Raw genomic sequence first — 72,089 nt, 5'->3', positions numbered from 1 at the left:
TATCCTTCTATCTCATCTCCTTCACTCTGGAAAGAAACAGTGTTTAGAGTATATGCTCTACCAACCATGCCAAATGTACTGCTGCCAGAACAGGACCAGAAAAGCTGTTCTCAAGTTCCCTAGGCCAGCTCACATGTGGTTCTGTGTCTCTACTCAGTATGATCAACGTCTCTGTTTCTTCCCCGCAGTACCTCCTGGTGAGGACGCTCCTCTCCTGCCAGGCTACACAACCACCAGCGCTGGGACCTGCTGCCTTGGGGAGGAGGTCCAGAGGGACTAGAGTTCCCTCACCTTCCCCCCACCTCTGCATCTCCGGTCTCCCAAATAAACCTGAACTCACAGAAAAATGCAAGTCCTCTCCTCTCTGAGCAGAAATGATACTTTGTCTCTGAGACAACCCATAATACACCTTGTACCGGTACATTTGGTAAAGGGATACAAATAAGCCCTGTCTTAATCTTGTAAGCTACTCACGAACAGAGCAGAGTCTACCGCATTCATGGTTTCACCAACTCTATTCCCAATTTTGACATAAAAAGGAGACTAAAGAACAAACACACACAGACTGGCAGACTTTCTTCTACAAACAGAAAACTCCCTTCATCTGGAGAAAAGACCCTTTGCCAGTCTTACCATGACACATTAAGGATGCATTTGCTTCATGGTACCTCAGCAGAGAGCAGGGATGGGGGCAAACACCACAGGCAGGAGTTAGCAATGGTGGATTTCCATCAACAAGCAAGAAAATATTAACTAGAAACATATGTAAATAGAAAAAAATACATTCTTTATTTTAATTCATAGCAGACAGTTTTAAAGTTGGCGGCTGCACTTGAAATATCAGAAATGCCTAGAAAATAACAGGACAAATAACTAATAAAATCAAATCTGAAATTTATGAAAGCACAAGCAAGAGCTGTTTGAATTACTCACGTCAGTATGACTTAGGCAAAGGGGCTAAAGCATTTCTATTAGTGCCTCTTTCCACTGCTTACAATGACACTACGTGGAATTAAACCATGGCAAGAGTCTTGTTGCTTTCAAACAAAGAACATGATTTGAGACTTGTAATAAGAAAGTAAGAGACAGAATTACAAATGAAGTAGAATGAAAAGGTTTGTGGATTCAGTCATACCCAAACAAACAGTTGGTAATAACTATAATATTTAAGATGCTCTCTTTTGGAACAATAACATTTAAGCAATGCTTCCTCTGCATTGCTTAAAACTTTGAAAGCATAAAAAGTACAGCAGGGCCATGTACTTTTTTCTCTTAGATACGTATCTATTTGTGTCATATTCAGCGATTCTATACCATCATTGAATACATAAAAACATCTTTTCTGCATCTCTAAAACAGCTGTTTTCCCTTCCTGTGTTTAAAATGACACAGCAAAGTGCAAGTAACTTGAGATACAGTTCTAGTGCTGATGCACCTGCAGAATCAGTCACAGCAAGTACAATTATATGAGCGTGAAACAAGTCAAATACAGACACACACAATTTATTCAATCAACTGATAAACTGTTCAGGCTGCATTTTTCGTCTTCTGCTCCAGTCCTTTCTGAAATAATTTTGCCATGTGCAACCACAAACACTATTTTTGTGGCCTCTGATTATAATGTCCTCATGCTTTTCTGCTTCTAGGCTCTAGTTCTTCAAATTCACTATCATGTCTCCAGTAACTGAACACTTCAGTTTAGCCTAACCTGGTTTTCTTATAATAATTTAATTGCTTGCTTTGTCAAGCCTTAACTTTGGATACCACAGGAATCTACAACTGCAGATCTGCTGCACACCTGTTTATGTTGTTGTCTTCCAATACCATAAGATTACCTCTTCAACAACTTCAGATCCTTCTCAAAGTCTTCTATGTTTTCTACCTCCTTCTGAATCTCTTTATCAATCTCACTTTCATGTGCTTTGGGGCTTGGGGTGTGTGTTTGGTTTTTTGTTCTTGTTTTTTAAATCTTATTCAGTTTACCTTACTCAAATCTCTCTTGCCCAGTTAAATAAAAAGAAAGCAAATAAATAACCCTGGAAACCTTTTCGTTGTTGTTGTTGTTGTTGTTAACACCTCATTCTTTCATTCAGGTAGTTTCATAGTTTAGTTTTTTTCTGGCACCCAGCAGCACAATGCATGCTGGTTCACCCACAGTTTCAGATATATCCAATGAGAATATGCAATAATGGAAAAAAGGCTCCAAATTCTTTTTCCTTTGCCATTACTACATAAAAATATGTGCAATATGACCAGCAACACAGAACTTTAAAAGGTAGTTAATGACATTTTTTTAGCCTTTACTTGCAATCTGCTTTTAACAATATAAACCAAGACTAGTCACTTCATTAAGAATTTGAAAATATATAAATAAAAGATATGTTTTCATATTCTCACATAATAATACCCTGATAGAAGTTGTATTTATTCTATTTAGGTTTTGTTTCTTACTGCAAATGAGTGGTTTAGGCCACTTAAAGAATCACCGTCAAGGGTATTGGCAAAAGCAATTTTAATACAAGTTTATAAAAATGCGACTTAACAGAATTCGATGGCAAGGTCCACTCTATTACTTACTAAAACATACAAAGGAAAATCAAATTAGAATCAACTCAGAATGATTTATACAGAGAGAGAGAATGGAGAAACAAAGGGATAAAGAATAGGGAAGACCCTTCCCTTGAGTCATGAGGTTCAGAAAAGACTCCCTTGCTTTCTAAACTTCCCAAAGAGGAGTTTTGGTGTGGCTGAATCCAGACTTCATTTCAGACTTGGTCTCAGACTTGGTCAACAGTTTATGTCTAAAGGAAAAGAGAGGGTACAAGGGATAAAGAAATCCTCCTGTTGAGTCATGAGGTTTAGAATAGACCCCCTTGCTTTCTAAACTCCTTCTCAGAGAGGAATCTAGGTCCAGCTAGGTCTACTCCTAGTCCCAGACTTGGGTAATGGGTTTTATCTAAAGGATTATGTGTATTTAGCAGCAATTTGAGGTTCATTCATAGTTTGAGGTAAATGAGCATGTTAATCACAACAATAGCTTGATTACAGATTGATTCACACGCACACAGACATGAAGCTATGGAGATGTATAGATATATACCTGTTAAAAAAATTCCCCTTGAGTTCTGTGAAAATACTCACTTCAAATGTCTCGGCATTCCTCAACAGGCCAGGGTTGAGTCTCAGGGAGGCGAGAGTGTTAGCCCAGGTTGCACTCCTCCAAAATTTCACAAACCATAGAGTTTGTGAAAAACTCTGATAGGCATCCCACTCAGAGGGAGATGCTGGTTGCAGCCCACAGCGGTCCACAAGAGTTCAAAGGGTCTCGCTTGGGACTGCTGTTTATAGGTTCGCAAGATGATTGGCTTTAGTAAAATGATGGAATTTCTGTAACCGTGGTGTCGTTCCACTTGGGTTAGGATCCTGATAAGGAGTGTTCCAGGGCTGTTAGGGAATGACGGATCATCCCATTCTTCTTGTTCTCATTACCCACCTCAATCAGGTAACAGGAGTGCCTGGTACAGTCAGTGCCATTCCCTGCCTTCACCATGTAAGACAGTTCTTGGAACGGTCAAGGGACGGTTAACCACCCAACTCATTACACAACGGTCAGGGCCTAGCTGGATTTTCTGAGATCGTAGGGAGGCCCAGGAGAGAGGGGAAAGGAATGCACCACCACATTTCTAGACTGCTTCTATTTACTTTCCCCACTTCTTGCTTGATTAAGAGAATTGACAGGTTATATAAGTGTAAGCCTTTTGAGTGGTGTAAAAAAACCACTAGATTTCTCACACTGACAATAACAACTAAGCAGAGATAGAAAAAGAATAAGCTTAGCAAATGTTTAATTGCTCTATGAAAATGGGTTCTGTGTTGATATTGAGCTAAGTTTCCCATTTAGCACCCTAATGAGCAAAGAGAAAAATAATTTGAAAAATCAAATCCTTATCAGCCAGGTAATCTGCATAATATGCATTTTTAGGTCTCTGCAACATTGCAAAGAACTACCATATGGACTAATGCTGCTAATCCTACTTGAGACCACAAACGCAATGAGACAATTTAAGTAAGCCAGGGGATAAGCTGTGCTTTTCTGTGTGATGTTGAATTTCATGAATAAAAAGGAACAAGAATTACCATTAGAAGCCTTTGTAAAAGTAGCAGAAATACTCCTAAGAAAGGAAAAGCAATTGAAATTGCACAAAGTGCATGCCACAAAATATATTAATGTATGTCTGGAGAGAAGCAAAAATTGTATTTAAATTGGATAAATGCAGCATACCTTGCTCTTTTGCAGTTTAAATTGCAATTCAGTTCCAAATCAGTCAGATAATTTCAAATAAAAAAGAATAATGGAGTCTGTTTCCATATCACTGGCTACATGCAAAGCAAATTTTGCTTAAGTAATACCATTATTCTTTCTGCTATTTAATTTGATAGCCTGCTGCCTCCAATGAATTATCAGAAAAGTTGGACAGATGTAGGTCCATAGGAATTATGCTGGTACCAGCAGCTAATATTCAAATACCATGTAGGAACCAGCAAGTGGAACATTTCATTCCTGGATAGTGTTACTTGTTGACATAAAGCTTTTGCTCAGAGGTACTCAGGCTCCAGCAATTCCTCTGATGACTCTTATTCTGGTGATTTAAGATTTTATCTTCTCCAGATACCTGGCAGACATCTCTTTTGTGCTAGAGATAACCAGCTACACCTCAGCTACCCCAATTCCTAGATTGATATTTAGGGCAAACAGTCAAAAAGGGGTTTTGCTGGGCCATCAGCAGGTGAGCCTGCTGTATAGAGATGTCCACTTTGGTGAATTCAAGATGTCATAGCTCAATCAATCAGGCATTGTCTGTGAGGGACCTGGACCTTTGCTGGTCAAATCTCTGGAGACAGTGTCTGGTGTGGTGGCACACACAGCACTCTTCTGGACTTTACATTTTAGTAGACTGTGACATGTTAATCATGGCTGCTGTCAACAGATTAAATAAAAAGAGGAAGATGTAAGAGATCCTCAGTGATTGTTAATATTTTATTTTTAAACATCATTTTTACTAATCGGACTATATTTTATGTAGAACAGGTAAAAGTTATCATGTATTTTTATTTGGGATCCAGTATGACTTCTGCTTGTCTCTGAGAGTTTTCATTTGATTCAACAGAACAGGCCTGCATTCTGTAAGTGGCTTTTTTTTCCCCCTATCTTTTTTTTTTCCTTTTGGGAGAATAGGCAGTAATTTTTCAAAACTGTTAGGAGACTGTATCTCTTGCATAGGGTTATGCAAGAAAACTGATTTAACAAACTATCTGCTAAGTCAGAGTGCTATCAATTTTTTAAAAAATTCAAGTTAAAAGGAAAAGCAATTCTTTCCCCTCCACTAAATTAAAACCTTTTTTAAAAAATGGACGTCAAATGGGACAATTTCTTTTATGTTCTGCTAAGTGTTCTGTCACAGGTCTGAAATGTATCTTTTGTCAAAAGAACAAGAGAGATATTTGTTGCTAGGGGTGTGTTATGTACAAGGTCTTCCTAAATAATCTGAGAAAACAGTTCATGCTGAAGACTTGCAAATCTACTTTTTAATTCCTTGTCCATATTCATCCATTCAGTCCAGTAATTCACCTTCTCCCTGATGGACTGCTATTAACAATTAAGATAATTATTGCGGCAGTGCTACTTTCATGCAGCCCCACAGTCTTTGACTTTTTTCTCTTCAGTCCAAATGACTGATAATTTTTTCTCTCTTTCTCTTTTTTCTCCTTTTTTTTTAAAGATCCAACCATTTCTTTCTGAAATCTAGTGTTTCTAGTCGTAATGAAATAAATTCATTTAACCTTGCTTATTAAGACACAATTTTCACATGAAGGGACATTCAAGAAAATTGAATCTTCAGTTTTTATAGGCTCCTGTCATTAGATATTTCCCACTGTTAGTCTAAACACACAAATTACAATCTACACTCGTGGCTACTGAAATTACAGACTTAGTCCAAGAGATCTTCAAGTAAAATTCTCTACAGCAAACTTAAGTGTCTAACTTGTTTTGCTTCCACATTCCTCCCCTACAAAACTGATGGCTGAGCCTGTTTTAAGAGCGTGAACCTGCAAAGACTGATAGATTAACTTTAGTTGCAGATGGAGGGATGTGGCCCTCAGCGTTGCGTGTGTACACAAAGCAGGCATTTGCACTTTGATATGCAGATTTTAGGAGTCTGATATCATATTTACTGTCCCAAAATCTGCATCAGGCTCTAGAAAGATCATCAAAAAGGTCACAAGGAATAAATAAAAAGAACGAACAACAGCAAAGGTATGTTGCATTTGATTTTGCGGAAAGCAACAGGAGCACAGTGGAGTCACTAAGAAAAGATTCCCCACTTCAAATGTAATAAGGGAGTATTTTTTGAAATAAAACTCTGAAACACAAGGAAATTTTGCACAGACCAGCACTGATATGGTGGGCCTTGGAGCTTACCCCTTTACAGAAATCAAAGGAACAGAACCATCAATGTCCTCTGCGTGTCCTTCCTTTGCTTTTTCTGTACCTTTCTGTCCGCTTTTCACCATGTGAACTTTATTTTAACCAGGAATTTCTTCCAGACTTACTTACCCATAAAGGTTAAAAATGAGCAAATACAAAATAGTAAGCATGGCAGTCATTAGAAATTCCAGCCTATCAGAAGAAAATGCCTAAAAAATTTCAGATTTTCTAGGAAAAAAATGTAATTTGGAGGCAACTGCCACAAGCCCTAACCAAACTTGCCTGTGATCTGTGAACATACTAGTTATTACCTCAGACTGTAAGCTGCACTGTTACTTGAAGGTGGAATGAATTATCAGGCATTAACACCATTACAGTAGTGTACACTAATGAGAGTGCTTACACTACATCTGTTTTGATCTCCTCTCATTAAGTGAAAGACATGAACCTGGGAAAATCTGTATGTGATTTTTTTTCCATTATTTTTTTTTTTAAAAGAAAAAGAAAAAGAATACTGGAAATATTTTATAACCTAGTGAACCCCTTAGAAATTTGAGAGCACACCCTTCTGATAGTTTTATAGTCCTTTCTTTTTTCATTATTGACAGTGAACTCATTAACATTGTTCCTTGTAAACCACTAAAAAACCTCTACTGATACTTGCTTCATATGCTCAGAAATCTTGCCTTTAGATGCAAAAAATTAAAAAGCTTATATTATATTTTTAAAAATCCTAAGAATATGATCCATTCACGACTACTATCCAACTCCATCCCTTTATGATGAGGTAATTCTCAAAATAACTTCTCCTCTAGTCTTTTGTTGAGCCTCAGAGGAAGGTTTGCCGCATGGACCCGCCGGTTAACCCCCTGGTGAATGCCCCCACCAGAACCTGTGCGTTCAGCCACCCAGGAGCCCATCGGTAGCACCACCAGCCCTGACCCTCCAACGTGTTTGTAGCCAGCAAGACAGCACCAGCACCCTCCATGGTGCCTTCTGTTCAATGAATTTCAATAAAAAGCTTTAAACTAAACCACTTTATCTCAGTTTTCCAGAGGAAGAGGTGTGCATATACAGTCATTCACCATCGGCTGTAGTGGGTGATGACTACACAGTCATCAGCTAAGGCTAGAAGGTAGCTGAGAAACATGAAATGGGAAGTCCTGTAGGATTAGACCGACACTGCAATCAGTATGGGATTTGTCTACAACTGGACCAGTATTAATAAAAAAAAAACCCCTAATAATAGACAGATGAAATAACCCATCTATCAATATTTAGAAACTTGATAACAGCCTGATATACAAAGTTTTCTCCCCCTTCTTATACCAAAAAGCAGCCCGCCCACCTCAAAAAGACTATACAAAATATTCCAAGAGCATTTATGTCATTTATATATTCCATGAACCTGTCTTCACCTCTACCCAGTAACAAAGTCAGTATCAAGAAAAGTACTGATAAAGGAACTTATTAAATAGTGACTTCATAACAACACAAAATTGATACCCAGAAACCAAGAAGTTTATAGTTTTGTAGATCATTACCAGCTAACATGGTAACTGACAATTGTTGAATGATGCTCTGAAATAACATTCTTTAAGTGATTTCCAGTGAACTACATAAAAATGAAAATAAACTGCACTTCTCCTTATTCTGTACAATAAAATCTGTTCTCAGTTTCATTTTGTGGAACACAAATATACATAAAAGAAAGGGAGTCTAAAAATACAGTATATTGTCCTACAAGCATAGTAAAATCAGGAAGTTTTGCTAAAATATTTTCCTTTCTCCACTGAAAGCATTCTCTTGCAAAGTCCTGAGATTCCTCTGCTATCCATCTCTCCTTGCATATTTTATATGAGACATTTCTGGCCGCATATTGCAAAAGGAAATGTGTCATTAAATTCTTTTCAAAGTGACATTGCTGAGCATGTTGTAAGTATTTTCTGTGCTCTTCATGAATAACAGGGTGTGCATCCCAGGCATCAGCTGTGTGCGGTTCATTAGTGCTACAACTGCAGCAAATCAGTTGACTGTTTTACAGGGCTCTTTGAAGGCAGCAATCAGCAGCCAGCTTTCACTGGCTGATGAAAAGATGATTCCTACAGCCACAAACTTTGGCTTTTTTTTTTTTTTTTAGAGAACAAGTTGTCAGCCAAGGAAAAGAAGAATGAAAAATAGATTTCTAAGAGATATGGAGACCTTTACAAGGAAGTTTTCTAAACAGAGCAAAATGGAGAGTGGGAAATTGTTTGCTGGAAATTGTCATGGAAAAATCCTCTATTTTTACTTGATGCTTTGCTTCATAATCTCTGGAGATTTTTAGGAAAGTCTAACACAGGCTCAGGAGCATCCAATATCTGGAAAGGGTACACAGAGACAGTTTGCTTGCAGGAAGTATACTTGAAGTTTCCTTAAATGTGTTCATAGATACACATTTTAAATTGGACTTGTAATTACTAATCCAGGCAGCTTTTCTATAAACCTGGTTATTAATGCATGCGTTGGGTTCATTACATTACCAGTAGCCCAATTTCCTCCTATGGTTTGCTGTATAACTAGATTTTCATGAATGGAAATATAACCAGTAGATTAAAGTCTTGCATGCCCCCCAATATTTTGCAAGCATAGATGGGGAAAGACTAGAGCAGATGTCTCTTAGGTCTTGTTTACACAGAGCCATTCTGAAGATTAGTTAGCCTTACACCAAAGGATAGGACATTCCTTACAAAAAAAACTGGACAAAACATTTTTAAGAGTTAGAGGGGAATGCTTTAAAAAATGCTCTATTAGTTCTCTAAAACAAATTTGTCAAGTTTAAACATGAACTCATGAATACTTTCAGAAACTCCTAGAATCAGGGTAGGGTGTTGGAGGGGAGAGCAAACTTCCCATCTGCCAAATCATACTGCTAAGGACTATAGAATGAGATGTAAACAGGTACATACATAATTTTAAGTGACTGGTTTCTCTATGCATCCTGCTTCTCCTGAGATATATCTGACCTCTCCCACAATCCAAGACACTGACAATATTAAAGCAAATTTGTGCAGCCACATGATACCATACATCAAAACACACATTTAATGAACAGGAGCATGCCACTTTTGTTAGCATGCTCCATCAAAGAAATGATTCGAAACCAAACATCACTTGATCTTTCTGAAGGACCTCAAACATGAACATCTGCCACCCCTACTATAAAATTCTTATGTCTTCTTTACGTCTTCCTCTCAATTCTGGAGAGGTAAGACACCAGAAATGTTCATAACAAACTTCAAACTGCAAAGCAAAAGACTATAGGTTGGATAGACACCATCCATGCTTCCTTTGTCCCTAAAGTCAGTTCAGATAAGCTTGTGGCAAGAGATTGCTCAGTTACTGGGACACTCATAATTAGACATAATTAATACACTAAAAAAAAAAAAATTTGAATGGCTATCAGTGAGTGGCAGGTTTGACAAGACATCAGGTAGAGAGGGGTAGATGCAGACTCTCTTCAGGAAACCAGGTATCAAATCGGGTCCAAGCTCACAACATTTCTACAACTGACTGCTTTCATAAGCATCTCGCAAAAAACCCTTTTTTAGACATACTGAAAGGGTTTCCAGCTCAAAGAGCAGCAAAACAAAATGAAAGAAACACCCATCACCACTTGGTTACATCTTTAGGCATATCATCCAAGACATATTTGATCACCATTCCCACTAAGGAAAAATGAACTTCTTTTGATCCAATAAAATGCACAGGTTAACAGCTGGAATGAGAACTGCCAAATCTCAAGCAAAATCCTACTTTGTCCTTGACAAAGCAGAAATTATTTCTTCAAGATGGAAAAGTATGATTTTGACTAACCTCATTCTTTTTATGGTTTGTTTCATTTCTTCACAGGAATAGGTAAACTCTTCATTTCTACACCAAGCAAAAAATGCCATAAAGAGATCAAATATAGATTTGACACAATCCAAGTGAGAAATGCATCCTACAATATATAAAAGGAATTCTAAAATAGAATAAAAAAATCTTTTAGACAGGTATTTATAATTTATGTTTGAGAAAGCATCTCCTATATTTAAATGACAACAAAGTATTGCACTTATTTATTCAACTTTTTCTTTAGTTATTGTTTATATTTTATATACATTCCCATACAATTCACCAGAGAACTGCAGGACATATTGCAATGATGCACAGCACTCAGCTGAAACAGTTGAGACAATGTTAGACTCTTTGTAGGAAAGCAGTCAGCTTGCATCTAAAAAAACTATATTCATTATCAGGGTTTTTAAAATCTCCGAATGTTCTGATCCATTTCAAAAACCAGGAAATTTTGTATTTTCCATCCTTTAGGTTGATAAGGAAATTCATGCTCTTTGAGTGACTTTAATGGTATGTCACATGTATGTATAACCAGGTTAATATTGAAGATACAGGATAAGATTTCAAGCAGATATACTTCTGCATTTAGCTTAAGTTTATTTGGCTTATGCTTAAACAGCCCTAGTTTTATACGCTTTGACAGAATAAGGTTATACCTTAAATTAATAAATAAAGTAAACAGGGTCAATTAAATGCATACAAATCTCTCCCTAGTGTGCTTGTGGGTACATTTGCAGTGCTGGGTAATTTTTTTTCTTATGGTAAGCAAGCAGATCTGTTCCAGAGCAGAGCTTTTATCACTTGTATCTTTTTTCAGGTCACATGCCTGAAAAATGGTACACTGTGGGAGTTCAAGGCATTGCTTATAATACATTGCAAACCTTTGTTACCATTAAATTAATTTAAATACTTTAAAATAAATCTCTCCGCTCCCAGAGGTTTTAATTTTCTACACATATTCGACCTCCTGTGGAGCACGCGGTCTTAATTCTGTTTTAAGATCCCATATTAGTGCTGTGCAAAAACTGATTAATTATACAGCACCAACGTTAAAGAAAACTGCCAAGGTAAAACCACGCTCTTTCTTGTGGAAGTATCCAACAGTGATGACTATTATGGTAGATTCTCCACATGCAGCAGCCTGGAGGGGACTGGTGCCCTCCCAAATGACACAACCTTTGACAAAAAAACCTCACAGGTTTTTTTGCATTACCCATGACACAAAAGAAATTGCCCTTGGACACTGATGGTCCTAAACAACATTTTGGCAAGTAACATCTTCTCCAGATAAACCAGAATTGCAAAACTCATCCATTGAGTAAAAGGGAGGTGTCAGTAATTTTCTCTACAGACTTTTCACTCGCTCTCTTCTATGCTGTGTATATAATCCCTTCCCAGTGCTATTCCATCCCCTCTGCTACATGTTTCCACATTTATTTCAGCTGTGGGCAGCACCTCACCAGGTCACTGGCTCTGACTGGGCAAACCGCACCACTCAGGAAACAGACAGCATTTATGTAGGACCTCACTGCTTTCCAGAGAAGAGGCTCCTGCATGGAGGAATGATAGGCAGGATCCAACCTTAGACTGTAAACTGGTGCGTGGACTGTGCAACGACCGTGACATGTGGGCCCTTCATGATTAGTGACTCAAACAACAATAGTTGTACAAACAACAATAGCAATGTTTTTGATAAACTTGTAATTCATCAACTAATTCCACAGATGACTTAACTTCTTAACTAAGGGCTCCAACGTTCAGCTGTAGGTAGGTGCTGTGACTGTAAATTGCTCTTTTTTTCTATAGGAGAAACAAGTGGATGAGCTAGGGTGAAATTTTCAGTGCTACGAACTTCGGGGAAGAAAATTTGAAGGAACAACACGCTGTGTTGAGGCCATAAAACATACTGCTTAGCAGCTTCAGGTAATACACTGTATTTGAGATTAATTCAATTGTGATCAAATCCAACCCACAGTTCTTCCATTCCCCTGTAATTTCCAGCCATCCATTGTTCACCCATTTAATAAACTGCCACTTGCTTCCCAGACTCCAAAAAAGCATCAAGCAGATCGCTATCGAGGCTATAAAGACAAAACCAATGATTACAAAGTTCTCAACATTGTTGTAACTCTTTCCTGAAGGCAAACTAGCACAACTGCTGACACAGATCATCCCATCCACACACACAGAATTGGACAGGCAAACAGAGCGTGTTTGTCCACAGCAGTTTTAATCAGTTACAATCAAACTAATTTTGGTTTTAAACAGTTCACAAAGAGGTGGCAGGCTCAAAAACTTAATCACTTGAAAGCACATACTCTGAAATAATAGTCTTTTAATAATCCCATGCTGCTGTAATCATTATCCAGTGTTCCTTGTTCATGTAACACTCCCACAAAACAAGCATTTCCAGGCATCCCCTTCTGAGGTACAAACATAAGGAGAGCAAAAATTACACATGGGAACTTTAACTAAATGACAGGGGAGGTAATCAAGCTGAAAAACATTTGCCATTACTGGCTGTGCAGTGAAGTTTGCTTTAACAACTACAGTGTGGAGTCTTATCTCATGAGCACAGACAAAGGTATCCTGGCTTAGCAGCAAGGAGAACCAGCAAAGCCCAAACCTTCAAACGCACATCAGCCTCCTCCACCAGCGATTGCACTGTGTGGCCTCATTGGATGGACCTGCCATCCAACATGCTTCAGCTTCCATGAGTATGAAGAAAGTTCCTACAATTTATATTACCACAGTATCCAGCAGCCTTTTTATTCGGCCAGGACACCCAAGCACCATCTGATGTAGCCACACAGTGCAGGAAATGAGCACTTCCCATTTAAGCAGACAATTTTCTGTCCTCCTGCTGCTGCCTTTTATTCTGCTCAGAGGTCCTGCCAGCACTAGGCTCTTTGGAGCTGCTGCACTTTCACCTTCAGTATTTCCAGAAATTCAAATATTTTGAGGTTCTGCTCATGCACTGGGACAGTTTCCCCCTTCCCACTGCCCCCACCTCCACCTCTCCTTGTCCCTCAAACTCTTCCAATCCAAGCAATCACCTGTGGTCTGACCCTTCCTGGAGCTCTCCAGAAACTCAACAGAGCAAGTCCATCACCCTGGGGCCTGGGGTAATGTCTGAGGAAGGTGTCTGCACACCAGTGAGCGTAGAGACTTTTCAAAAGGAAAGGGGAGGCAGAGGAAGAGCATCTCCTCACCTGAAAAGTAATGAAAACCAGGCTGGACAACTCAGCTGCATATGGGCCTACAGGGCAACAGGGCAATGTTGCTGATGTCAAACTGTCTTGCAAGAGGAGAGATGCCAAACACAGTCCACTTCCAAAGTTCCTCAGAGATCATATCAGTATCAGGATGGGACCAGCAAGAAGCTATTTAGATGCAGAGCGTAAAAGTTACATCACATTCTCCGTGGCCTGGGGAGGCAAATTCACTCTCTTTTGCTCTTGCTCCTTCTTCTGCCTTTCACTGCCATCTGTCCCCATTCCTTCCCAATAAGAAGAAACTAAGAGGAAAGCAGCTCACTGACTTGGTTTGTCCTACACCATGATCTATGCCCAGATTCATAGTTCTCATTTAAATAATAGTGCTTCTTGTAGTGAAGTAGTCCTTCTTGTAAAAGCGTTTGCCAAAAGGGTTTAGCAACACAAAGCATGTCTTCCCGATGGGTAAACTGAGGCATGGGCTACTGACATGTACAGTCACCCACAGTATGCTGAACAAGCCTCCAATTCTCCCCAGACTTTTTGCATGCCTATTATTAAGAAAGGCTGTTTCCTTGGATCCTCTGGCAGAATTTGAAGTTCATGGCTAGATCCACTAAGCAGCTTAGATCTAACAGTTTTAGCATTAGTGTTGAGTAGTATTCCCTAACTTTTGGACACGTTGCCAACAGATTATATGTGCTCCTATTGCCAGGCCACACTTTAAAGTTTTAAGAAGAAAATTTTGGAGACGGGATCTTTGTTTTCAGCTTTGCATTTTGATGGAAATAGACTGGCATCTTCAGAGGAAATTAATATTGTTCCCTTGGACCACAGTGTAGAGCATCTATAATTATTCATAGCCTCCTCTTGGGCCCCATTACAAAGATACTGAACAGCAGCTCTCTCCCCTCCTCCAGTCAGCCCCTTGTATAACTCCAGATTTAAAGGTATGCATGGTACCTTACATTAAGGGCTCTCCAACTCCTGTGTGTCTGTGAGGCCCCAAAACCAAGGCTGGGGCCAGACAACAGGGCAAGCGCAAAGGCCAGGCAGAGTATTCAGCTAAAAGGAAATGTTGAAGGAAAGGTGTGACTGGAAGGTGAGTCTGAAATTTTACAGTTTTAGGAACAGGGTATTTCACCGAGTCCTAACATTTCTCTTCATTGAGACTGAAAGGGCTGAACATTCACCTGATAGATGCCTGTGCTGCTCCTTTCTCATGAAAAAAAGTGCCAATGTCAGCTTTTTCTTTCCTCGGTAGTTGAATTACTACAGGAGCAGTTTTCTAATACTTTCTCTGCTCCCTTGAAGGAAACATGCTGTACTGGTGGGAGATAAGGCAGTCATGGAGAGCCCTGGCTGAGGAAGGGCTGGCCAGAGACCACAGGGAGCAGGAGCTGCTGCCGGCTGCCAGTGAGGTCATCCCACTCTCTCTTTAGGGACAGCCACACCCCCTCCCACCCCCAGTCTCTGCCTATCTGCTAAGTCCTACCTGTTCCCAGTCAAGTGTCTCAGTTTTCATGGCTCTGCCCCTGCCCTGCTCAGTTCCCACCACTTTCCCCTCCATCTCCAGGTCCCTTCCTTCTCCCTAGGAACTGCGTTTAGAGATGTCTCAGCCAAACCCTTGTCTCTTCATCATTCATTCTCCCCTTTTTGGATAGAAAAACTGCCTGGCTTGTTCTGGCTTTAATTTGTCAGGGTGCTTAAAATGAAATATTTAAACACACATTGGATTGCAGGTTGGAATTCAAGTCCGTCCTCTCCCCAGTAAGGACACTATTTACCAAAAATATTTTTTTCTCAATTGTCTCTGAACTAATGCTTACTAAATTATTCCATGTAAATGAAAATAATTTCAGTTGAAAAGACTCAGAAAAATCACATTTCCTTTCACCTACCACAGAGAAAAATCTACAGCTCATAAGTTAGCACATTCAAAAGATGAAGAGTTTCAAACACTGATCTAGGACAGAAGTGCAAGGGCATACCACATACATTCAGTGGGCTATTGTTTACTGGTTTTGATCTGAGGCCTTACACACATTTTAAATTGGACCCTGAAAGCAAGAGTATTGGCGAAATGAAATTTGCAGAACCGAGAGGTTTCAATGTGAACGAGACCAACCCACTCAAGATGTAAGGACTTGTGTCAGTGAAATGTTATAAGCATCTGCATAAATTTTCTTACCATCCTCTGAGTTATTTGGACAGATATGGGAGAATTAATTGGTATTCCTTTTAGTCAGACTATGTCAGCAGTCAAGCAAGGCTGTGCAAGAGCAGTCCAACCACAACCTATCAAGGCCCACAGGTCCTGCTGGGGCTTTGGAAGCTTGCAAAACCTCGGGAGCTTCCCATGCGGGGTACAAAACTCAGCAGCTTGCTCTTCCTCGCTACAATACTATCGACACCATTTCACACCTCTCTCATTGCTGTTCGTTAGTCCCATTGCCTCTCACTCTCTCCTACTAGTAGAATCCCAGAGCAAACCAGGTGCATCCTTTGTGCCTGTTATTCACAGTTCCTTCTCACCTTCCAACCTTCCTCCTTATCACATCCTAGCAAAACCTTCAGGCTCCTATGAAGGCTCCATTTGTCATACTTCAAACCAATACAGAAAAAGCTTTAAATCCAGAAAAAAATTAAAGTTGAATGAATTCTTTTAAGAAAAAATAAAACAAAAATTAATGACATGAAACTGGTTACACACTACTTGCATATTGTATTCCTTTCCTACACACTTCATGTCATCTTTGTCTTATAAACTCTACAGAGACAGATTTTTTTTGAATGGTGAAATCCAGTATCTATTGGAAGCAATAGCAGAACTCTATTGACTTGAATGGAATCAGGATTTCATCTTTTTCACAGTTGCTCCTTAGTAGGCTGCTGCTCTTTAGCAAAATACATTAGAGTTATATTTGCAACTGCTAGCACATTGATGTTACAGGTAAAATCCATGTCAGAAATGCATATTCTGTTTAAAGAGGTAAAGTTTCTAGAATATTTATTTCTAGTATGTCAGAGAGCAATACCGTGAGCAGTTTACTGTTCAGCTATTTTCATTAATGATTTTATTGTCTGTTCTTAGCCATATCCCCAAGCACTAATTAAGAAATTGCTTTGACACAGAGTTTTAAAAATTGTCAGAAGAAGCATAGTCAAAAGAAGCAAAAGCAGCTACCTATCCACCACACATCTGAGATAACTTGTGGGGAACAGCATGGCATTCACAGTCATCGGCATGATGACATGGGAACTAATTCAACCAGCCACAGATATTGAAGCCTAAGAGAGGAAAAGATGGCTGTTACTCACTTCCATAAGTTCTCCCAACAGGGAATTTAAATCTCTTACCTGTCACAGGGGAACTTTCATTGAAAACCTTTGTCTTCCTCATTTTGAACGCACACTTGCATCAGTATCTCTTGCCATCTGCCATAGTATCATTCACCTTCTCCAAGGTCTGAGACCTAATTCAACACAAGTCTTCCGAGCTTTCAGGACATACTGAACTGGGGAATACCTGCTCTGTGATCCTTATTGGGACTTAGGTGACAATTAAGTTATATTAAACCCCATGGCAGGCAGGTGGGAATTGGATGTAGCAGTTGAGCTGAGAAGCTATGGACATACAAACTTTTACCTTAGGTGCCTCAGGTGGCAGCTAGACACTTGAACTCTTTTGTGGACATTTGCCTATGCGATTTGCAAGTCCTCTGACTTTTTTTTTTTTAATTTGTATTTGTCTGAAAAGGATCTCGTAACTCCATTATCCACCAGCATTCAATGTTTCACCTGTGATCAGTCCTAGAGATCTCCTCCCAGCATCTTATATAGGTAGTGGCTTCCAATTAGTGACCGCTGGAGTCCACAGGTTAGACACAAGATGGAAAATCAGTAGTGGATATAAAAAAGCAAGATTACTGTGACAGAACTAAATCTGTCTCACTGCAATTGCTACCACCACTGCAGAGAAAAGGACATTAGTGTGATTGTTTTAATAGCAGTAAAATGAGATATTACACTTACAGGAAAAAAGTTACAGCAGAATTTATTAATATCAGGTTAGGATAACATCACTGTCACTCCCCAAAAATGTCAGTTTCTTTCCCTTCACCACAAAAAAATTAATGAAATATTTTTGTGCTAAAAAAAGTCTGATTAATTTTTTAAACTTGATTTCTTGAAGTGAGATAAAGTCATGGAGATGCACATCATATTATTAGAATGATTCAGTAAGGGTAAAGAAAATCTGAAATCACAGTTTTTGGATATGGGAGAAGTCACTGAGTGCAGGTACTTATGTTGATGATGATCCTGTAACAGCTTTCTACAACATATTCAGCATCTGAGAGTAGAAAAGAGGAGCTCTGGAATGAAGGACTAGATGTTTACATAGGGAGATGGCTTTCCTTCATCTCAGCATGTACAAACTCTGGTCCGAAAGCTGCTTAGCAACACTTTGCATACCTTGTGCTATTTAAGCTATCAAGCCTGACAACCTTTGCGTCCATGCAAAACCTCTCTGGCTTTTGAACATTCAGCATTCATGTCCTCCCTCTGCTATCACAATAGTTTAGAAATGTGCTTTGTTTTTCAAGAGAAGTTGAAACTGTATCCAAGTAAGAGCATTGCCAATGCTCATCTCAGCACTGGCATCATTAGCAAAGCTGACATCATGCTGTGGAAACAGTGTAACAGATCTGTTTGTCTTACGCTTTAAATATGACACTTGCTTTTTTGACCACCATTTCGTATTTTTCCCAGTTTTCAGAAGTAGATCAGCAACTGCCAGAAACTGCAAACTCCAGGAGTGCAAAACTGCCAGTTTGCATAATCCAAAGGCTTGGACAGCTAGCTTGGTTGTTGCTGCAAATACTGAAGATAGGACTGGGATCTGTTTGTGGAATAGCTAGAGGATATAGAGTAGACAAAACTCTTGTTGGGGCCCTTGGCAGCAGAGCAGCAAACAGTACTCCAAGGTGCACCCCCTCAGGTCACACCTTGTTCTCGGGGAAATGTTGTCCTGCTGGAGCCAGGCTTTAGCCCCACATACTTTATAACACTTAATGCATATTTGCTTCCCTACTACTGCCTCCCTTGCAGCCAATGCCTCTGCAACACACACTGCTCTCCAACTCAGGAGACGAGCAGCAGCATTGTGCAGCAGCCGGCTACTGCATTATACAGGTCTACAAGCGTCATGCACAGGTATGGATGATATCATGCATGGCAGTTTTCTACACAGTCATGCTTTCCTCACATGCCCAAATGTCCAGTCCTCACATATGGTCTCAAGTAAGCATTAGCACGAAATCCAAAATATCTCTGGCACCTGAAGACATTTAATGCCCAATTACACAGCTAGTCAAGCCCTTGCAGACCCTTCTACAGTCCAATACCTTAATTTCTATGAATGGAAGGCTTTAATCACATCAGCAACTCTGGAAAGGTCTCAGATTGCATTAAAGCACACCCTAGAGGCAGCCTATTATACTATATCCCTAAAAAAGAAATTTCAGAAAAGGATTTAGAAAAATTATAAAAGGACTCAGAGTAGGATTCTGCATCTTTCAGATATATACCTAAGCAAGTTACTCAAATATTTCATTATAAAACATAAATGTAGATATAATTTTGTTATTATGTCTTTTCAACCAGTTGTGTCAGCACACAACCTTTAAGTTTCCCATAAGGCAATACTGCCCTCCTTTGGTCTAAATTATTATGCACAATGCTTTTGATACAATTCCTCAGCAAGGTTAGAAAGCATTTTTTAGGGATGCACTATTTTTTTATTTTTGTAGAAAAACAGCCTGTTGAGTTTTGAAAAAAGACAACGAACTAAAACAAATGAAGTACTACAGATAAGACTTAGTTTTGTAAGATGTTGATCTAAAAAGCTCACTACTGTTAACATATTACCAAAACCAATGTTACAGAATTTGTTAGATGTGGAGCAAACAGTACAAAAATAGTGCATCATGTGTTTGCTCTTACTGATTACAGCACAAATATGCACTGTATCATTTAGTGGAGATATAAATTGAAGGGCAGGACAAAAACTAAAGTTAGATTAAAAACAGGTATTGAAAGTGGTTAAAACACGGAGCAAAATCTCTTTTCAAGCTAACAAAGACTATTGATTGTACACACCTGGGAACTGGCAGAAATTAGAGATTTTGAAACAGGAATCAAAATTTCTTGCTAAATTTTTTATGATATAAATTGATCTGTTGCTACTGTTCATTTACCGGTCACTTCCCCCTATGCAAGTTTCCCACTTCCTACTCCTCCTTTATCCCCGCTCCTGTCGCAACCCTAAAAAAATGCTTTTTGATCACTTAGTTGAGAGATATAAAAGCTTGTTTTCACCCTTGTGTAACCCTGTAATATGGTACTGACATTGCCAACACTTGGTACTGAGTTTGCAAAGCCTCTGGACTGACTACATCTGAGCCTTCCTTCACCTGTCCATAGCTTTTACTCAGTTTAGCTGCGACAGCAATCTCTCTAGTCGACCTGGTGTCTGTAAGTAACCTGTTTCGCTCACGTTTATCTTGGTGTGGTACAACCCTAGTTTCATATAGAGAACAGTAACAAGCCATTACTGTTGGCGGAACAAGGTATTTATCATTCTCACACAATGCCATAGCGCAGAGAAATGCAGCCCTGGTATGAGAGCAGAGGTCCTGAGAAGTGGGCACAGGAGGCAGCGTAGGTGAATACTGGCATGGGATTGCAAGAGATGGAACACACACTTGGTACTAGAGATCCCACAGTTGTGCACAGCTCTCTGTAATGGTCAGTTAAAAAAAAATGCAGACCTGAAGCTTGACAAAACTGGTCTTAGGTGTAACAAAATACAGTATCTAACATATGCAGATTATCATATATAGAAAATTTGGATACAAGCTCCAGAACAATGAAGAAAGAAGATGCAAAAGTACATTATCCAACATGCAAATTGCTCCCAAGCTGATCCCCGGAATGTAAGAAGGAACCAGCAGCATCAACAAAATATTCCTCCCACAAAGAACTGCAGAAGCACAGAACCCTCTCCAGCAGTTACAAGCTGTAGATTTAACACTCCAGGGAAATGAAAGGAGGCTGAGCGTAACGCCAAGAGAAGGAACAGAAATGAAGAAGTGCATGTGCTACAATTTTAAATTGTACTACTGTGATTATTACTGTGATTTTCTTTCCTTTATGTAAAGTACTCTAACTGCAGTATTATTTTCCAAAATATTTAGATCCAGACCAACAAGGACTCTTAAATTAGACTGTGAAGATCTCTGTACGTGTGCGTGTGACCCCTCTGCCTAAAGCAATGATTTTGACTGTAACACCTTCCAAAGAGAAAAACGGCCTACCCCTTTCTAGGAAGTAGAGATTAGTGAGCCTCGATATCTTGACTAGGAATCAGGCAAAAGCTTCAGTAAAAATGACCACTTCAGTCATGATGGTTTGTATCAGATGGGAAAGAGTCTCTATCTTGAACACATAAGTTGTCAAACAGATTTGTAATAAAGATCTGCAATTTACTAACACACTTTCAGAAGTGAGAGTCTAAAGTAAGGCTCCTGAACTAGTTAGGTTCCTTAAAGAGCCCGATTTTCAGATATGTGACATGAATAGAAGCCACTACAGGCTTCAAACTGAATATACTGGTGCAAGAACTCAAAAGGATGACTGAGTGAAAAGACTACCAAAGTGTGTACCAACCAAAAAAACCTGTCGGTCTATTTGCCTGCAAGGAACATTTCTCAGTTTGTGGAGATCACCCATGTGTACTAAAGATGTTTGAAGTAGGGCAGGCAAGTAAGCAGTAGAGAAGTAGGAAGCCCTAATGAATTATTTTCCAGTCTGGAGAAAAGACAAGGAAATGCTCATAAAAAGAGAAAACAGCATTTAGCATGTACTGATACACTTTCACCCTGTGTTTCCCTCTCCTTCCAGCCTATGATCACCATGGCTGCTTGTGAATTTGTGAAGGAAGAAGGAGAGAAAACAATTCAGTGCTTTCTGCAGTGCTTTCACTTCTCTCCAGCACTGAAGTATTTTGCACAATATCCTGGCAAGGTATTACATAGATTCCTAGTTCACAGCAGCAGAGGATAAGAGCTTTAACAGGGAGGTTGTAAGTTCCCTTAGCTCCCCTGACAGATCTCTTTAAAGCATCACAGAATACAAAGGATGACAATCAGAAGATTCTAGAAAGAAAACATTAACATCATGTTAAAAAGCATTGATAAATCAGCGTTAGATTCTTGGTTCCATACTGACCATAAACATGGCACAAGCCTGTGGCTAGACAAGTCAGCTTTACTTGAACAGAGCAGTTCAACAAGTTGACATGTACACTCTGAAGCTACAGAAGCCAAAGAAACAGGCATTTATCAAGCCAGCCATCTAGATTTTACTGAAGTTAGTTTTACCAAAGGGTATCAAGAAACACACAACTTTAAAGCCTTACTGTTCCAGTTATGGTCCAATGAGCTTCTCAAAACAAGTTTATGGAAAGGACCTCATACATGATTCAATTGTCAAAATAATTAGCAGCTCATTAAGGTGGAGTTCTGTATATACCTCTAAGAAGAACACAGCACACAACTCCTTTATCTTTTATAATTGATTAGTAAATCACAGAGGTAGAAGCCTTCAGTTTTACTCAATTACATGAATGATGGAAGGAGACACTCTTCAGGAGATATGGATTAATATTTAATTACTTAAAACAGCTTTAATCAGAACATGCACATTTGATTACATTCCCTGTTTTCAAACTGACAGGTGAAGATGCATTGAAAAAAGTAGTTTAGAGAAAAAATGACAAGATTTAAGAAAAAGGAAATAGACTAAGTTGCCAGCACCTGAACAAGCAAGGAACAGTGCTCAGCTGAACAGAGCTGTTCAGGTTCATTTCAATGAAAACTGTTCCCCCAGTTTTTGGGAGGCAGCTGTTCAGTTTTTCCTGAACAACATGGGATTATAAACTCCAGGTCTGACAAGACTGCACTGGTCTCCAGTCCTCCTCTAGACGAAAGATGATAAAAACCCAGGGAAGTTTCAATTCATCACATCCTTCCTTAGTGACCACAATTACAGTATTGCTAGTCAGCCTAGCCCACCCACCTTGTATTTTTCCTCTAATTGGTAACAAAATAATGCTGCATCAAGAGGAAGTTTCAACAGAAGCGTGACTCGCTAGTTGCTCACCACCCTTGCTGTTCTTACCTCAAAGTTTTCCTTATTTATTTTGACCCAGATGGTTTTCACCCTCAACAGAGCAACTATCTCAGTATTTAGGAAAAAAACCATGAAACTGTTCTGGAGTATATAGCTCAAGTATAGCTTCTGGGGTCTCCAGAAGAAACCAACTCTCCACATGAGTACTTCAAAAGTACTGCTGGGCCCAAAAAAGCTTTCCTGTGTCATGAATAACATTTCACCTTTCAACATTTGCAAAAATTCAAAATTTAGAAAGAAGGTGTATTACTCTATTTCTGAAATCCAAGAATAGCCTTTATTAAGAAGTTACTGACCTAACTATGAACAAACTGGTGTCTGAATTTCCAAATAACTGAAAATACTTGCACAGAATCACAGAAATTCAGGCAAGCAGAAACCACAAAAAGCCCATTTTATTGTAACAATGTCCCCATCATCAACCGAGATGGCAAAAATTAAGTTTTAATTCATTTTGCGTTTCTACCTTTTTATTTATGTAAATATAAATTCAAGAGTGTAAAATAAATCCACATATAAAACACAGAAAAAACATTCTCTTTCAGTGACTTCAGAAAAACTTACATACTGAAGAATCATGACAAGTCATCCACTGTCCATTTTTCCAAGTATACAGGCATGAAAGAATGCAGAAATTTATTTTCCAAAAGCATCCCATATAAAGTCCTTAAAGGATTTAATATTTAGTTATCTCATACTCTTGAGCTTATGGATGTAGATTCCAAGAAAAGGAGAGACAAAAAACATCTCAAACTTTAGATTATTTAAACTCCATCTAAAATAATCCATTTAAAACAAGATTATGTTCAATTCTTATAGCTGAAGCATCACAATTACTTTATTAGTATCATTATTTTGGAAAACTATTTCTTATTAGTTTTTCCTGCTTTTAAAATAAAGTCAGAATATTTATTTCAACTAGTTTTGTTTACTTATGCTGTAAATACATTGCGGAAAGTAACTCCACATGCTGGTACAACAGGCCTTCATGAAGTTCCACTTAAACATTACTATGATGTACCTTAAAAACAGGGACTACAGCATGAAATGCACCATAAAGAGTCAGTATCACAGGATTATGTATTATCTTTCTTCTCAGATGCAACAAAATGTTTATGTATTTTGAAGTCAATATTGGACTGTTAGACCACATGAACATTGGCTGGTTATAAATACTTGGACTAGGAACATTTACTGTTTTAGAAAGATGTGATTATTTTGTTTTATTGTTATTACACAAAAAAATTACCAATATTATAAAATGTATCATGCAGGACATTTCAAGAGGAATGTTTTTCACTGGGTCCAACAGGCATATGTTTCCAATGATTGTGGCTTTTTATGCATATCATGCCAAGTTCTTAATAAACAGTGTTTTCCCTCATGGTTATGTTACAACAGAATGAAGAAATTTAGATGGTAAAACCAAAGTTAAAAATGAGAACTGCAAGTAACTTCACAACTAGAAGAGGAAAAATCATAGAAGGATTTAAATCAGCACTATTGTGGGTCCCCACAGTTGCACTGCTACTCTTAGGTTTCCAAAAGATGCATATGATTTTATAAATATTTTTGTGCTAAAGAGCCATGCTCAGAAACAAAATATAGGCTAGCACAAGTCTACCTTCCTGGAGATGCATGTTAAGTATAAAATTCACTTACTAAAGTGCATTTGCTGAAGAAATTCTAACTTCTACTATTATAGCTATCCCAATAAGCAATACAAACTAAACTTTGTTGAAATTCTACCTCTACTTAAAAGCAGTAAATATAGATGACTGAAATCTAAATTACCATCTTCTATTACCAAACATTTTGACTCAATGCTGTGAGCTGTAGAAATAAACAAAACGTACTGTCCTAAACTTCCCACAAATGAGGAAGTGCCTCTAGTTAGAAATACTGAAAGTATAGAATGGAGTTAAATATAAGCAGAGCTGAAGTAAGCATTGCTTTGCTTCTTATTCAATATGATGTTTCTTTAAGGCTCTGAGAGAAGCTGTTACTTTTCTCAAGATCTTTTGGCAAAAGGTATAAATGCAGAAGTAGCAGGGTCATCTGACATTTCAGAACTTGTATTTTCATATTTCATTAAAGCCAGCTCATTCAGTGTCTGTATACATTTATTGCACTTGTGTTGTTGGAATACATCTATACCAACATAGTAATAATGATTGCAACAAAGCCATAGTAAAATAAACTTTAAAAGGGTCTGATTCTGACATTAGAGGGTAAGTGTCTGCATGTTTAAAATGTTCCCCTAATAATAAATATAGACAAATTGCTCACCAAGTCAGATGCACATGTTTAACAATTATTTAGCATATACAAAATTTCACTCATCCTTTTATCAATACAAATCTGTTAGGGATCAAAAAAGACTTACCATGCAAAATATTGATTAGTGCTGCATAATGGAATATATATTTCTATCAGAATTAAAACAGCATTTTCAAAATTTAAAGAAAAATAGATTTTTAAAAAGGGATTCTACTGTTGAATGCAAGTCTTCCTTGTAGCAAAGACAAGATAGAGATAAGTTGCAATTTATCGCTGTACTTCAGTCTTGATGAAAGACTAATAATAATTTGTCCACCTACTTAATAAATGCTACATTTTCAAGAATAAAGAGCTATCAGTAGGCATTATTTCTACTTAAAACAAGTTATTTCTCTCTGTAATAGGTCAAGTATGCTTTTAAAGATTCAGGTAATGGTAGACTCATAATTTTCTCTCTCAACAGATTTCGAGGAGGCTCTTCCGGCTTCAAGGACTCACTGTGATCTTTATCCTCCTCCTCTTTGTTATCATCTTCCATTCTTTCATCTTCTTCACTATCTAGAGGCTGAGGAATGAGCTGATTACCAACAAACACGTAGGTGTTAATCCTGCGTCTACGACATCTCCTCCGTTTTCGTTTTGGAGGAGCCTTCTGAGCAATACCTTTGGCTTTCATCTCCTCATTTATGAAGTTTCTAAGGGTGCGTCTGATATATATTCGAGCAAGGTCCTGGAGATTCCTAACAGCACATGGAGCTAAAACGAAAGAGAGTAAGTTATACTCACTAAGTGAAATTTCCCTCTAGCAAAAAAATTAGCTGCAAGGCAGCAAGACTAATGTTCAAGAACAACTGAAATTTTAGTATATGATACAATACACAAATGAAACAAGGGTAGATAGAGCCACTTTGACAAACCTTGTGGCATGTTCACTACTGAAAGACTTCTATTCCATAGACATACGTAAAGGATTCAGATTTGTGCTGAAAATGGCTTCTGGAATATGATTAATCTTTTAGAGAAAATACATGGTCCAAGAAATTAAGAGGTCTTTTGACAGATGTGCAAGAGAAGTAGAAAGCATGAACAAATTGTTAAAAGAAGTTTGAGAAAGCATACAACAAATACTGTCACCTTTTAGCACATGGCAAGTCTAGGGACATACTGCTGGAACTGTTTTGAGATCCTGTTGATGGGAAAGAATTTCTACCCCTATTTCACATTTGTTTAGGCAAGTTTGTTTGTTCTGCCTCCCTCTTCTACCCACTATGCTTTTCCCTACTTCCTACTGAACCCAACTGATGAGGGAGGGCCATGTCCATGTCACAGCTGACCAATGAGGTAAGTCACACGTCTTTGCAGCAGAAAAGGAATCAAAACTACTGAGGTCCTGAAGAAAAAAAGCAAGTAACAAAAAGCTGAAAGGCACATATTTTCCAATGACAGACAGGCAGGTGATGACTAAGTGTTGCTGGGCTGGTGGATGCCTGCCCTAGATGAGCTACAGCTGGCTAATTCCAAGGAAAACAAAACAAAAAAGTACACCAACCAAAACTCTGCATGCAGCCTGTTCAACTTTCTTACTTGTCATTTTTGTTCCTATACAAAGTAGCATAAAATTAATGGGGACTACAGCAAGGGAGAAGTTAGTGAAGAAGTAATTTTTATAAGTACACTTAGAATATCGCATTCAGCTTAAAAAACACTCTACGCATTTCAAACAAAATCTTTTGGTTCCTACACTGAGTTCAGTTGCATGCTAGCTACTCATATTTAAGGATGTTTCTGACTGGTAATACAAAAAAACACCCAAAAAAACCCCAAACCAAGCCCCATTTGTTTAATATAAAAATAACTCAAAATCCAAGAACAAAACCCTATGCAATAATTCAAAACACATTTATAAGATCAGGCTAAACAAGCCATGATTGCAGATCGTATGCCAATCATAGTAAATGCAAGCACAAGGTATATGACGTTGAAGTAATGGATGGCAGGCATTCATCCTGTATACAGAACTATGTAAGAGACTTCATAAAATCAGAAGAAAAAAAATTTCCTTCAAAAGAGCATGGAACAAAACTTTGAAACACTGAGTCCTGAAAAAGTTGTAAAAGCAGTAAGCTCTCAGGTTTCTTATCCTGTAAGATAATGTAAAACAACCATATTCTTTTTAGTGCTAGTTATGATTAATTATATCCTATTTGATTTTGAAGACAACAGCATTTGAAAGCTTTAAAGACAAAGTAAGCTCTTCACTGTCACATCCCAGATCATAAGTTACAACTGGTAACTGCCGACCGTTCATACAACCTACAGGAAGTCAAGACCTAAAGCTCCTGTACTTCTGTTCAGCAATCCCAGACACGCACAGAGATAGCATAAAGAAAATGAGCTTTTAGAAAGCGCAGACCTGCTCTATGTTTACTAAAAATATAGTAAAATTTTACTGAATCTAAGAAGTTTCATCTTTTCTCCTTTATTATGATTAAATAAAAATGAGAATTAGACTTCAATAAAATCGATCATTGTGACTTATCAGTGATGTACTGGGCTCATGATCAGAATTTTTAGTATATACTGTGGGTCAACACAAGTTTACTTCCCACGCTAAGTTAAGCATGAAGCTATGCAACCATGTTAACATCCTACTAAAATGTAAAACTTTGTTGAGATGCAGAATATTCACTTTCATCAATGCTAGTGGTGCTTGACCTTTATCACATAGCTTACAGTCTACCCAAAGACAGATCTCATCCTTGCTTGAAACACGCCACGCAGGTGTAACCACTCTGGTGTTGAATCTTAAATCATTTAATACATTACATGAGAATCTGGATGTGGTTTACTGCCACTCTGTCTTAGTTTCTCTCCTAAAAGCATTAATCAAACTATTCACATTAAGGAATTTTTTTTTTTAAATGAGAGGAACAGGATGCCGTTTTTGGATGTTTAATGTCCACTTCTTTCCAAACGTCTAGCAGCAGTGAACTGTGTCCTTACCAATAACTAAGTTGGTAAAATGATCCTTTTAGCAACACCCCTGTAGTTTTCTATGAGACAAAGATTCTACTTTGAGAATGACTGGCTGACAGATATTTTACTAAGCCCAATATACATACAAGAGTTATAACTGTAGTCTGTATATAACATTACAGGCATTCAAGGGTTGTCCGAAGTATGGCATAGACTCCATGTTCACTTAGTAGTGACATCTACAATTTCTGGCTAAAGTTTACAGAAGGATAATGTTTACTAGATAACTCTGAACTTAAGATAATTTATAGGTGTGCGGATTTGAAACAAATAGACAATGTTACTATAAAAAGAGAAGTTAGCTAGAATTTTATTTCTTGAGCTTCAGATCACTACTTTTTACATTCCCCCCCCCCCTTTTTTTTTAAGCTTCATGATAAAACTAGACCAGCCTGAGCAGTGGAAAGAAGCGTATCTTTTACTGATTTCATTTTACAGTGCAACTTCAAACCCTAATGTTGTTTTTTTTTTCTTTTAAATAGTGCCAACTTAGTAGCACATTTGCATGTTAATTTCCTCTTCTCACTAAAAAGTCACTTGGAAATTATTATATTAAGCTACTTAAAAGAAACACTTTTATTGTACTACAGTTCAGTTCTGAATACTACTGGTCTGCACTATTTCCATTCTGAAAATTCAGGAATGGTGATAAAGAACACTTGAAAATCCTCTTCTGTCTCCTAGGGAATTAGACTGTGTAAAATCATAGTAAGACCAGAAAGTTTGACAAGCCACCTCTGTATTTCACTGTTCGTCATGATACAGTCTATCAATTATGGGCTACATCTAAAGCAAAGAACAGAGTAAAAAAATAATCTTGTATTAACAAGTTAGTTTCAGGAGATTACTTCTGAACTGTCAAAAAGCAAGTGTTAAAACAACCAAAATCAATTATTTCTGCAAAAGAACTGACTACATAAAGGATCTTCTATACTTTGAACAAAAAAAGTAAAGGTAACTATAATAAAGAATTATCCTTAGCAAGCTCACACACACTCAAAATTAACAGCCAGACCAGTAGTTATAAGCAATGCAACCTGATAGAACGTCCTGGACTCCTGAAGGGCTTATACCTGTTTCACAGTTAAAAAAATGTGCATGGAGGCAAGAAACATGTGAAGAGCACAGAGGGATTAGTTCCCTTTGGTTATATGTTAACAGAACAAAACAGGAGAGAAGAACTGTTATCTTCTAGGTTCTTTGTTGGGCTTATTTAAGTTCCCACATGCTACTGAACCTCTGCGTATTATTCTACTCCTAGGCCTGACTACTCGGACAGGAAATTTCAACTCTACACCTTTCTCTGCCACTTTTTCCCCTCCCTCTTATCATGCTATCTCATCATCTTGGCAACAGATATACTTTCAGAGACTTTCTAAATACCTTTACTAACCTAATTCAAAGCATTGCAGCTAGAAAGCCAAACCCCATGACTACTAAAAAAATAGCTAGGCATGACTATTTCAGTTGCAGACAGACACAAGCACACTCAGCTATTAATATCCTAGTGTACCACAGCTGCAGTTTAGACCTGTTCCTTCCATTTCAGGGGGAAGAGAAGAAATATTTTTCTCTGGGAGACCATCAGAAAGTTAGGACTCCTAACAGACCTAAGATGAGCTTGCTATTTTATCTATACCTCACTAGAAATAGAGAAGCTGAACCTAAAAGAAAAGAAGTCTGGAAAAATAAGCTGGAAACACTGCGTCATTTTAATTCAGGATATTAATTGCTTAGCAACACAGAACATACACCAGGAACACAAAAACATAGCAGCGAGCTACAGCTTTGCTAAACTGTATGTTCCTGTTCTATCATATTATGTCTCTATAGCATAGTCTCCCCACTTCCAAACACCACCAGCAGGCACTATAACAACCCATCAAGCCAAAGGGAGCAAGCACAAATGACACTTACGCAGTCCCACAGTGTCATGTTTGCCGTTGTCGTTTCTGTTTGGTTGCACTAGTGGAGCAAATGAAACAGCAAGGATGTTTTTACTTTCCCACGTGTTCTGTCCTGTTCTCAAGATTTGTGTTAGCTGCATAAAAACAAAACCAAAATACATCAGTGGTTACAGTTTTGTCATGCTGAATACTATCCAGACTGGTGTTCAAACACACTGCTATTTTGATTTGCTTCAAAATTAATTTATAAAGGCTGTTTTATGAACAGAAAGGACTTTCATATTCCTTGAAGTATTACTTGGTAACTAGAGTCCCAAAAAAGGCTCTCTGGCAATCGGAAGAGATGCAGCTGGAAAATTAAGGGCCAAGGTAAGTTTTGCTTTTCCTGATTTTTCCAAAAGATCACAGAATACTTTAGATTGGAAGCAACCTCTGGAGTCCTACCTCCTGCTTGAGCAAGACCAATTTCAAAGTTAAATCAGGCAACTCAGCAGCTTTTCTGATGAAGTTAAAATAGATGTCCTAGAACTGAGATTCTCCAATCTGTCTTGGCAACCTGCTGTAGCGTTCAACCACTCTCATCATCAAAAATTGTTTTCCCTATAGACAGGCAGAATGCCCTCTTGCTGCCATTTGTAACATTGTTTGCTGTGCACCAGCTAGGAGAATTGGACTCCTGTCTACTAGGTAAATTCTCATGCCTTCAGAAAGCCAAGTCAGGAATTAAATGTTCCCTTAGCTGTTTCTCCGCAGACCAGATTAACCCAGATCTTTTAGCTGCTCCTTATACTTTACATGCTTTATCCCCCTAACCATTTGTATATAAGGTAAAGATATTCACAGTTTTAATTTTGCTTTCAAATTGTGACTACTTTTAAGTCGGATACCATCAATTTCAACTGACAGTATCTTAGTCCAATAAATACTGAAAAAAATATTTATGGAACTGAATCATGCAGGCTATGTTTAAATCACTTCAGTATTTTGAGAAAGCAGATACATAATGTGATAATTCTTTTTGAAAGATAAACTAACTAGCATGTTAATCAACAAGCATTTTAGTAATTATCTGTATTTAGGAGGACATCAACTTAAGTCACATAATCTGTCTTTCTCAATTTCCCTATTAGTAAAACAGGGAGAGTAATACTTACCTTTGTAAAGCCTTTTGAGATCTAAGGATGAAAAGCGGTAAAAGTGTGAAGTATTATTAAAATAATATAACTGTCTGAAAAATGTTTAATCTAACATGGAAAAGCAACACTGAAAACTGCTGGAAGTCAGTCATATTCTTTCCTTCAGTTTTTTCCTCCCCTTACAACGTCCCACTAATCACAGCTATTTCATATTTCTCTGGAATGAATTCTCTCGGTTTAGAGGGTGTTTTTTTTGTTTTGAAGTACTGACTGAAAACGTCTGTGTGGCAGGGAGATTTCAAAGCAGTTCTGTACACTGAGAATACTATGAATAGACTTCTAGTTTCACTGAAGACACAGTTTTGTCACAGACTGCTGGAAGAACGACATTGATGCTTTCCTACAAGTTTAAGGGAGAAAAGTTCAAGACTTCATTTAAAATACCAGCATCTGTTTAACTGCAACGATACGCTGAATCAAGGTATCATTGAACATTAACTTAGTTAAATCACAGAATCACTAAGGTTGGAAAAGACCTGTAAGATCATCAAGTCCAACCTAAATATACATTTAAAAGCATTCCTTAAATTATGTATTTCTCATACTAAAAGATAAAAAGGGGAAATTGTCATTAAGTCACCTGATCTTCTATAGGCATTACTAAAATGCCTCCAACTTTCAATAGTATTTTCATGTAGTTTTCATGGTCTTTCTGGACTCCAGCTCCACAGTAAATCCGGTCATATTGATGACTGTCTGAGGCTATTTCCAAACAATTACCAACCACAAAGGCAGGTTCACAGAACTCAAATCTAAGAGGAAGAAAAAAAACACAAACAGGGGACACATTTCAAATTAGGATTTTTAAAGAAAAGCCAGTCCAGATAAAGACAGAAAAATATTTTTCGTATCTTTCCTTATGTAATGAAGAAAGATGAGCATACATACTTTAAAAGTCTGTATTAAGACAATACTACTTTGAAAATAATCTGTTTTTTCTGACTCATCAGGGACCAAACAAAAACTCTTAAGCAGTTATAATTATGTATTATGCAAAACAGAAAAGGCCTCAAAGCATCACCAGACTTTCTAACTGCAAGCAAATACATTTCTCTAAAGAAACCTTACAAGCCATCCAGTAAAAGTGCCTTTAAAATAGTACATTTATCAACAATGTGCAATATCCAGGCTGTTGAATAAATATCAAAACAGTTCATTTCCTAATAGCCCCCCTTCCATATTTTTTAAGAACTAGGCTTTTGAAATACTCATTTTCCTCTACCTCCCAGTTTTCCACCTTGAGCCCAATCCACTTTTCCCCAAAAAAGGAATTTAGTGGGAAAAGCTGTTATTTTTTGACCACACACAAAACAAGAAAAAAAAGGATTAATTATCTCAGAAGCATCTAATTTTCATCAGCAAATTAAAGTTATAAAACTGGTTTTAAGTGGACCTAAGTTTATAACAGAACTTGCAAGGGCTGTAAGTACTTTTTGTCACTGCATAAAAATACCGAAGGAAAGATGTATAGTATAGAGCTTTATTGACAAAGCTGCATATATTCTCCATTACACTGATATTTTCTGACATTTTTCAAATCTCTGCAGCACCTTACTGCTTCAGCTGCTAACAACATAATAAATGTAATTCACCTTTTTGTAAAAAAAATTCCTTCAGCAAATAACTTTATGGCTTCCCCAACCACTTTAAAATTAAGAAGAGAGGTTACACAGTAGGTCATAGAAAGGATTTATGATACATGTAGCCATTTTATGAACTTTACAGCTGTCACTGGAAAATAATTTTTTTTTACTTGGCTACCAGTAGCAAATCCCCATACAACACCTGACAACATTCAAATCAGTATTTCTTCAGTTACAGTGGAGCTTGGCAGCTTTCACTGCTTAGGGATGCTGCCTATAAGGCTTGTCTGACTTTCCTATCTACAGCACTACCATTAACAGAGTTCTATTAAACTGAAGTTTTTGCTTGAAGTATATTTTTTTTCCCCAAGATGGGATGCTTGATCTTGACAGTAATGCAATACTTCCTTCTTTGACTAGCCACAGACAAACCCCAGAATCCTTTACCAACTACTGCATAGCTCTCTCATGTGCTATATGTGGCCAACAGCCCACAATGTTGTTTCCTTATCCAAATCTGCAGGAAAGAACAAAAGCTACAAACAACACTGGCAGATTAAAAAGAAAAAAAGGGAAAGGGAAGGGGAGTGGGGAACGACTGCATTGTTGCACATAACTGGGCAGTAGTCCAGCCTGAACTGTGGTTGAAATAATTTCAGATTAACACAAAAAGATCTAGAAATACATTAGGCAAGGTTAAATGCTGGGAAGAAAATGAAACCCAAGACACTGATCACTTTGCTGAATAAGCAATCTCATTTCATAAGCACTTGGACTATCATGTATTTTTCTACATTCAGTGAAGGTCAATCAAGCAGTTCATGCTGTAGTTTCAATTTCAGGTAGCCTACCATTTAAGTCAAGCATCACCACATCAACTTCATTTGGAAGTTTGAGCAAAGTTCCTTTGTGGGCTTCAGAAGTACAAGACGAAGGGGGGCACAGGGAGAGAGAGAATATGGTACTTGTCTAAAATGCAGTTTTAAATCTTGAGACAGTCCCAAGTGAGTTTTAGAAAAATGAAGACAGCCTGCCTGCCTAACCTGGCAACTTTCACAACTTCTTCTGATCTTCTCAGAATGCTCCTCTAAAAGCTGGCAAGCTTACTACCAGATAGTCCTAAACTGCTTCCTCTGCTAGAAACCACCCTAAAGGTCATGAAGCCACTGGTCACACCCTCTTAAAACAAGCAGGAACACCAAACTCTCCAAGGAATCAAAAATACAAGACAAAACAAACACCCACAGAACATTCCCCAGACACAAAATACTTCGTACATGAGCTGTGGAGGAAAATCCACAGTGGTCTTTACAAATACAGTAAAAGCTGAAGAGTATTTCTCATTTAGCTCCACAGCTTGCAACCAGAAGGGCACAAAGTGCAAATGAAGACACAGAAGCAACCTCCTACTACACCTGTAAGAATGAGATGGGTTAAGTACTAGAGACCAACTCTGTCTATAGACACTTTAAATTGGCTGGACTGTGTTCCATATTATTAGCACAGTTTTGTGGAGACACAAGGCTTATGACCAAAACAGCCAGTTACTTGTTTATCCACCTACTTCAAAAAATACATTCTTCCCCCACATAGCTTCAGCTAGTTTCAACCCAATTTGTCAACAGCAGGAGTTTCCTGAAAGACTAATTTCCCACAGCAAACCTAAACACTGTATGGACTAAGGTAGATGTTATTCCTGAAGACCTCTCTTTAGTCCATGTCAGAGGAAAAACAAGAGGGTCTACTCAGCTCACCTGGCCATGCAATGGTAACACCCAGCTGGTCTGCATTGGTATGCTGGCTGCCCACTCAAACATAGGCAGTTCAAGAATTGCCACATGTAGCTTCCCGTTACCCAGAAAGCTAAATAAAAGCAGGTTGAAGAAATGGGAGGAAAAGGTTATAAATGGTGTCTGACCATTGCAAGATGCGAGTTCAAAAGCCAACCCTCTTCATTCATGCTGCCCACAGAACCAACTGCTTCATGTGTTACGGTAAGAATAGTGACAACAAACCAGAAATAAAGGCATACAGAGTTCATACAGTAGAATATTATGGACTTTTCAAACATACTTAAGTTGTACAACAGTGAACCTTACTCCTCCACACTCCTATGTAAAGTAAACCTCACCAGTGATGCAACAACTCTTTCCCCACTCCCTGAATCTTCAGCTGATTCCATTTTCACAAAAAGATACACACACCTCTGAATCAGAAAGAGCTGACACATGCAGGTACCATTTTCTTGTATTTATCTAATCCAGTAATTTGTGATGATTTTCCAACAGAGGCTAAAGCATAATTTTGAGAATTTGTTCTACTAACTTGCCCAAATAATTTTCAAAATAAGCAAAGTTTTAGTTTTACTCAATTATAAAAGACTCCATTTCATCAGGAAATTATCTAAAACTTAAATACAAAGGTTCTGCAAATACAAGGCAGTAAGTGATTTTAAGAGTATCTACCAAGAGCATCACAAGCTTGTTAGTCTTACAGTATGAATGTAGTATCAACCACCTTGTTTTACAATGGAACTTGACCTAATCAAACTCAAATTCTTTCAGTCTTAGTTGTCACTATATCCAACAAGTTGATTTTATTCCTACTGCTTTTGGGATATCAAAACATATCAGATATTCAATTTCATTCTGTGTTACACTGAGCTATCTTTTATTAGATTAATGACACTGCTGAAAAGAAATGGTTTATTGCTTTAATATGCAGTACTGACAATCACCTAAGCTACCTATCAAGATGAGGTAATATTTCAATCTTTTTTTTTTAGTTACCAAGTTGAAATACCAGTAAGAAATGTCAAGTGTTCTTTACCATTTGTTCACCTCTACCAAATGGCCAAGGTGGCCTTACAGAGCATTATAACAGGTAACATGAAAAAACCCTCTTATTTCACACATTGAATGCCAAAAAAGGGAAAAATAAAGTGCCATAACAATCTGGAGAATTTTCAATCACATTTTTTCAGTTGAATCTCCTATCTCGAATACAAGAGAACCAACAGCCAAAAGAACAGAAATTAAGAGTTCCCATTATAGATAGCATAGCCACAGAAAAATCTGTTTAAACGAGCATTTGCCATGGGATAAAATTAAGCGCACACAGATAATTTTTAGCAATGGCCCAAGATAATCAAGCAGTTTCAAGCACAGAAAACATCTTCCACCTTTTGCATTTTTGTAATCTATTCCTCAAGGATGATTCAAGTTCATCCTCAACACAGCCACAGTACTTTTCTTCCAGCTAAATGTAAAAAAGTTTCTGTAGAATTTAAAGGGCATTTCTGTCTTTCCTGCAGCAACTTAAGAAAATTATCAAGTAATAGATTGTTACTGCCCACGTTCTTTTAAGTAAGATTCCCCATAGATATCAACACACTGAAATATTACTATTGTAATAAAACCAACATCCATTTGAAAACACATTCATAGCAAAGAACTAAAATTAAAGTTTGTTGCTCTTGTATCCATATCCACCAATCTAGCATTTGTGCAACAACAAAACGTTAATAAAAAAATAAGAGAGCATAGTACAAAAACTTACTCTAATAGCAAGGGGTTTTTTTACAACGGGATTCATTGGTTGGTACTCCTGTAACACCCACCCACAGAACCTACCCTTTAATTACTTCCAACTCTGAAGATGTACAGGATGCTTCTTGGGCTAAGCTCTTCTATCTATACAACCTTCATGAATGCAGGACGTTATCTGGATGTGTCTTGAAGATGAAACTAGGTGCAAGTAGGCATGAATTGTCTTTTTTTTAAGTGATACACATACTTGAATCTTTAAAAAGGAACAAGTTCAATAAAATTGGGGAGAAAAATCAAGCAATTAGAAAGAAAAACAACTTTCAACATCCACAGGAAGGAAACGGTAAAACATGTTACAAGATGCTTAAAAAACAGCAATACTGAGGAACCATTTAAACTACTTACATCTGTCTTTTGCCAAGAGAAAAATTAATTAGTTCTTAAAACCAGCACCACTCCAGCTACATTTTACACCTCTCAACTACTACACTCATACTAGGATATCATCTAACAGTACACTTCTGCTTATCCCTATATTTACTAATCACACTCTTATCTCAGCTTGCTGCTCACAGCCCTGCCAGAAAGAAAACCCATTTCAGTATGAATTTAGTACATTGTTTTCTCATCCACGCTCATTCCCTTTAGTCAGTCAACTCAAACCCCTCCAAAAAGTCTGAAATCTCATTCAGTACCATCAAGCTGCTCCAAGTAATTCCCCTCTAATAGGAAATTTATTTAGATTTAGGACATAAAGGACTACTCTGCAACTGTAGTGTTAAGATGTGTAAGAAAAGGTTGGCCAGTTGTTAAGACTTGCCATTTGAACTACAGTGACACTACACTGGAACAAAGAATTCAAAAGCACTGCAAGGCAAATTTCACGCGTAATTCTTCATGGAAAAAAAAAACAGGTTTTAATACATATTCCAAAACAGAACAGTAAATCCAGCATAAGAACTCATGCAATTAGCTTTATATCACACTTCTCTTAAACCATCAAATACATTAATAACCAGACATTGAAATGAATCTGCAAAGTGTGTAGACTCTGAAAACATATGATAAAACATTAAACTATTTTTACTACAGTGAAAAGAAATAACACTTACTTTTGTCCTATACTAATATGTAATATTGCTGTCCTAATTCTAATATACCGCTGATCATATTTTCAGCAAAAGAACCCCTCAGCACAGGGGAAGAAGGGAACAGGATGGAAATCATTTAAAAAAAAATCAGTTCTGGCAGATTGGTTTAGAAGTTTCTTACTCTTTTCGCCAACAAAAAACTAGCCTATCTTCTTAAAACACAGCTACAGCAGCTGAAAAATAAGCGTTTCCTGTAGTTATTTTAAGACACAGACTGAAAACCTACAAATAATTTCAACTAGGAAGTTCTGGCTCCTTTGTCCATTTGCATTAAAAAGACAATACTCTGAGAGCTTCTCCTACGTCAAACATAAGAATTTCATTAGTCAGTAATCTTACTCCAAGTACTCCTAGAACCTGTTTAAACACTAATGCATTCACTGAAAGAAACCCTGAAGAAGCTTTCAGACCATTTAGTCAATTTTTCAGGTTTGAAACTGGCATAAAACTTATCTTCTTTGAAAAAGACAGACGAAGGTCAATACTCACATGGCTTTTTGTGACACAACACACCACAAGAACGTGCAACAGAATAATGAAATACTTCCCGATTTCTATGCCTCGTTAGCCTTTCTCATTTTACTCAACTGCAAAAGTGCTTTAGAACTAATATCAATCAGATTTAAAGGTACTTCTTATATATTGCAGGAAAAGGTTTTCCCATTTGTTTCTCAATAAATACTTCCCATGTTAAATCCTGTCAGTGATGGCCATTTAAGATTAAATCACCAGCTAAGAAACTTTAAACCTGCATCAGTTACTATGGGAAAAAAATTTTTAAGGAGTGTTAATTCTTTTCCTATTAAGTAGGGCAAGAGCAGGGCAGCAACATGACAAGTCCTTTCCCCCTTCTTTTGTATTTTTTTCTCCATTGTTCACTCCATCTCATTTAAGCATTTTTTCAAGCTCTCTGAATTAGTCTTTGATTAATGTGTAAATGCATATTCATTGATTGCAAGCATGTTTTGTTGAAAAGTTACACACATTTTACCTATTACTATTATTATATGCAAGACTTTCTGCATGTACACTATAAACATTAGAATAAACAGAAACAAATAAAAATATTAAATCTTTGAAAACAAAATCTACAATGACAACTGAAGTCCCTTGCATCCAATTACAATAATACTACTTTTAATCAGCATGAGAGTAATAGCCAAAAAGTGATGCTGGTAAAATTTCTATTCAGTAATTTTGTCTTAAACATTTTTTCAGCTTCCAGGCAATGCTGTAAGACAGTAAGGGAGAAACATATATTTCTACTTTATTTGTATCTGTCATTTTCATTTTTGAATAAAATTGTCTTGCTTCTTCTGTTATATGAGCTTAGCTATCTTGTTTATAATTTCTGATATTCATCTCAGTTTCATTAAAGCGGACCAGAATACATTACTCTATTTCTGAAGAAAAATTCAAACACTGGTTCTTAAAAATGACTAACCTCAATTTCCCTTCAACACTGGTTTACAAAATTTAAACTCCATTATGTACTATTTCAAACTTTGGTGGTAAAATGAAGAATTATATTGAATGAATACATATAATCAATTCCACAGTGAATTTTAAGAAAAGTGGACAGGAACAGGGAGGCAAGAAAAAATTTCTGACATTTCAGTTTATTGTCAGGGCCCTAATACATCCATGGATAGAAGTCTGGAAAACAACTTCTGTTTACAAAAACAGAAGAGTATTTGCTTTTTTTACTAAAGCAGAAAAATGGTTTTATAGGTTGAAATTGTCATATTTTATACTGTGGGTTTTTGTGAATCAACAGATTTAATAGGAACCATGCACTGAGCACTGTCATCACTTGCTTTAATGTAGCAAATGTTCTAAATACTATCAAAACTTGTAGCAATTAGACATTTCCAAAGAAAGATAGTGTCCACCATGGGATTTATTTATTTACTTCTAAAAGATATTTTATGTGTGGTTCTCAGAGGGCAAGAATATGTATTTCTGCATTTATCAAATACTTCAAAAATGCAGGTTTAGTTCCTTCCTAGATAAGAGTAGGCTCAATTGTCATTTTTGGAGCTTTCTGGTTTATGAGGTGTAGGATTAGATACAGTACTTCTCTCAGTATCGCTAAATGAAAAAGGGATATTCCAAAAGCCTATTTTCCTTTCCTTTTTGTTTAACATAACCTCTGCCATCAAAGAATCCCACTGGAATTCTTGTAGTCCCTGTGTTGTTCTGGTTAGACTATATCTCAACAAGAATTAATTCACCACTAAAAAACCCCTCATTTACACTATTTGAAACTAAGACTAAGATATCAGCAAGATTTAAACTGAGAAAGCCACCAGTGAGTTTTTGAGACATTTTGCTTTTCCTGCTTAGATTTTTACTGCAATCATTTAACCAGCTGCACAGGCAGGAAGGAGCTTTATTTTCTTTGTGTGCATACAAGAACTGTCCCTTTCAAATCTGCTTTAATGAAAGGAAAGTAAGCCTTCAGAGTCCTTGCAGGAGCCCTGAATTTCGATGAAGACAAATAAATATTCTTTTGGAATAATAAGCTTACTATTTTTCAATCCAACACAATCTACTACAGGACTTCAGGAAGAAGTTTCACCCATAACAGTTATCCCAGAAGTAGTACTAGGGTTCTTGTCACTTACCATTGAAGTGGTTTCTTTTGATCCTGAGAAGGGTTGGTGATTTTCTTTCACAGCAGGGACTTCACCAGCTTACCCAGGTTTGGTTTTTGATAGGGTGCTAGAAGATGGGCAACCTAGCCTTGCCCTGTGGCTCTCTCTCCGAGCTGGATATTCTAGGTCTAGAAGTTGACTGGGAGCAGAAAAGACAACACATTCCCCTTCAATAAACAGGTGAAGCGGGGCCTGTTACTTGCACATACGTGTTTTAGATAGAGCCTTCTTAAGGAATGATTTTTTTTCCCCTTAATTGGCATGCATTCCCTGAAGGTTTTAAGAATGATAGAGAGCCTTACGCATATTTCAGACCTAAAATCTTCGCACCTCAACCATGACAACACTTTCCAATGCTTTCAGATGGCACTTCTCCTTTGCTTCTACTGGTAAACATGTTGTCAAGTAAAATCAAGGCAGCATTTTACCTCTCACAATGAACAACTCCACCTCCATTTAGAGGAAAACTTTTTTTTTTTAGATTGGTGGGATATGGATACAGACACAAGTAATTACTGGAATTATTTGTCTTTCTGAAACAGGTACCTGAAAAGCTTTTCTTCTGATGAACAGTTCAAGAGGCCAAAACTGAGAGAAGCCCAGCTACCAGGGTAGACAACCCTCCCTTTAGGCAGAGAGAGTGTCTCAAATCCTTCTGGACATGCTATTTTTACATTGCTTCCAGTCTTTGGTCAAGCACCTACCTCAATCACAGAAAAGTAAGTTTTTAATTACATTTCAACAACATTTGTAACAGGAACCAAGAAAAAAGTTGTATTATACCACACAACACTGGATCATTTCCCCCATAAAAATGGCATCAAAGCAAAATTCCATCTTGCTTTATCAGGCAAAAACCCACCTAAATCGTCATGACCCAGCTCCACGAAGTCAGATGCAAAGACAATGGACTACTGTTCCAAGCAAAGGAACACCACAAAGTTACAAAGTCTTTATTTAGGATCTAGGTTGAAGCTCTCCAAGTACCTACCCATAAGGTTAAACCCCTGCTTTTTGTTTCAAAAGGAGATTGCTTAAAATATTCAGACCAGACTAAAGAACATTCTACACTAAAGAAAGAACGCAGGGAAGTGGCAATGAAAAGTTTTACAAAATTCCCCAGCTGCATAACTCCATTACTGCCAGGAAAACTGATCGTGGCCTCTGTGCTCCCTCTGTCCTCCGCATGCCTCGTTAGAGGCTGCTGGCAACTGTAATGTATTTTTCCCCGTAACACGCACACATCCACTCAAAACAATTAGCTTCATTCATACCAGTCTGCCACGTAAAATCTATCTTCAAACAGTAAGGACGCCTGCTCAGTATACACCAGTGTTCAACAGTAGACAGACACCGCACACCTTTTTCTTGAGTGGTCTTTCGTCCAAATACTAAGCTGACCAAATCAGTAGTTAAGTTCAGATGCCACAGTCCGCACAATTCTGGGTAAATATCTTTCACTTATAAATGAAGATGCAGGAAAAAAGTTACTGAAACAAGAACCAAAACCAGACTTACTGACCCAGAGCACATTACTTTGAGAGGCAGATTAAAATTCAAGACATGCTGTATAAATTTGCTTATTATTAAAAAAAGAACATAGAAGGACCCCATCACAGAAAAACCCACACATCTTAACTACATTAAAATAGAGTATTTACAAAGAAAGCAGTTAACCAGAATCAGCTATGCAGACAAGTTACAAATCCCCCCATAAAACAAAAACTAACCAGGCAATCAGTAACATGTCAGCTGCAGTGCAGCTATTACCAAGCAGATTTGTATCAAAAAGCACTTTCATAGAAGTGTAATTTTTGTTAGGTTGGTGAGGAGGGTGTTTCTGTAGCCATTGCTTAGTATTTTACTGTTGTGAGGAAAAGGTGGATTGTTAAACAGCATATGCCACGATACAAATTAGTGATAAAGTTTAGATCATATCCACCAACTTGTTGACTTTTTCCCCTCATTGGAGTAACACCATATAACTAAAGATCAACTTAACTATCATTGCAAAAAGCACACAGCATTTATAACACTGTCCCCAGAATTGAATTTCACTGAATTAGAGGAAAATACAACTCTTTAAGAATATTTATATCATTTACTATATACAATCACTTATTTCCTTTAAGCACAACATACATACAACACTGACATTCACTTATGCCAAGTTCAGCAACTTTGGACGTTTTCTTTTCCAGTTCTTGCATGTTTTAGAGTGTAAACTCCAGTGTTCTGATATTCACTTACATAAATAACCTAATCAGATTTTTGTTTAAATGATAACAACATTTCCTAGCTACCCCTTCACTCAATTTCTTTTAATTTCTGTACAGAAACATATCACCAGATTGGAAAGACATTTCAATCAAAGCCAGCTTTTTGTATGTCTCAGTACACACACCTACAGGAATGCAGGTATGCGCAGGACTTTATTAGCTGGCAGGTACATCTAACTTAATAGAACCACTAATGCACTGTTAGTAATGATCACAAGTGACCACATTTCACACACTTTTTTTAAAGACAGACTATATAAAGTGTACCATAAAGTTTAGACTGAATCCATTTTTATTTGTTCTGGCTTCTGTATGTATTAAGCTCAGCTAACAAGTTCTTGTACTAAAATTAAGACAGTAGTAATGAAACATATGTATTTCCTCTTACATAATTTTATTTATTCTAACGGGGAACGTAGTACTAAAATCATCTAGTCAGTATCATAAGTACAGAATTTAATTCAGATACAAGTAACACTAGGATGATACTTTAAACTTAACTTTCTACTCTAATTAAGAGCCTTCTCTTACTTAGGAGCAGAAGGAGGAAGGCCTGTGGTCAGACCAAAGCTCCGGAAGTTTGGGGTGTGAAAAAAAGTGGACTGAGCTCCAGCCAACATAACCAAGAGCATGGCAGTTCATAAGGCACATTACAACAAAGGTAAAGAAGGGATAGAAAGAATTTTCTGTGCTGCCCGCTGGGGAAGAGAAGAGGTGTAGGACATGCAATTCTTAGGCTACTCCTACAAATCAAAAGCTTCCCTGCATTTCCAGAATCTACCTTACAATCACTGTTGGAGAACTTTTTGCCTGTAAAGAAAAAAATCTTTATAGAGAATAGCCCTAGCTAGAACTTTGTTCTCCCTTTCACACAGGCAAAGATGTCCAAGATCCAGATTCTTATGGGACAACCTAAAACTAATAATAAAAAACATCGTTGAGTAGGTAGAACCAATAAGGTTCAAAGCCCTGTAACCCAGAAGTATACCAGTAAAAATTAGTAGTGTATGAGCACAGATGAATACTCCCAAGTCCATCTCTTCAGGTAATAAACATGAAGACAATCAGATAAATTTACTCTAGATCAACAGTGGTAGATTAGAAGAAAGTTAATACTGTACAGAAAGATTATGTCCAGTTATGTAATAAAAACTGACTTAATGGATACAAATTACTCTATACATTCAGACAAAGACACCTGCATATCACGTCGTTCTCTAAGTATGTATGTACATATGCATGTACATGCACATACATACATGTGCGTGTGTATGTATACACAACACCAAAATGCACAGAAATCAACTTTGGTGAGTATTACACAGCAAGAATACTCCCACACTTCTAATGCGTGCTTTCTTAAGCCTTAACTTACCTCGTGAACTAGTGTCACAAACTGTAAGTTTTATGTTTTGGTTGTGTGATGTCATTCTTCCCCCCTCCCTAAACTTGTAAGCAACGACGTACTCAGTTTAGTAACAAAATTTTGCTCCAAAGTAAACTAGACAAATGAGATACTTACTTATCAAAGCTATCACTATATTTTATGAAGCTCTCCAATTTTTCCTTGGCATATTCTACCACATCTGAGTGAAGCTCTATTCCATGATTTATCCCAAAAGGTCCTGTAAATAAAAACAGCAGGGTAGGTTTGGGTTTTGTTTTTTTTTTAAGCACAGCACAACCACATGGAACAGCATTATACCTTTCATCTGTGAAAGCACTAACATCACATAAAACACGGAGGTCTCCCAACACCGCTAGACAAAGTTATTTGTTGCATCTTGTTACAAATGCTTAAGGTGATAAAAGGCCAAAGGATCAGTGAAAGAACAGGGACAGAACTGTGGCAAAACAATTTTATAGAATGCATTTTCTTCATAACCATGCAGAAAAAAATTACTACACTCAAGTTAGTCTGAGCAACTTCTTTTCCAACACAGTATTTAGTTGGAATACAACAGTTTCAAATTATGATTTAGTCTGTATTTTGGTACTTAAATTTTGAGAAGTTTCCTTCTGACAAAATTTTCAGCTTTTGATCAGGTCTTATATCCCTTAGCCAGATTCGCTCTTCTATTTTGCAGGTTCCAAAATCAGAAGTCTGGTCCTGATTCACTGATATAATAATGAATTTCCATCTAGAACATCGAAATTGACCACATGATGGTCAATCATCACAATCCCATCACAGTTGCAACACTGCTTTTCTGCAATCAAATCAAAGTATATTTCCAAGTCAATTTGTGTGCCAAAAGTTAATGCTATTTTTCAGGAACCAGAAGAATTCAAGAGACAGTATTATGACGATTATCCACATCAGGAAGGAATCCGAATCAGACAGTCACATTGGGTGTGGGGATTCTATATTTAACATGCACTCATTGCCCAGGGACTTTAGTCATTGGAGCATAGAATCGGAAAAGAGAGAGGGAAGGGGAAGAAGGGAAAGTAAACATCAATAAGATTAGACAAAACGTGTATTTATATCCTCTACTGCATTCTAAATCTTTCCTAAATATTTAGCTCAAAGATGTTACTTCAGTGAAACAGAATTCAATTTACCTTTTCTAGGACATCGATTAACAAAACAGACCTAGGGTTACTGAGAAAGGTTTCATTTTACTGCAAGAAAAAACAGTATATGCCACTAAGCTGATTAATAATTGCAATTCTTAACATAGTTTAGAACATTTTCTACTAGCTGAAATAAAACCAATCCAATAGTTTACCATACGCAGTGCTCGTAAGACCTCTCTGATGGCACGCAAAAAGCTGGTAGATCATCCAAAGGATGTTCTTGGAACTTGTGAAAACATATGCCTCCTGTTGACACTCACACCTACTGTAAATTTAGTTTATTATCTATCACATTAAGAAATGCATTAGCATAAACAATACCTTCCTAGCTGTTTAATTATTTAATGTTCCCTTGCACAGTAATAGGCTATGATGTATCATACCAGTGTAGTTACAGTTCTACAGCATGCAGCAGCAGGCAAGGTATGTTTTAATTAAAAAATAATCACCATTCCTTTAACCTCATAATTTAAAGTAAATTAAAAATGCATCGACATAATCTGTCCAAAAATTCACATATACATTTCTTTCAATACTCAATTTTGAAAAACAAAGAACTAAAAAAACCTGTGTCAGTCGCTCCAACAGCTTGAAATTAAATCTATGAATGCAAGACAGCACCACATCATGATACACCATAGTATTCGTAATTTGAAAGAACATATTTCTTATATTTTTGTTCATCAGGGAAGTCACAGCTGTACATTTAAGCAAAGAGTCAGCCAATCTAAAAACATGAAACCAACTTCTCTGTCATTCTCAAAGTCAACTGGCCTCTTTCAGCATAATAAGCTAACAATTGCACCATCTACTCCGAACTAAATTTACATTTTAACAGTATCAGCAACAGTTAATTTAATCTCTATGGAATGGGGTTCGGTTTTTTAGTATGTTGCTATACTTACAAGCGTTTACCAGTTTTAAATTATTTGCTAATTTAATCTAGTCATTTTGACACTGCCAACACAGCAGAAATACTACTCACTACGTTGTCCAATTGAAAGATATTCAACTACTGTCAAAAACCACATGGTTCTCTCTTACTAATTGGAGTGCACACTGAAATCTGTTTAAAGAATTGTGAGCTTTTAAAGATATACATGATTTGTCAGAAAATTACTTCTGTTTATTTTTCTTTGTTAAAACACCTGTTCCCTGGTTTAAAACAAACACTAAAATAAAGAAGAATGATTGTATGTTAACTAGTAATTTTATCAAAGGGAGCAGAGTAAGAAAATAAAGGCACACAGATTGTATTTATACCTTCCATGCCTCAGCCTAGCACTCAAACTACATTACAATACTAAGCAGACTTTGGAAACTGGGTACAGCACTACAGAAACATCAAAAGTCTCCTTCTGCAAGTAGCTGAGCATTCACTGCTCCAGGCTCCTCAGCACTGCTAGAGAAGTATCAGCACCTGAGCTGGCTCTGTAGGAACATCTGCAGTGTAACCATGCTCCTCAGGGGCTGTCAGCCAATCTCACCCTCTGTAGAAGACAAATCTTTTCCTGTTTAATTTCTTCAACTCTGCTTATAGTATTCTGAAGGATAGGAATTCTGCTTGATAAGGAGAGGTCAGACCCACGAGCATTCAAGAGCCAACCAACAGCCACTCAAAATAGGTTAGATAAATACACAGATACAAGTGCAACAGATTTAAGGCACAATTCCTTTTTTAAACATCATAGTTACAAAAGAATAATGAAAGGACAAAGCTTTCAGAAGACAGAGAAATAAATGAATACCATTACTCACTACCTTAAGCAAACATTTTAGAGAAAATGCAGCAGTATTTACTAATTGTTTTAATACTGAAATAGAACGCTGAACTTAAAATATTACAATCTAATTAAAAATGTCTACTCTCAAACAGAAACACTCTTGTAAAGGGCAAAGCAACACTATTACTCTTTTTTATTTTTACCTGTGAATGAACATAAATCCTATTTCCACAAGAGAACAGTAGAATCTGTTGAATTTATTGGTATTAACTGGAGCAAAAGACACTGCCAGAGATGCCAACAAATGACGTTTGTTATGTATTATTAGGGATAATTTCTACTCTTTAACAAGTAAGAACAGATGACAAAGTAACTGAACTAACTGAAAATTAACAAACCAACTCTTCACAACTCAGTTGTGTATATAAATAAATGCAAAATGTTTATGTTACCTGTGAGCAAGGTTTCTGCAACCAAGGAAATACGAAAACTCCATGTAATACAGTCAATAAAGTTATATCTATGAAAACTACATACTAAAATAAATGAAGTTATTTCATGCAATGAAATTATTTTTTTTAAAAAATTATTGTTGGTACATATGCTCTGTATTCTAAATATTGGGGAGGGGGGAGAATTAAAGCATTTTTCCTCTCCAAGGTAGGCTTTAGAATTTAAACGTAGACAGAAATATTTCATTACATCTTTTTCCATACAGGAAAAGTATTTGAAAACAGAAGAAAAAAACACAGTGCCAATCTGTTAAAATAGTTCTAAAAACCTACAGACCTGCAGTGTTTAAACAGTCTTATCAGTCTACATCCCAAAACTTTCTCACTAATAAAATTATTAAATAAATGTATTTTAAAATAATTGTTTGCATGCTGGTAGAGATTTATTTTTCAAGTAAGTTTCTTCAAGAGTCATTAGTCTTTACAATTTAGATTTTTCTTTCCATAAACTAAAGATCAAAACAGTAACCTAGAGTAAGGGCATAAACATGGTGCAAATGCAGACTAAAATTTTAGTCCTCAAAAATTGTTCCTCTGAGCCTTTTCCTTTTAAGGAAAAAAAGGACTGTTTCCTTTCAAATGAGAATTTTAAACTACAGAAAGGCAAGCAGGAATAATTGCCCCTTCCAAAACACTCCATGAAATGTCACTGAACAGTAGTGCCAGTGAACATCTTGTAGATAACATACAATATTTTAACAACACATTTCAAACACCTAGTCTTAAGTATAGTACTGTCATTTTTAAAGAAGTAAAATGAAATTTTACAGGGCTTGTATAGTCTTCTAAAAATATGCAGAAACACTATATTAAAATGAAAACATTCAAATTACCTAATATTAATCCCACCATTGTACTCAAGTATCCGGTTCCACTACCCAGATTTAGAAAAGACAATCCAGGTTGAAGCTTCAGTGCTTCCATGACTTCAGAATAAATGCAAGGTGCTGACAAGTGTATGTTTCCATGCTTCCAGGCCAAATCTTTATAAGCATTGTCCCTGTATCCTTCCAGATAATAATCACCACGATCAATTGCTCTGAAGGCTTGCTCCACACTCTCAGTGCGAATGTACTGAGCTTCTTTCAAGTTATCAATTAAGTCATCGTTGTCTTCTCCAGCACTCACAGCTCCTCCCATGCTGAATTTCTATGATAATTCAATTATTTTGCAAGACACATTAGGAGAAAAGTTTTCCCAAAAGTTTATGTATGTAATGGATTCTCAGTTCTTCTTTCAGAAGCACATCACAAACGAATCCTGGAAAACAGATATGTTTACATAACTTGAGTTTCGAAAGAGAAACAAATCAACAACTATTAGAGGGTGATGAAATATTGTTAGCATTAGATCACTTTATGAAGTAGAACTATTAAGACTCAGGACAGCTAGTATTTAATCAAAATTTTGCCCTTCAGATTTTAACTCAATCCAGTGTTTTTCAGCTTAGCTTTAACATGTCAACATGTGCTGTCTACATTAGCAAGCAATGCAGCATAGGAGTTTACACAGACACTGAAAACACTGCTAAGAAGCTATCATCCATATCATATATATTGGGGGGGGGGGGGGGGCGGACACAGCAACTGCCTTTGGACTAGCTCTAGTCCCATCCTGAGAACTAAATGTCCAACAGCAGTTGGAGCATGTACCAACTTAGTTACATTCGAAAGGAACCAGGTTTACATGCTTTGAAATCACCCCACAGTGGGGACAAACCCAGGTGAATGGTGATGTCCAGGAAATGCTTCTCAGATGTTCACTTTTGAGTTGAACCAGAATACTAGTGCAGACACTACAACACATTGCTCTGTTCTGGATTCAGCACATGAAACCCCTCTGAGTATATGAGCTCCTCCTAATGCCTGCCATATTCACTAGAAGAGTATGAATTCCGTAAGTACCTACAAGTTTTCAACAGCCTGACGGCTCTTAAGTGACTAGCAAAGTTCCATGAATTCTACACAGAATATTAATTTCAAAATAATTCCTTCAGATCTGTATTTTATCTGCAGTTATTACATTATTAATCACTAAACTCATAAAAACCACGTTAACGTTTTTAAGGTTGCATGAATTACCAGTAAAATAGCAACAGAAGACTGGAAGAAAGGAAGACAAAGTTTAATCCAACACTTCTAGATGAATACAGTACCCATAGTGAGCTAGTTATTAACATTAATTACAAAGTCAGCTTAGATAACCAAAAGAAGAAGAAAGACCATAATGAATCTTGGAGCACTTTCTAGGTAACCTAGTTTAAAAAAAAAAAAAGACATACTCACCCCTGACTCTTTAATTGCACTGCTGAGTATCACCTTTTAAAAAAAATTCCACCTGCCTCTTCAAACAAGCAAACCAAACGTTCTTCTTAAAATTATGAATGTAACCTTTTATCTGAGAATACTCCAACACAATTCAGCAAATTCCCGTTTTATACATGCCTATTCATGAAAGTTCACGCGTCAGGAATTCACAAACACAATCTAGATGCCCAAGGTCATTTAAGTTATCAAAAAGAAGCTGGTTCCTAAGTTTACATTGTAGGGATCACCACAACACAATTTTTGTGGTTAAACACTTTAAATGAATAACCTTCTTAGAACACTAATGAATCCTTTCCCACATGTTTAACAGGTCTCTTTCAAAACAGTACTAATAAACCTTTCCATAAAGCCAAACTGTTCACCACTCAGCTGAGTGTTATTCTGAAGCAAAACCAATTCTCACTTACATCCTGGAGTGGAAAGAGGTAAAAAGCCACCAGACACAATGATCAACCAGCAGGAAAACCTTTGGTGAAAGTAGAAAAACTGCACTTCCCATCACCCCAGTGTTCCAGAGCTGAATAAGTAGGCCTGGGTGTGTTTAATTGCACAAGAACACCCCTATTTTTGAAAAAACTAAGAGACAATTTAGACAGGAAGTGTGGAACTTGAGGGAGGATTTTTTTTAAGTAAAAAGTAATATGTAAAAATATTCCAGCCCCGCTCACTTGTCTTCACTTGCATCACACCTAAAAGTTCAACGAACTACTGAATCAAATTATAGTTATCAAGTTAAATAATCTACAGTGACTAAAACAATAGCTTTTGCCATCCCTTCATCCTAAAAAGTTCATGATTGTCTTGAGATACGTTTGGAAATAGTTTTAACTAAAACGTACATGTAAGAATGGAGTTTCTTGAAGACTAATGCAGCTGCTACATTTGAGAAACAGAAATACCCCTTCCCACCGTACCTGCCGAGTGCATTAACCACCTCGCACCAGCAGATGGAGAACTTCACCAACTATCTACACTCAGCTGGTGAGCAGGCAAATTACACAAACCGCTCAGATGGAAAAATGCCATTCTTCCAACCTAAAGGTTTACCCTTTCTATCAAAAAATGTCTTTACTAGTTCCACATAAAATTTATTTCCCATAAATAACAATCTAGTCACTAGGCGAAAACAGAATTAATTTCTTCAGGTATTTTTTAATTTTATATTCTTAGTATTATCTGACAGCTAAAGTTATTGTAGTATCACAAGATTTTGTACTGATGACACCCACCAAGCATTTCACCTTCATTAATGGTTATCACGTAGAATCTCAAAGACAAGAACAGAAAAAGTCTGATACACAGCACGACATTGTGGAAAGTGGGGGAGAAAACAAACAGAGCACCTCCTCTCAAGAATGGGATGCTTACACAGCAGAACAGAGTGGCTAATTAGAAGTGTGATTGAAGGTTGCATCTTATTCTGGATACACTGCCCCCGCTGAAAAAGGTGACATTAGGTAGAGACAGTAATATTCTTTGCTTTTTAGATACCTTGCTTTTGGTTTGCTTTCGTTCATCAACTATGGTGCTCTACTCTGGCCTCTACAGCTATAGGTTAAGCAGAAATGCTATTCAAGTGGAAAGTATTTTTGCTAAAAAAAAAACACTCTAGGAAGTTAAAGAAATAGATCTTTTAATGAAAAGTGACCTCTTGTGCTGCAAAGAAGTATTTTGTGACATTTTACTTCCCTCCAATGCTTTTATGTTTGTAAGCTTTTACCCTATGAAAGTAAAATGACTTGGTTCTAACACAGGCAATAGATGTGTGAAGTCAGATACATTTTCTACTATTTTAAACACACATCCCACAAGCTATTTTAGCATAGCTGGAGAAAAAGGGCAAGTTAGTCAAAGCTCCCTTGTGACAGCTGACCCAGGACCAAGATAAAGACAGCAGAGCATACCATAATTAAACTTTCTACATAGCTGCCAAGCTCACAGAAAGCATCCTGTGAAGCTCACCGATACCTAAATTGAAATACACACAGTTCACAAAGAGCATGAGCAGCATTCTGATGCCTGTTACACCAAGAGGTATAGAAATTTCACAAGAAACGGAAGGGTATACAACGTTAACAAAATGCAGCAATGGCTTTTAGCCTTATGAACCTTTGGAATACAGAAGCCAACAGAAATTGTAGTTTAGGAGTTAAAATTTCAATATAGTCTTGAGTAAGAAAATTCATTCACTGATTAAAACCAACTAGGATTAAAAAGACTCTGTTTCTCATTCCACACCATTCATGTATTTATTTTTACAAGTTGGAACACTTTTTCTTGAAGTTTCTTATATTCACAATAAAAACGAAATGTCAACACACTTTCCAATTTCTGTAAAAACCCACACAACTGTATCATAAGACCTCTGACATATTTCTGACCTACCTTGTAATCAATTTTACTGGAATTCCTTATCATAAATAATTTCTGATTTTTTTTTAATATTGTTACATTAGTTGAACAGGTGTTCTTTGGCTATGTGAAGCTAAGAAGTGCTGACAATTTGATTGCATTTTAATTCTCCACCATTTTATAAGCCATGCAAAACTCTTATCTGAAAAGTTAGTAATCAGATTTAAGGTTTGCCAAATTTTTTTTGCCAGCTCTCAAAGGGACATAAGTTTTGCATGTTTCAAAATTTTTACAAATACATTTGCACTTCAAGTTAATTCCTTAGGGCACTAACAACTGCACACTCTCAAATACAGATTAAATACCATGCTATCAAGGTATCCAGTTAATTTGACAGACAAAACTTCACCTTTGCTGAATCTGCACAAGGTCAAATATCTTACAAATTTAATGTCTTATAATACTGACACATCCTGACTCTACATAGATGACTAAAAATACACATTATTTGAGCCTACTAACTTGACTCTTGTTTTGTTTCAAAGAGTGAGAAATAGAATAGAAAATATAATAAATGGGATCAGCCATATTTCAAGTCTGTTCCTCAGAACCAATGTAAGTCTCCTCCGCAGAACTATTTTCACAAAGCTATCAGCTTGGAGCACACTACAACACACTGAATCAAGACTGTGATACACCACTTCAAACTCACAGATGGCATACAAAATTGCTTGGCGAACCTTCCCCCTTACCCAGGACAGGAGGAGGGGGAAGAGACAATAAACCACTGAGCTACTCATTAATATAGACATAGGAGTCAGCTGTTAAGTTTCCACAAAAAGGAATATTCTATGACTGGCGACAGGAAGGAATTAACTGCAAATGCATGCAAGGGCTTGAAACACTTCAGTCCATTTAATGGTTTCAGTTTACTCATGGCAGAAGTCAGCAACACCACTCTCATCAGCAGAGGTTTAAAGTTTCCCAGGCCACCAACCATTAGATCTACTTCTGTTCACTCAATTTGTGCCATTCCTGCAGCTGTAATGAACTCAAGATCATGTTTTGCCTGTCCTCGTCCTGTCCAGCGACTCCTACAACAAAAGGACTCCATTTTTAGTTTAGCTTCCCCTTTCCTCCCAAGTATTGTAACAGTGCTGCACAAGAGGAAATTCAACTCCAAACTGCAGAGCCGAGTCTAAGATTTCAGCAGGACCTTTTGAATAAACAGAATGACTGATTACTATCTGAAAAGAGAATAAAAATTGTTAACATTAGCTTCACCAGGCAAAGGCTGGAGAAAAATCAAAATACGAACTGTGTGCTGGAGATAATTGTAGTAGGTGACTACAAAAATCAGAATAAACTCTGGGACACAGAGGTATTTCAGAATGAAGTCTTCACCAACATTTTTTAAACTTTTATACATACGCCTTGCTGCTAAACTGCTACTAAAGGCAATAAAAAGTCTAAATGCTTTGGAAAAGTAGGTGCTACTTGAACTGCCTTCTGTTCCACAGCTATTTGTTTTGTCACTCCAAATAGTTTAGAAAGAAGGAAAAGTGTTGGTTTTAGGATATAGTAACATACTACTTGGGGCATTAAGGAAAGCTCTGTTGGAAACACTGCACTTTTTGGAGTCTAAACTCTAGACTCATCTCACTCAAAAACATTAATTCCTAACCTACTGTTCAGCAGATCATTTCAAGAAACTTTTCAAGTTAAACAGAAACAAGTACAAAAACAAGTACAGTCAGCCCTCCAATATAATGCACTCCACAAAGCATACTACAAGGTTCTTTGTAATGTAGCAATGGAACACAGAACAGACCACAGGATTAAAGTTAAGCCAAATGAATGTAACCAGCTACAACTACTGACTTAACCTGAATTGCATTGACCTACTTGGGCAGAAAATGTTTGTCAAGTTTGATGTAAGCTTAAGCCCTGGTCCTCCTGTTTAGGCCTTCAACAGCTGTTTAGACAAGATTCCAGGTACGTGCTTGCTCTCTCTTCCTCCACCTCCAGTCACCTAAACACTGAACAACACACGTAGTACTGCATTTCTCTCAGAAGATGCACTGAAGCTTACGACATTCCACAAATGTATGAGCAGTGACAAGCACATCAGCACAGATTTCATAATCAAATTACCTTAACCTTGGTAGTTACACAAAGGCGTAATTTTTGGACCAACCTTGCTGAATGTCTACTGAACCTTTTGACTTTTTTTTTCCCCCCTTACTTTTTCTTTTTTTCAAACAGAGAGAGTTCACAGGAACTTGAAGTAAAAAATAATAAAACAAAGGATTTTGTTGGTTGTCCGCCCAGGGGGGAAAAAAACCCGAAACACCCACATATTTTTTTTCCTTCTTTGGACTGGGATACATTCCTTTCGCAGTCTGTATTTTCTTCTGCACTGGATTTGTTTTTCTCATCTGAAATTCTATCTACCCTTTTCACACTATGACAAGGATTGAACGCTAAAAGAAACATTTTCTACCAGTTCTATATGCCAGACCTCGTTTTCAGGTATGCTGATAAAAGGTAATGAATTTTAAAGTCTTTATTACAAAGCAAAGCAAAGAATCCTACATGTTTCCTAGATGGAACTTTTAATGTGTAGCTTAACACCACATCCTGACTCAGTTCTCCTTACTGCTTAAGATCTGGGTAACCAAAAAATGTTTGCAAAGCTGAGCCTCCCAGGCTTCAGAAGCAGTTTCTTCTTCAAAGTCTTCCACCTGTGACACCACAAACATGTTCTGAATGACTACTTCAAAACAAAGAAATAAGAGTTCACTATTTTCACCCAAGATAGCTAGTAATGTAGTTTGCCATACTGGGGTGAAACATAGAGTACACGATAGTTTCTGCAATGTAAAGGTGTAGATCTATACCCAGTAAGTACTAAAGCAGCCCTATACCCTCAGAGAGCAAGTCCTCAGCTGTGCTCTTTATCTATTTAGGGCTATGCTTACCATTCTCCAACAGTTGTCACTATGGTCACCACGGACCCAGCTTCAGTGTTCACATCCTAGAATGCCCTCTGGGCCACTAACTGACCCTTCTTAACTATATCCTACAAAAACTCCCTGCTAAGAGACAGGAAAGCTGTCTCACTGCCCTAATTTAGTTACTCAATTGCTAGTAAAGACTATCTGTTGGTCACCTGCACAAAATTATTTTCCCCGCACTTCCCACCTCAAATACATGGGATCTTTGGGATTTGCATACCTACAGCCATTTTAAATCTAGTCATTCACATTACAAAAAGCTTTAAATTGGGAACAAGCAAAGAAACACTCCCTTCTCTTAAAAGAATTTGCTAGTATCTAATTTCACAGTAACTTTTAATATAGCCAGTATCTGCCATAAAACTTCTGTTAAGAAATGCTCTTACTTGTAAAATGAAAAAGCCCTCCGTGGATGAGAGGCTAACGAGATGATAAACAGCTCTGAAAAAAAAATCTCATGAGATTTTAAGAACCTGACATTATTACCTGTGCAGAAGATGTTAGTCTGTCAGGCATGAAAAGTTTGTCCATTACTGATGGACAATATTAATGATCAATCGCTGCTCAGTTCCCAGAACCAGCTCCTCCTCATATTCTGAGGCAGATGAACAGAAGTGCTGATAAGAAAATAGCCTCTTAAGTGCTCTGAAAATCATTTTCCAAAGCAGCAAGATGCTGTTAGCTAGTATCGTCAGAAAAAACAAAGAATAAAATTTGTTATGTGTCAGTCCAGTGATACTGTCTACAAGACTTAAAAAAATATTAAATTACTTCAATAATTTCAGAGAGCAGCATTAACTGCTAACAAAGATCTGAATACCTGATTTGACAATGACAAGAACTAATGTCTATGGCAGCAGTGTATGACACAGTAGAACTAGACAGTTCCTGGTAATAGTACTTGATCAGAGCAGCATGGTGTACTTTTTTCACAGTATGCAGTGATAAGATGTCAACAAAACAATAGTTGTGAGTCTGTCGCTTACCATTAGAGGTCAGCTATACACAAACTGGTGATTACTTCTCAAGAGGTTGTATGTATACCCTTATGAGTGAACGAACACTAGCTCTGCCCCGATTATGTGTACCCTGTAGTATCCCAACAACTGTAGATTTCAAAGCAATTAATATTGCTTCTCTACCCACACCAGTCCAAAAAGTTTGGTGGTGCTTGTTTGTAAGACACCACATATAATGGTCTCTTCTCTGAGGAGCCTAAGATGGCTTAGTGACCTGTCAAAGTTCCACTAAAAGATATCATAAGCAAAGGACATCAGCTTAACCCGATGTCCAACATACAGAAAATCTTCCATGCTTCCTCTGACAGCAGGGTCCATGAAAGAACCCGGCAGTCCCCTTACAGTGCACTCTTTTTCAAGGTCTCAGCTCCTGAGAGGTCAGCCTACAGCTCTGCCCGTTCCCACACTACAACTGTTTTAAGTCTGTCCAGTACAAACTAGTCGAAGAGTACTGCTTTATCACAGACTGGCTGGGAGAAAGGGGAAAGAACAGAAGCTTCTCTAGATGGCCTAACAGACCCACAGAAACAGAAGGTGCCAGGTAATAGTGGCTCGCTCACTGGAAAGACTGAAATACCAGGACTTCGTAAGACTGATATGAATCAGTGATGCTCAATACATACAGATGTCTGATGTTCACTGAGTCTGTATCATGCACCTGTTTTTCAGAAGAGAAACTGCTGTCTATGCACATATTTCACAGGAATTAGTGAACTACAGAGTGACCAGGCTGCAAAACTCATTGCCACAATAAACAGCTTTTTAGAAGGGTATTTAACAGAGAGTACTCATTTCAAGAAAGTTTATATAAGCCGTAACTGTCAAATCTTAAGAATTAGAAGAGTTGTAAAGAGATGTGTAAAAAAAACCCACTTCTGGAGTATCTAATCCTTTTTAATTTGGAAAGGTGTAAGGCATACAAGTGACACAAACATTTCTGCAAATTTTAACATTACACTCATCATAAGCCAACTAAGACACCTTGACAGGAAGGACAAGCCAAATACACATTTCTAAAATAAAACCTGTTTCTCTTCATGAAAGGAAATGCTTAATAATTTAGTTTGTGGTGACCAGAAGGTAACAAACCACAGTAAAATATGGTGCTCCTTTACTTTCAGTATCTCTTTCAGAAAGCAACCAATAATGGGGGGGAGGGGGAAAATATAAAGCAGGTTTAGTACAAGAACTGAAATATACTTTCCTAACCTTTTACCACAAATGTAGCTTCCGCAGCTACAGTCTTAAGCAGATCAAGTCACAGTTCATATAATTTTGAGTAGGCTAAATGTGGCCCATAACAAAATATTCACTATTTCAGCCAGTGCTAAAGTTCAAAAGCTTATTGCACATAAACATTTCAAGTTATTTAAATAACTCACTTCCAACAGCAACAGAACAACATATGCCTGTTGCCTTTAGCAAAAGAAAACAGAAAAGAGGTCAAGTGTAAAAATAGAAGATGGTTACATTCCTGACACTTGAAACCTCATCTTAGAGCTATGCATTTACTGCAGTCCCTACAAAAAAAAACCAGGCCCAAATAAAAAACAAAAATATCAATTTTATCAAACTCCAAGTGCACTAAAGCCTTTGGGTGTTCTGATCTTTAGAAATATATCTAAAAACGTCAAAATAGCATGCAATAATCACAACATATACAACTTCTAATATTGTATGATCAAAATGTTTACTTTCACAGCCTGAGAATCTCAACTTATTTATTATGCATCCCTTTCTTATGAGACACTAAAAAAAAAACCAAGTCCTGATCCTGTTTACTAAATTCTTAAAATAGTCCAGTGCAATACAACAGCATGTTTTGAGAAGTTACTTTACTACTTAGGCCTGTAATCTTCAAGAAGGATGAATGAGCAAGGCCTACTGTTTCCTGCTTCTCCTCCTCAGAAACACAACACAAAATTCTTTCACTGATGCAATCTTCCAGAAGCATCCCACTGGATTTACCAATTTTTTCAAATGTAACTTGTTTACTAAAACACATGCATGCTAACAGTTACTCTTAATTTATCTTGTCAAAGAAAGTGATGGATAACTACTTGCACATAACTTTCTTCTTTCTAATCCTCAAATCCTGCATATCTCCCAGCGCCTCACACTTTAAGACCCACATCATAATCTGCCTCATTCTCCAGACATACCATAAATCCATAAACAACATACCCTAAAGTGACATGACCTTGTCCATAAATCCCCATTTCTTAAGATATCCAATCCCTACTTTATATAAAACAGAGATTAACTATCCCTTTGCAGTTCTTACCAAAGGAAAGTGATGATTTATCACAACTTTCAAAACATACAAATCAAGTATAAACTAAATATATTTTAAAAATCTACCAAAGTCTCCTCACAAATGCAAGTCATCCAGAAAAAAACAACTCATTTTACAATTTAAAAGGTTATAGCTTTAGTACTGTTACCAAAGCCTGTTATCAAAGTCTGTTCCACAAAGTTTCATGCAATCATTCTAGCATTCTCCCTGTTCCTGTTGCTATTAAAATACCCTAGACTTTGAGGTAACATTTCAAAGTATTGCTTCTGTAGCAGTATCACTTTAATTCACACATCTGTGGCCAGCCATTAACTTGTAAATGATTAAACAGATTATTTGCCAGCACATATCAAAATTAATGCTGTTAGGTTATGCAATAAAAAGCTGTTCTGCACACAAAGGAGCAGAGAGGCACACTTGCAGGTGGGAACCCACCTAAATACCCTGACCCAGCTGCTCCCAGGGCTATCACAGGAGAACAATCACCTTTCCCCCCATCCCCACCACCACTGGGCCTCTCCAAGGCACTTTTCAGATGGAGAGGTGTGACCACTTACAGGGCTACCAGATTTATCATGGCATGCAGGGAAAGGGCACTTGGGGATTGCACAAGTCCCATTATGGGAAGTTTAGAGAGGGAACCAAAGGTGGGGAAAGGGAGGGATCAAAGCAGCATGGGGAAGAACAAGCATGGGACAACAGAGCATTATGGTGACAAGAGGGACAGGTCATGTGTGAACAGGTTGCAGGTCAGTATGCACATCTAGCTGTGCTCTCCCCCCATCACCACTGTCTGTCCTGCCTGCCCATTAATCTCCTTTTGTAATTCTTCTCCTCAGGCTCTATCCAGTGTGCATGTGTGCCTATGTGACAAGTGGAGTCTGACCACAGGTCTCAGGGGCCCATGGATCTGTGGTACAGCAAAATAAGGGGTGAGCTTTTGCAGGTCAGCATGTGACCACAGCGAGTACCAAGCTTGACTAACCAGCAATCTGGCAGAGTGGCCTGGGAACCAGGGACAAGGCAGACTGTCTGAGTGAGGCAACTGAAGGAGCTGGCTGCTGGAGAACCCGTGGTGTCTGGGGGGGAGGGGGGGGTGGCTGAGCATGAGTGTGTGTGTGTGCAAGAGGCAAGGGGGATAAATGGACACAATGGCAAGTTTCAGGGTAGAACAGGTGTCTAAACACAGTAACTGGAAGGATCTATACATGCACGTGTTACCACTAGCAGACATTCAGCTTGACCATCCAGAAAGGGCAACAGGGTAAGGCCATTGGCACTGTTTGTGCTTGCATTAGTGCTGTGTCTTCTACATTGATGTGGTGGCCAACTATGTATTTATACACATACATGCTGAATACACGTTTGTGTGCTACTGAGAATACGTGCTTAACATCACTACTGGCTGGGCCTGGGGCCATGCAAGCCTGAACTAAAAACTAGAAATACTTGAACAAAACCCCTTACAGGCCTTCTTTAAAAGCCAAAACCAAAATACATAAGCACATTTTTAACTTGAAATTGTTTCAGCACTATTGTTTTTCTTTGTCTGCAGGTATGAATCAAGTACTACTAAAAATATGGCTCCAAAGTTATGGTTTACTTAACAGTACAAACAACAGCATATGTGGTCTGGAGGGGATTTGGAGCATTTGGGAAAGCTTCAGTGACCATTTCAACATATTCATACAAATATTTCACCAAGACATGGAAGTTGAGACCTTTTATCGTTGCTTGATGTAGCAGCTGTGCACTTGCACAGCATAATTGTATCTTCATCCCCATAATCCTACCCCACCAGGGTTTTTTCAGTCATACAAACCACGTGGTTTTCACCTGAGAGAAGTGTAGTTTACAGATATAACACAAGAGGCTGCTACAGTCACATAACCTGCCTTAATTATATCATGAACAACTCCAGTTTATCCAGAGCATCCCAAAATGGAGAAGTCAAATCCTACACTGACTTTTTCTGACAACTGAGTTACTCTAGAAAACATCACAGAATCTCAGGAAACTTGGCAGTAATGAGTCTTAGCCATAATGAATGCATAATTAACTGAAGTAAATAAGCAGAGACTAAGGCTTATGGGATTTATAATGTTGCAAATGTCAGCTCAGCAGAAGTTAAAGAAACCCAGCAACCCAACTTTCCTGTGTCCTTCCAGTTTCACCGACCCCCCTGACTGCAATAATGCCAAATTTAGAGTTTCTTTAAGCAAGAACACAGCAAAGCTTAAGAAACTGCACAGCAGGTGACTACACTGAATGGAAACAAAACCACAGTTCATTCTCAAAAGGGTAAAGGGAAGAATTTTGCAAATAAACAGCAGGGTCACATGCCCCAGCAGAAGAGCCAGCAAAACCCTACCTGCCAGAATCCAACACGAACAACAAGAACTTCATGGGTCTCAGGCAAAGATTTTCAGATGGACATCAAATCCTTGACTGGCAAACTGATGTCCTAACAGAAATACAGCATTCCTGATTACTTGAAATTATTAGTATGGCAGAAATATTAACCTTTTGCTTTGTTTGCTGAAATTTAGCATCTCCTTTAGTGAACTTCAGAGTTCCTTCTTTCAGCAATACTAATTTGCATACATTTTAGCCATACGTATCAAGCAAAAACAAATGTGTTGAAAATATTACCACGTTAATGGCTCCAACTATCTTCTTTTTTTTTAACTTCAATATATAGACCATTATATAGCACAGTGGTCCTGACTGGGTTAAGGATTATTACTTTTTTTTTCAGCTATTTGTCAAGAAAACCACATGGTAATTCCTGAATATCCGCTGAAAACATTTGCTACAGAAATAACAAAAATAAATTCTCAGAATAGTAACCACTTCTCATTCTCTCCCAACCACATGGTCCTAATTCCTCTCTCAATGTTAAAACAACCATTTATAGGAAACAAGCCTTTCATTTGTGGCAGGGACACCACAGGTATATCAATTGCTGGATGTGATATACTAGCTTGACTATTACCATACACTATTCCAATGACTTTATCACTTCACTTATGGAAGCCATACATTGATGCAGGTCTCTTTTTTTGGAGAAGCAGCTTTTTGTCATTTTTTAAAAAATTTGGAGAAGCAGCTTTGTCATTTTTTAAAAAATATGAATGAAGAATTAAGACATGTCATCTCTGAGATGTTCTTTGAAATTTAGTTCCCTTTCACTCCTGAATACAACAGGAACTAACAGCAAGTGCTATTTGTTTTGCTTGAAGGATAGTACCAATACACATACTTTGTATAGTTACATTCAGGAGCACATGTATCTTGTGTCTACTGTATTACTGCATACTGCCTTTCACTATATCTTAAGCTACTATTGTATAAGAACTCTGATTTGACTCTAACTACTATTACTAAATCTATAAAAACATTTGTAGACATCAGCTGGAAAAAAAATTCTCCCAATGACACTCAGATGCTTCCTGGTGGAACATTATCCAGTATTGAAGATGTGCTCTTCATCCTGAAAATAGTTTTCAAAATTGCTTAATTTGCCATTAGAAATATGCACCTATCATTTAGACCTTTAACAAGACAATTGTTAAAAAAGGAAGACATAACCATGATTGGCAGCTGTAATACGCATTATCTATTTAGAAATCATGCAGAGAAGAGTTTGTAATAATAACAGCACGCCTTTGATACTTGCTATGTGATTCAGGTGCTTAAACACAGATCTCTAATACTATTTTAAGTGCTCATGCTAACTATAGGCTACTTGGCCCATGCTATGGCAACAATTAGTGTTAAGTAACACAACAGAAAACTCTTCTGCCCACATCCTGTCCTTGCTAATAAGCAAGGAGAGCTGCTGTTGTTGTGCGACTTAAGACTCCTAGATAGAACACAAATTGCATAAAGCTGAGGGATGCGTCCTCTGAAAGAAACACAACAGCTGGGATTGGAAAAGCAACCAGATAAAAAGTTAAGGCATCATCGGCCAAAAGACTCGTAAGAAAAGAGACCAAAAGAAAAAACCTGGAGACACTCTGACTTGTTAACCAAAACTGAAAGCACAGTCTGTCATCACCAGGTTCTAAAAACTCTCAGAACAGATCCTGTTCACAGTCACTATGCTGCTGCACAACTGGTTGGTTGTGCACATATTCTCTGCACATGTGTGTATATAAACACACAGTCTCCAATAAAGCATGCATGTTAGCAACCAAGACAAAGGCTGTCCCTTCTCTAACTGCTTAGCTACCTCTACTTAGATTTATTGCACCGGCATCTTTTTTTTTTTTTACTTCAGAAGAATGCAGGCCTTCAGTAAACCCTATCTCATATCTAACAGCTCCTTGCTGACAACTCAGATGCCCTATAGCACCTTCATGTAAGTGTCCTTCACGCAGGATACCAAACATCCCACATCAAACCACTTGCTCTAAGCCTGTTAGTTTTTTTAATTAGCTTTTAAATGTAATTTTATGTTTTTGTTGGCAAGTTCTAGATTGTTTCCTCAAACATGTTTTTAAACATTAATTCCATTTGTCCTATTTTACATCCTAGAAACACTGGAAATCCAAATTCAGCATTTGTTTTGTAACTGTATACTAAGCAAATACTTCTTCAAGGAAATTTGGATTGAAATGCAATACTTAAGAGAAATTCTAAGCCTCCATATTTTACATCACCATAACAACACTCGCAGTATCTTAAATCTCCCAACTCCGTGCAACTCATAGAACTCAATGTTCTGCACTTGTAACAAACTAGATCTTTACATCCTTTCTTCACTAAACATCATTAAAAAAAAAGCCAGAACTCCAAAATTAGCCTTCCTTAAATGCACCTTCTAAGCAGTGGGCTCCAAGTCTTTTCATGCCACTGGACAGTCCTCTAACCAGAGGAGAAGTTTACTTCTGCTCCACAGTCACCTGCCCACCCTAGAACTCCCCCACATGAGAACACACCAGAATCTGTAGCCTGAGAGTTACCATGGTGACTCCTGATGTCACCTCTAAACTATTTTAGGGCTGTGGAGTTTGGGGTTTTGGTGGGGTTTGTTCATTTTTTGTGGGTTTGTTTGTTGTTTTTTTTTTAACTGCTCTGTGATGACTTCCAAACCTCTCCTCTCCTTGCAATGACAGACAACTTATATTTTTGTGCTTCAATTTAAAGGACTGATAAAATTCATGGAGAAGTTAAGTCATATAACAACTGCAGTCACAACATGCAAGTGATGGACACCACAGCTGCTTTCTAGATACAACCTCCAATACTTCTTGCTTTCAGAAATATGTTTCTTAGTCCTAACTGCTATTTTCAAAGACATCTTTACTTTCAGTTTACTTCTTACTTTCAAGGTTTCCAATAAACTCCTGATCAGAAGTACATTAAACAAGAATCCACACACATACATTCTTCAGGATTTCAAGCTCCTTGTGACTAGTTAACATCACTACCAACTTTGCAGTAGCAACACTAACTCTGAAACATGAAGTTGGCATGATGTACGAGGACAAAAAGGACAGAGAACTAACACTACTGTTCTGAATGGCACCCAGCTAGTCTTTCAGCCCTGCAAAAAATTATATTCAGCATCCTTAGCTGCTACAAATTCTATCCTTTCTTCAAGGCCCAGAAGTCCAGCCCAATTTTCTTAAACAACACAGGAGCAGCAACTGCTTTAAGAGCTTGTGTTAAAGAGGCCTGAAGGCTCTCATTAACAGACAGTGCATGCAAATAAGTCCCAAAGGAATTGGAGCACAGTAGTTATTTCTTGATGTTTTAATGTAATTATGCCCGTAATATTTAATATAAACTGTTTCACTCTACTCCCTAGAAGTCCATAGAAGAAAAAAGTGGAAAAGTATGATCACACTTCTGCAAAGCAGATACAGTAAAAGAATTCTCCATCAAAAGAAAATCCACACTCGTTGGTTGGAGAAGATGAAGCATACAGATCAACTTCTGACCCTACCGGACGATTCCTAGAGTGTCTTAGGCCAGTCACGTACCTGATTATTCATTTGTAAAACAAGATGGCACATTATATTCTTCCCACCTTTGCTTTGAAGAATTTACATTCTAAGTAGGTAAAATAAATAATATTCAATGATATTTGCATTCAAGGGTGCCAAGTGCTGTAGACTTCAAGGCACTTCTGTTACACAGAGAGCTAATTAATGATCAGCTACAGAGCATCACTTTCAGTTGAGTAGGGTAAAATAGCAGATCTTTGACATTCCTGCTGAAAATGGGAATAAAGCAGGAAATGAAAAGAACAGGTATGTGTAAAGACACTTCTCATCCAGAAACAAATGCTGTATTCTCAGGTGTTTCTCACCATACACTGAAGACTGGGATGAGCATTCCCATACTGCCTAACTATTTCGGAATTGCTTTTAACATATTTGTTTTGGGGAACCCTTGAAACTCCTGGCATAAACCTTTCCAGAACACTGCATGGAAAAACTCCTGCCTATATTGAGTTTTGGGAGCACCTCTAGGTAAAAACACCCCTGTGTTACTAACCATGTCTTGCAGTAGAAACTTGAAATTTGGTCTTTGTGTCATTGTTTTTTCTTTCAAGTTTGCCTAAAAAAGTCACAGCCAACATGCTCTGTAGAGACTTCTACCTGCACTGGTATCATGCCTAAACCTACCTTTAGCTTCAGAATACACACTTAACCATCTCAAAGCAACTGCACTTCAAGTTTACAGAAACACAGCCAAGTGACTGCTCTGGTATGGTCCAGCACAGGCACAGAAAACTACAATACATATCTGGCACTCAGGTTCTATTCTTAAGTCTCCTGTTAGGCAGAAGCCTCTTCAAAAGGACCTGCTGCAGCTTGCGGCAATCACTGACAGGCAAACAGAAGACTGAGCAATAAAAATCGGCTGAGATTAGGACTATAGAAAAGGCAAGACTTCATAAATTTGTAAACAGAGTACTGCAAAATTGAAATTGGATGGTCAAGTATCTAAAGCAAGTCACGACATGAAGTCGTGGATGAAGAAAACCCAGAAAGAAAGCCCATTAGGAGAAGCAGAAAGATTTTTACAATGCTGAAGATCGGAGATTATGCAGGGAAGGAACCTAATCCTGCACAGACCCAGTGATAACACTTGGTCATCCACGGCTGTCCAGTATTACGTACTTTTTTTCTGTTTCTGCGATTTCATGACATTCTCCTCACTGCAGACCTCCCAACAACATCCAATTGTTTTTCCTTGCATTTCTGAGGGATGCTGACTCTTTTAGAGAACATCTGGCTAAGAGTCCATCTCCAAAGACCTCATTGTAGCTTTCTGACCTCACTCACGTACTACTTACATTCCTATCATTATATTATAGTTATTCACCCAAAGTCAGTTAAAATACCAATAGATCTTTCACACATTTGTCCACCTACACATCCAAAATACTTTTCAAACATCCCCAACAAATCAGGCAGGAGTTCTACAGAAGACAGCTCCATTTATCCAAGCCTGATTCCTTCCAGAGGTGGTCTGCCCAGTGCCCTGAGTAAGGTAAGGATCCTGTGGGGAAAAAAAAAATGTATCACACATATTATGATTCGTTTGCAAGAATAATGAATTATAGTTAAAAGGCATTCTCACAATACACTCTTGTCATTTACTAACTTTAAGGATGAGATTTTTTGCATCTTAAAAGCATTCTCTGTAATACAGAGGGCATATGGTCCATTGCAGCAGTTTAGTACTTCCATCTCTTCTCTCATGCAGACCCTAAAGATGTTTTCCCTCGTATTTCACCAAGAAAAATGTACACACCCCCTTCCACCATAGGGATTTTTTTCTTTTTCCCCTTTTGCTGTCAAAGACGACACAGCTGTACAAAGCAGGCCCAGGCTGCTGACTGCGTATCAAATAAATGCCAAGATTCCTTCCCCCTCTGCCCTCCCTTCCCCTTCCTCCAACTTCACTGCCAGCCGCTGACAACTGCCGAGGCGGGGGGGGGAGGAGGCGACGACGGAGGAAAGACAAAACCTGCACATGCACGGGAGAAGGCGGCCCGAGGTTTGGGGCCGAAGAGGAATCACATGAACCGCAGCTCAGCTACAGGCAGACGTGACCCCAGGATACCTCCCCCCGAAGAGATAACAAAGAAAACAGAGAGGGGAGGAGACGGCTGCCGCGGAGCCAGTTCCTGCTCCCTCCCCTTACGCTGCTGCTCCCAGCCAAAACAGAGACCACAATGTAAACAGAAACAAAATGTGCGTTTATGGCAAAGCGGGGGGCAAGAGTCAGCCCGCTCCTTCCCTCGCGGCTGCCGCCAGCAACGCTCACCGCCTCCTACCTACCGTGGATTGCGGGCGGGAGGCAAAGTTACCGTGCACTGTACACACTTTGTTTAGGTAAACAAAGTATTTTCCCCCCGCTGCTGCCACGCCGCCTCCTCTCCCGAAAGAAAAAGTATCCTTCCTCAGCCCCTAGGTTTTTCTTGAAACAAAACAAAACGTTGTCTCACATTCCCTTTCGCCTCCTCCAAAATGCCTCGGCCTGGAAGACACAGCCCCCACAAGACCCGGAGGTTATAAGGACTCGGGAAAGGAAAAATAAAAAAATGTAAGCTCCCCTTCTTACTGCATTTCCTCAAAGACAAAAAAACAACAGCCGTCACGGGTAGGAGGCAGGCCGCAGAGCCGCTGCGGGGGCCGAGCGCTGCCCTCACCTTGCCTCTACCCCCCTCGCCCGGATCCAAAGGCTGGAACATTCTCTCATGTCCCCGTCCCCTCACACCTGCCCCGGGCCCGCGGCAACTACACCAGCCACCTCTCCTCCCAACCGTTTTTGGGCCAGCGATTATTTAATAGGGAGGCGGGGGGTGGCTCGGGCAAAGGAGGAGGAGGGAAAGGAAGAATGGACTGCCAAGCGCGTAGGCAAACTCCCCGTCCCATCCCATCCCACCCCGCAGACGCGAGCGGCAGCGAGCCCTCGCCCTGTCCCGGCTGCGCGAAAACAACCTGCCCCCCCCCCTCCCCCCCCCCCGCCTCAGAAGAGCGCGCGCCTGCGTGCGGGGCCAACGGACAGCGGGAAGTGGAGCGCCCAGGGGGGCAAGGGGAAGGCAGGGGGCCGGTGGGCCGCGCTCCCTCCCCCCCTCCCCCCCAACTCACCATCCCGGCTGTCCGACGGCGGCCTCTACGCCGCACAGAGCAGCCAGGGAACAAGGTTCCGCCCGTCCCCCCCGGACCCCTCCTCCCCCCGCCGCGGGATACTCACTCACCCGCTCTGCAGCGGGCCCGGACCTTGCGCCGGGCGGCAGCGGCGAGACCCGCCTGGGGGGAAATGCAGGCGGGAGAGCGCTCCGGTCGCCCGCGCCGGGCGCAGCGGGGGCGATCGCCGAGGTAGCGCGAGCCGGCGCCAGCGGAGGTCGGCGTGTCCCCGGACTCACCCTCCCCCGGCCCTCACGTCGGAGGGGTCCGCGGGTCGGCCGCCGTTTGTGCTGGTGAGAGAGACGGCGAGAGGAGGCGGGGCCCCAACAGCTGAGAGGATGTAAACAGAAGGTCACATGACCCTGCCTCCGCGGGCGGCCGAACGCCCTCCGCGCCACGGGCCGGCTGGAAATAGGGGGGGCGGGGGGAAGGCGAGCCGCTCCGCTTCGAGCCCTGATTGGCCGCGCTTTGCCAGCCCGAGAGCCAATGGGAGGCCGGCGTTCACGTCTCTCGTCACCAGTCGCCTGGGGACGTGGGGATCCTTGTGCTCGTGGTGGCGCCTGGCCACAGGCTCTGCCGTCCCCCACCGGGCTGGAAACCCCTTCCTGGGACCGGGCCGCGACGCGATGCCCGTGTCCCTGCCGCCCGTGTCCCTGCCGCCCGTGGCAGGTAGCCGCTTGTCTCCCGTGAGCCGCTGAGGAAGGCAAACAGGACCGGGTTCTCGCACTGGAGGGACAGGGCGGGCGAAACAAACCCCCGCGTTGCGGGCGGGGGGTCGGGGCCGGCCGTGGGGGAGGAGCAGCAGCACCGCTGGGGAGCGAAGGAGGACACGTAGCTTCTCAGGCCCGTTTTTTAACAATTGCGCAAGGTGCCTGGTGCCCATCCGAAATTGCTCTGCTTTCATCGGGCCTCCTAATTTTATGGCGTTTTCGCCTTTCTCCGACGAGCGAGGGTAAGGGGGAGGCCGGCGTTTTCTCAGATCCCGCTTCTGCCGGGCCTCTCACGAGGGGAGGCAGGAAGTGGCACTGCCCCCCTCCTAGAGAAGGGACTTCAGGCTCTGATGTTGGCGATGGTCTGAAAGACGAGATAGTCTGAAAAACTACAGGGAGGAAGAGCCCAGGGAAGGCTCAGAGGAATTTGGGAAAGGAGGAAGTACTGTGGAAGGGAATAGACAGGAGTAGGTGGAGGTCGAGACAGCTTGGGGCGCCGGTGCAGGCTGGTGAAGCCCGAGGTGATCAAAAGTATTGGGTCATTCTGAGCCCTGGTCTCGAGGTCTCATCGTCTGATGTTTGGTTTCAAAGGAGGCTGGAGGAGTGACAGAGAGTGGAGAAAGTAGGCCGCTTCCGGTGTCTTGAAGAGTTAAAGGTACAGAGGTGTCAGGACTTGCAGCAGCTTGGCTAATCAGCTTTCCCTTGAGGAAAGGAATGAGAAACACCAGAGATCAGTATCAGAACATGGATGATATTCACACTTGCGGAACAGTAAGTTCATATTCACCAAATGATCAGGCAAAAGGTGTAGTGTTTATGGATTTCAGGCTACTGGATATGAAAACCTGAAGATCTAGAATGGATGTTACAATAAAAAGAGCAATTTAGGTAACTTGGTGACATTTACAATGATAATTTAATCTGGAGTAGTTTAAGCATTGAGAGTTTTGCGAAATGCAGCTGAGAGGCATAAAGTTTTGAGCTTTAGCCAAAGTTTGAGTACTGGTGGAACAGGATTTCTAAGTAGAAGCCCTGAGAAATGAAATACACAAAAATGTAGCTGGTAAGAGGCCAGGAGTGAATATTACTCTGTTGGGGAGCAGAATTAGTTAATACCTGCAGCACACAATGGTTGTAGATGGCAACAACTGACGTGGAGATAATTGTAAACATAAGGGGGAGAGTTTCTGCTAGGCTATGACTTGAGAAAGAATTCTGTCTTTTGTTAGTTGGACTGAGGATTCAAATAGTCCTACAAATTGCCATACTGTTACTGCTGTAACTGATGCCCCCTTGCATGAGAGAAATGGAGGGGAGGATAAACAAATAAATTCCATTTTTACATTGAAATATGCCTTGCCCTCAGATAGTAAACTTAAATAATTTTTGCTGGCTTTGAGTATTGAATATTTTTTTCTGTTAAGAATTTTTAGATATGTGGAGTAGGTGTGTATAATTCCCTGCCTGTTGTACATATGAGGGTTTCCTGTTTTTCATTCCCTCTCTTTCCATCATATCCTAGATCTTCTCATGCATGACCGACACATACTCATTACCTCTCAGGCAAAGTGCACTTAATCAGTATTCACTTAGGACAGAAGTTATGGCCGTATTTTGCTCATTTAATTTTAAGGGAATTTTCTGATAGCTTTTTTCCTGTAAATTACCATGTTATGCTTGAATTGATGCAATTTTTTTCCATTTACAGTGGACATGGACATCCAGTTAGGAAGGGCATTCTGCCATCTTCTCTCAGAGCTGAAAAGAAGCTTCAGCATTCAGGTCTAGCAGAAAAGTCTATTCACGTATGTACGAGTCTCTAAATCTATTCTAAATCCTGTCATCCATTGTCAAACCAGAAGTAAGGTACATACTTTCTATTGCAGTATCTAACTTCTGCATCTTGATGTGAAAGATATTTATTGTCACATTATTTTAAATTTGAGATGTGCATAATTGGGCAACCTTTCTTTTCATTTGAGTGTAAGTTAATATTCTCAAAAAACATATCTCAGCTTAAGTATTACATGACAGACCCATCAAAGCTCTGTATAAATTAGCTGAGTCCAAAACCCATGTAGAGCACTTCTTAACTGAAGCACAGTGAACATCCTTTCATCCTCATAAAACAATGGGTTGTGTAGGCTAATGTGCCCCCAAAACTTCATTATTCTGTAAAAATTTGGGTTTTTTTACTGTCTCTGCAGATTTAAGCATTATTTATTCTTTCAATACTTTGTTCTGATACTCTGTTGTTTTTTCATGATCATGCAAATAAAGTCTGAACTAGCTGGAATATTCCAGTTCGTCTTCAATCTGTGCTGCTGGTGAAGGTTATAACATTCAGATGCCTAACAGCAAAATATGTATTCAAGACTGCCATTTTTTAGCTAAATTTGAAATTTGCTTCTAGGGATAACTAAGGTTAAGTACTGAGACTTAATTGTTACCATATTGAAAAGAAAATTAGATAGGCACAGCTATTTGGAATAGAAAACTACTCCAAATAAAGATGATGTCATATATATTAAGTAGTTAGGTATTTAATTTCTTTTTTAAGTAGAAAAAGTTTCTCTTTAGACTAAAACAGCATTTTGACCTTCCTAAAAATGGCATTAGCTTAAAAGTAGAGTGGTGCAAACTGCATTCCTTGAATGTTAACATAGCAGTAACAAATAATGCTTAATTTACACTGCTTATATTTTTGCACATCTCGGTTTAGTTAATGAAAACCGTTTATATATCATTGTAGTTAAGTTGATTTGATTTGAGTCAGTTTCAACGTTATGTTCTGTGTCATTGAATAACTGTTTTTAAATATTTTCAAATGCTCCAGGAAAAATACACAAAACAAGTATTTGTCTTGAAAATTTGTTTTTAGAGGTGGATGCCATTTTGGTAATTGAATAAAGTTGAAACTTTAGAATTTTTGACAGAGCTTTAGCTGACAGTGTTTAAAATATTTTTGGTGTTCTACAATACAGTCTAATGAAGTTTTAACAGTATAACATTTTGTTGGCTTTCTTAAGGTTTGGATCTCTTCAAGTATTATCCATATCAAGTAAGCATTTCTTTACTCACTGGTTTAGCTATGGAAAGCTAGTGCAAGGAGAAGGATATGAGAGACATACATCTTAGGTCTATTTCTAATTAGTTATTTCACATTGTGGTGCATTCATTTGAATGTTGACACAACTTTTTAGAAAATATTTGTAACTTACTATCATTTTGAAACAGTGATCATTTTCTGATTCTGCTTTTTTCTGTAGTTAATGAAACCAGATTTTTCTGGTAATTTTTCATTCTATCTTTCTTGCCTTGGCTTTTGTGTTAGATGAGTGAAAAAGACACTGTGTGCAAAGACATGGAAACAAATCCTAATGTAGCTGTTTTAATTATGGATATTTACAGTTCTGTGGGTTACCTGACATTTGTTTTCCCTACTGACTAACATCTGAAGAAGTGTTCTGAATGTCAGCACTTAACTTCTTCAACCACATTTATTATAACTAGTATCTACCTAGAAAGAGGTTCAGTCAGCTTGAGAAAAAATAATTAAGAAGTAATTGATGGTGGCCCTGAGATCTAAACAATCAGAATTCCTTCTTTATTGGAAGTTACTTCTGCCTGAGTTTTTCAACTGATGCTTTTTGAAGGCCATAAAATTAAATAAAAAAATAAAACAGAATGTCGTGTTGGGTCTGCATGTAGTCCAGAAAACCCACATAAAAGAATAACCCAATAGAGTAGTAAAAGAGGGATGAACCCATGTGGAATATATTATAATCAAGATAGTATGGAAATGTAAATGGATAACCTGATCCATAAACCTAAAGTAAATTTCTGTTTAAAGCATAGACCCTCTCTGTATATTTATATGAATTGGCTTAAGTGGGATGATACAAAGATATGGGTAAGTAGTAC

At 38.4% G+C, this 72,089-nt stretch overlaps 1 protein-coding gene across 2 annotated transcripts; it reads right to left on the bottom strand.

The window, feature by feature from the left end:
- Window positions 1-23,213: 23,213 nt before the first annotated feature.
- PCMTD1 (protein-L-isoaspartate (D-aspartate) O-methyltransferase domain containing 1) lies at window positions 23,214-67,588 on the bottom strand. Of its 2 annotated transcripts, none has more exons than XM_059815465.1 (6): window positions 67,527-67,588; window positions 48,123-48,549; window positions 43,996-44,098; window positions 31,836-32,007; window positions 30,070-30,193; window positions 23,214-25,872 (listed from the first exon to the last, which is right to left on the bottom strand). In XM_059815465.1, the coding sequence occupies exons 2-6, from the start codon at window positions 48,427-48,429 to the stop codon at window positions 25,502-25,504; spliced, it is 1,077 nt and encodes a 358-aa protein (XP_059671448.1). In that variant the 5' UTR covers window positions 48,430-48,549; window positions 67,527-67,588; the 3' UTR covers window positions 23,214-25,501. The 2 variants fall into 2 exon arrangements, with proteins under 2 accessions (XP_059671448.1, XP_059671449.1); XM_059815466.1 differs by lacking the exon at window positions 67,527-67,588 and adding an exon at window positions 65,692-65,729.
- Between the last annotated feature and the right edge of the window lie 4,501 nt (window positions 67,589-72,089).

Source organism: Gavia stellata, chromosome 3 (assembly GCF_030936135.1).
Source record: "Gavia stellata isolate bGavSte3 chromosome 3, bGavSte3.hap2, whole genome shotgun sequence".
NCBI lineage: Eukaryota > Metazoa > Chordata > Aves > Gaviiformes > Gaviidae > Gavia > Gavia stellata.
This window is presented reverse-complemented; position numbering and strand designations above follow the sequence as displayed.

What these genes read in the sequence shown, in the direction of transcription:
- PCMTD1 (XM_059815465.1), bottom strand. Translation starts at nt 48,429, where the DNA reads ATGGGAGGAGCTGTGAGTGCTGGAGAAGACAACGATGACTTAATTGAT. An exon ending in TATAGTGATAGCTTTGATAA is followed by an intron (nt 32,008 to 43,995) that starts GTAAGTATCTCA and finishes TCTTCCTCTTAG; the next exon opens with ATTTGAGTTCTGTGAACCTG. An exon ending in ACATGACACTGTGGGACTGC is followed by an intron (nt 25,873 to 30,069) that starts GTAAGTGTCATT and finishes CTTTCGTTTTAG; the next exon opens with CTCCATGTGCTGTTAGGAAT.